General features: G+C 45.0%; 3 protein-coding genes across 3 annotated transcripts in view; 1 reads left to right on the top strand and 2 right to left on the bottom strand.

Annotated features, from left to right (window-relative positions):
• ZNF282 (zinc finger protein 282) overlaps positions 1–1,693 on the bottom strand; it is a 26,931-nt gene extending 25,238 nt beyond the window's left edge. Inside the window, exon 1 of the mRNA XM_049642063.1 lies at positions 117–1,693. Coding sequence (XP_049498020.1) covers positions 117–806 — 690 coding nt within the window. The 5' untranslated portion in view covers positions 807–1,693. The remainder of the gene's footprint in view (positions 1–116) is intronic.
• A 3,917-nt stretch (positions 1,694–5,610) lies between these two features.
• ZNF398 (zinc finger protein 398) lies at positions 5,611–37,189 on the bottom strand. Its single transcript, XM_049642060.1, has 6 exons — positions 36,721–37,189; positions 31,760–32,155; positions 23,538–23,664; positions 22,876–22,989; positions 13,187–13,300; positions 5,611–11,859 (listed from the first exon to the last, which is right to left on the bottom strand). Exons 1-6 carry the CDS (start codon positions 36,742–36,744, stop codon positions 10,706–10,708), a joined length of 1,929 nt encoding a protein of 642 aa, XP_049498017.1. The 5' UTR covers positions 36,745–37,189; the 3' UTR covers positions 5,611–10,705.
• A 22,273-nt stretch (positions 37,190–59,462) lies between these two features.
• Positions 59,463–64,804, top strand: part of ZNF425 (zinc finger protein 425) — a 10,368-nt gene continuing 5,026 nt past the window's right edge. Inside the window, exons 1-3 of the mRNA XM_049642058.1 lie at positions 59,463–59,556; positions 60,921–61,047; positions 63,985–64,140. Coding sequence (XP_049498015.1) covers positions 59,539–59,556; positions 60,921–61,047; positions 63,985–64,140 — 301 coding nt within the window. The 5' untranslated portion in view covers positions 59,463–59,538. The remainder of the gene's footprint in view (positions 59,557–60,920; positions 61,048–63,984; positions 64,141–64,804) is intronic.

The raw sequence follows: 64,804 nt of genomic DNA, 5'->3' as shown, positions 1-64,804 counted from the left end.
CCCGGGGCCTCCGATTCCGCGCCCGCACGCCGAGGGCCCCCGGGCGCCCGCAGCCCCGCGCCCCGCCCCCACGGCCAGGCGGCGCGGCCATGGCGCTGGGCGGGGGCTGCACCCACCTGCATGGGCGGCATTCCCTCGGCCATTTCCCCGCGCAGCGCCGGCTCCTGGTGGCAGACCTCCTCCGGGGGCAGAGCCTGGGCCCAGCTCCAGCTCCCGCTGTCCAGCCCCAGGCCCTGGATGCCCAGCTGCTGAGGCTGCGGCCGTGTTGACACAAACTGCATCCTGGGAGTGCTGTTCCCCGCTCGGGCCGGCCAGGGAGAAGAAGAACGTTTTCCAGGCGCCTTCCCCCTCGCCGGGGCCGGACAGCTCCATCTACAGCCCGTAGGAGCAAACAGTCCCCTTCGGCGGCGCTCCCCGCCCCTGCGCCGCCAGCTCGCCAGCCAATGGCCTCCGAGCTCCTGCCCGCCCGCGGGGACCGGCGGGGGCCACTTCGGGGCCTGGGCCACGCCCACCGCCGCCCCCCAGGTGGCCCTGGGTGGATATGCTCGTTGGATCCCTGCGTGCGGGATGCCTGGCCCCAGAGTCCCAAACAATGCCGGGTCCCGATTTCTGTTAATGCTGCAAATATGTATTGGGCATCCCCAAGGGAAATGGTGTCTGACCCTACTGAAAAATTTGCAAGAGTAACTGTGCCTGCGGACTGTATCTTCTGGCCTTTCCCCTTCCCTCGTTCCTTTACGGGCTTTACCTCCCACTCTCCCTCTTCCCAATCCAAATTTACCGCGACCAATTCCAGGCCTTTGCATTGGTCTGGATGACAGAGAAGTGATCTGGGCCAACGTGTCAGAAGAGGGCCGAACTCTTCCTCCCAGGTAAGGTGCACCGTATTTTAATAGCAGCCTCTTCCAAAACCTTTAAATATAGGTCAACATCACTTTGAAACGTCCAGTTAAATCAGAGGAGGAACCAGGGGGAGGCCCTGGTAGGCTGATGGAGATTAGGGTGAGGGGGAAATTCACTCATTCATTCCACAAATATTTACTGAGCAGCTACTATGTGCCCCGTACTGCTTAGGCAGAGGGTGGGCTTTGGAGTTGGATATACCTGAGTTTAAGTTCCAAAATCACCACTCGCTAGCTGTGACCGTGAGCAGTTTAACTTCTGACCTTCCCCTCAGTCTCTTCCTATAGAAATGAAGCAAATGTCTACTCCACAGCTGTCAAATCAAATGAGACGGGAACAGTGCTTAGCACATAATAGGCACCCAACTAAGGTAGTTACCCCCCAAAGATGTCTTACAATTATCCTTAAAATTGTATCTACTTTGTCTTCCTAAAGGACTAGTTCCTCTCTTCTAAAGACCAAGATCTCCAAAGCTACTTACTGCCCTGTGGAGAGGCAGGCCTGCCACAAAATCACCCCAGACTGGTACCCTTTGGTCCCATTGCACTTAGTAAAATAAAGGGCATTATCGGCCCAGGTGAGACCTGTGCTTACAGCATCATATTCCGATGAATAATTATCAAGTGGTTTCTCTGTTAGACACCCTTTCCAGATACAGAATGAGTCTCTTGTGGATAGTCATATCCTCAAGGAGCTTACAGGCTAGTGAAGGTTCTATTCCCTGCATGATAAGCTCAAAGCTACTCAACTCAAATAGAATTTAAATGTACAGCTTTCACTGTACCAGCATTATTCTAGAACAATCACGCTCGGTGACCACAGGCCACAAAAACCAGTGGTAGCTACAGCTGGGTGGGAGGGAGGGAAGGGGGGGTGGGGCGGGGCGGGGGAGAATGGATCAGGGACACCTCCCAAAAGGAAAACAAGAAGGGCCCGAGGAAGGGGCTGCCGGAGCAGCACTGCCCACAGACCCTCTGTTGGGTACTCCAGTGACCGATGGCCTGATGGGCTGAGGGCTGTGCTAGGAAGGCGGGGAGATCTCATACTGGGAGGGCTGTCCTGTCATTAGACCTGTTTCTCTGAGTCACTGGGTAACCAAGAGGCAGTTTAAATTATTGAGGGGCAGAGTAAGCAGCTGGACAATGTGGATTATAAAATGTCAAGTATCGTTGTTAATAAACAGCTCTTGTGAGGGAAAGAGACCCAGGCTGTGGACCCTCTGTCTCTCTGGTGGGAACTGCTTTTCATCTCCTCACTAGAAGTTCCATAACTACTGCTCTGGACAGGGTGTTTGAAGTGATAGATGCTGAACCAGAGGATGTGGGAGAGGCCAAAGGAGAGGGCATTCATAAATGCCAGAACATTTATATGTTGTGATGGGTCATTTTACGCATCAACTTGGTCGGGCCCAAGAATGGCCGGATGGTTGGTAAAACCTAATTTCTGGGTGTGCCTAGGAGGGTGTTTCCAGAAAAAAATTAGCATTTGAATTGGTAGACTGATTATGGAGAAGATACCCTCATCCAAGTCATCGAGGGCCTGAATAAAACAAAGAGGCAGGGGAAGGGCAGATTAACTCCTTCCTTGAGCTGCGACATCTATCTCCTCCCGCCCTTGGACATCACCTCTCCGGGTTCTTAGGCCTCTGGACTCAGAATGAATTGCACAACTGGCCTTCCTGGTATTCCAGCTTGCAAGTGGCAGATCATAGGACTTCGGGACCTCCGTAAATGCATGAGCTAATTCCTAGAATGTATCTCCATATACCCTTTTAGTTCTTTCTCTCCGGAGAATCCCATCACGTGTCTATCACTTCCTAGGTATTCCTGCTGCCCCCATGCACTCCATGCCCCTTCAACAATCACAAGCTTTATTTGAGGAAGGGAACCTCCAGATTCACTCAGCGAAGCCAACAGGGTAACCGGATTTGCACTCCTATCTCGGTGGTCTCCCCACGCCTAATTTACCAAAGCAGGCTTAGGGCCTACAGTGTAACCCACGGGAAGGAGAACAGAGCAGCGGCAGGTCCCCTCACCCGCTGGCGTGTCTGTGGTGACAACTTCCTGTCTTCACGTTAGGCTCTAGTGCTGCCAACCTCCAAGGAAGGGTAACCTGTGGGTGTCAAAGTTGCTGATATCCTAAGTGTGACTAAAAATCAGGCAGGGCTGGGGTGCCTGGGTGGCTTGGTCGGTTAAGTGTCCGACTTCGGCTCAGGTCATGATCTCACGGTCCGTGAGTTCGAGCCCCGCGTCGGGCTCTGTGCTGACAGCTCAGAGCCTGGAGCCTGTTTCAGATTCTGTGTCTCCCTCTCTCTCTGCTCCTCCCCTGTTCATGCTCTGTCTCTCTCTGTCTCAAAAATAAATAAACGTTAAAAAAAAATTATAAAAAAAAAAAATCAGGCAGGGCTTATGGAGGGGCGGGCACTGCAGGGCGAGGCGATAAAGCTCCGGCTACTTGAAGAGGCAGAGTGCTGATGGCAGGGTCACAGAAAAATGTTTTGTATTCTACAGTTTTAAGGTCAGTTTGCTCTCGCTAATGAGTTTCCAACATACTTGCCCTTTCAGACCCACCTTTACCAACGTTTTTATTCAAACTTCAGTGTGCGCGTGCATGCACACACACATTCCCTCTTTCTCACTAACTTCTGAGAATTCCTGCTTTGCAGAAAGTTTAGAGAAAATACTTTTTCCCTCCTGAGTTTATTCTCAGCCTACTTCAAGTAGGCATTTCATCACCTTCTTTACAAGTCTTGGCACAGCAGATGAGTGAAGTTCCCTGGCTCCTCTTCAGTTCTTAATGACTACGGTACTTTGCTCAGTGTCAGTAAATATGTGATTGCTTGGGTGCCTGAGTTAGCTACTCAACAGTTCTACTGCGACAGGTGTCCAGGGCTTAGAAACTCTGTGCATGCAGAAGACAGGTTTTGTGTTGGTAAATTAACAATCGCAGTATGTTCTCTTGAATCCTCCCGACGGGCGTCACTTCAAGTGTGGATTTGATTATTAAAAATGGTCAAAATTCATTCCAAATGAAGTCCAGTGCTCCTATACTGGTTTTCCTAAATGCGACAAATAAGGTGTGAAACCCCGTATTATTGTTAAAGCCGAGCCGGTAAGGACATCACCAAGATCCCTTTTCATTCTTCATCAAACTGCTAGTGTCACAATGCGAGTCAGGGTACACTGCAGGCATCGGAACGGATCCCATCTGGGCTCGTCCGGTATGCTGACAGTGTGTCACACACCAGGTCTCTCTGGCCAGAGCCCGCAGTGGGCGCAGCGGAGAAAATGCGGCTTTTCCCGCGGCCTCTAGAGGTCCTACCGACTGCGATCAGTCAGAACTTTTTCAACCACCATGCCCATAGCCTTACTTCCTACGAAATTAGGACGGCCCGTTGTGGATTCAGTGACCCTTTATGAATCTCCGATCCACAGCTCCCTGCTCCAGTAAAGCAGGCTAACTGCTCATTTCCAGTCCAAGAATTCACTTTCTTGTTCTAGGATCTTCTAAACTTGCAGGCACAGTAGAATCGCGTGGGGGGGAACTTAAAAAAAAACAAAACACCCAGGCTCCACCCCAGGAAAATTAGATCATGCCAGGGTGGGCCCTGGCACAAATTTATTTTTTAAGGTCCCCGGCTTCGTCTCACGTTCAGCCGAGATCAAAACAGTGTGCCTGTCTCCGCCTTACAGGATCACCCTGTGGCAATGAGCATCCCGAATTAGTACTTATTGGCTAATAAACATGGGACTGATTGAACTATTCTTGTCCATTGTTTTTATCCTGCTGTTTACTCAGTGAGCTTGGCTTGTAGATATTGTTTTTCTTACACAATTTTTTTACAACTACAATTCAACGCCAAGAACTGCCTTATGTAGACTGCTTTCTGTACTTCCTTGATTTTGAATTCAGCCTGTTTAGCCCGGTCTCTCCAGTAATGTGCCTGCCTTTCTAATTTGTTTCAATTCCTCATGTACATAAAACTGGTTATCTGGCATAAGTTGCTGGTAGAAGTGAACGCATTATATAGGTCTGACACTTTCTGCATCAAGCTTTGTTTTCAGTCTCTGCTCACACATACTGTTCTTCCCACTGCTTCCCAAATTGCCGTCTTGGGCCAGCTTCTCCCCAGCACGGGCAGGCAGACTGGAAGCGAAGAAACAACCGCTGCCTGGCCTTGAGCGAAAAGATGCACCAACAACATCCAGGAAATTGTTTAACTGGTCAACAAGTAATTCTGCATCAATGTCAACACTTTCGTAGGCCTGCAGTATGTTTCAAAGTGCTTTCAAAGACCTTTCCTCATTTGAGTGACCTATGTAAAGTTAGTAAAGTGGGCATTATCCTCATACTAGGAATGAGAAAACCAAAATGAGATTGAAACTCTGGCCTCCTGACTCCCTTTCCAAGAATTTTTTCATTACAATTAGCCTTATTCTTATAAAAGCATTATAGATGCTGGACATAAAGTATTTTACATTACAAACATGGGGAGGAAGAACCACTTTCCAAAAAGAACCACTGAATGGCCCCAGTACCCTAGATCCATCATTGTTATTTTGGTATGCCTTCTTTTTGTTTTCCTGTGCTTTAAGTAAAATGCAGTCGAACGTGTATTTAAAACAAAATGTTATAGTTTTGCTGGAATTTTGTCAGTTTGTATGGCTTTGGAGTAATTATAATACGGTTAGAATAGGAGTCTAAGAATGCATACCTCTCCATGGTGTTTATTCTACTGTGTCAGATGCAATCTCTCAACAGGGCAGAATCTGGGGAGAAACCAGACAAGGAAAACAGGACCCAGATGTAAAATGTTAAATTCCACGATTTTGGAGTTGGAAGAACCATCATGTTCTGTCTGCATATTAGAATTAGGAAGATGAGACCTACAAATTAAGTGGCTTGCTCCCTATCAAATAGTGTTCAGCTTGGCCAGAATCCCGTTTTTAACTCCTGCTCAGGTGGTCTTTCCACTGGATGATTACGCACTGAACACCCATGTCCCTATCAGCACGTGGCCCGTGAGGGATACCAAACAGGATATGGCCCGTGTTCTTGGTTATTAGCTCACTTTTTAGACCAGTTTCAAGATTTTACAGTAAATAATGGCTTTGCTATTAAAGCCACATAGCTCAATGAGACTTTATCAAATGTTTCAAATGTACCTGGCAGTTTTTGAGAGCATCGCAGCACACTGCTTCTGAGGCTTCTCTGATTGGGCCATATCTCTCTGCCTCCTTTAGTGGTTGATTGGCCCTAGGGGTGAAATACTTTTTTGTTTTGAAGAGACAACTTGACCTAGCTGACAGAAGTCATTGTGTATGCGTATATATAGGATCATGGCCAGAGTTACACATTTGAAAAGAAACTAGAGCGGGGCCAGAAAGGGAGGAGTTAACACCTTAGAAGGCAAGAGATTGCTCACGTTGCAAGATACGTAAATAGTACCTTCTAGTTCCCTTATGGTGGGGACAATAAGCTCTGGTCTCTTAAAGTCCTAATGAAGTAGACGTCTTTGAAACAGAGACTGTCCCCTGTCCTGGTGGTGCCAGAAATACAACCCTGTGCCACCGTTTGCCCATTCCCAGGCCCACAGACCCTGGTGCAGGAAGCACAGGAGGTTTCCTCCTGACCACAGCTGACTGAACCAAGATGAACATGCAACCCAAGGGCAGCCAATCCAAGGGTTGGCTGGAAACCTGTGTGACCTGGTATAGAAAGGGGAGCTGGGCCACATCGCATGCTTTAGAATCTGAAGAAAAAAAAGAATCAGAGCCACGTGGGGTCAAGGTACACAGAAACCTGTGGGAACCAGGAGGTACAGGAAAGACAGAATACAAGAACAGGTTAAACAGAAGCAAAAGACGGCGGTCAAAAAGCTGAGACATCAGGCAATTAAGTGCTTCTGTAGAGCAGCCCAGACTTAGGATCGTCTCTCCAGTCGGTCCCGTAACCTTTCTGGATAGTTTCCCTACTGACCCCTGTGTTGGCAGGCTCTGAGCTAAGCACTTCACACAGGCTTCCTTTTCCTCTAAGCCCCAAACCCTCTTGAGACCTAGATGTCTTTCCATTTTACAGATAAGGAAACTAGGCTCATGATGGTTACATAGCATATGTTATGATATTTCTGATGATGCTAGGACTTGAATACAGGTCTGACTCAGAGTCTGTGCCCATTAAGCTCTACTAACCCACGTGTGTCCTTCAGTTAAGGCCCTGTGCACTTCCCCCTCCCCCTCCTCCCCTCCCTGCCAGTTTGACCTAACTTGAGGTTCTTTTGCTTAAAGAACCTGGTACTTCCCTACTCAAAGGATGTCCTATGTATAGACCCTGTGAGTTTGTAGAGTTAACGGAACAGGGTCAAAGCATCCACCAAACACACAGAAGAAACCTATCTGATGATAACAGAGTTCCTCGTCTATAAGAGCCATTTGGGGAAAGACTTGCTTTGACTCATTGCTACTGAGCAGCCCTCAGACAGCTTTTTGTTGTCTAAGAAGCTTCGATATAGGGTGGAAGGTGGGGGGAAGGACCAGGGTGTTCTGACTCTCCTCGGAGAAAACCTGAGCAGAAACTGGGTTCTCCATCCCATGTTATGAATAAAGGAACCCAGGTCCTTTATTATCAACAAAGTTTTTGCGGACTGAGACAGTGAACGTTTGTTATTCCCCAGTAAGCAGCCATCTGATCTCATCCTGATTGAGATGGGCATGGTCACCCAAGTCTTTCCGAAACGCTCCAAAAAGCAGCCCAGCGGTCTCCCACTGGAACCTTGCAGTCTTAGTTACGTAAAGCACTGCTCTAGCCAGAGCCCAGCTACCGTGTTTCCAATACTAAATATCCAGCAGAAAGGACCAGAGTCTTCTTTCACTTTCTAGACAAGCAATCAACTTCCATTTATTTTCACACCTGTGGCTGAAACAGAGGCTCATCTAATGGTGACGATGAAAAACTTGGCAAGCAAAGAGTGAATCTGGTTAGAGTCAACATCTGGATCTACTTCAAGGGGATATGCCTATTTGTACGTGACATACCTCTTAGCCCAGGGGCAGACGGAGAGCACATTTCTGGGTTCTTGTCTTTCCTATCTTGTCTGGTCATGACAACCAATCCTCAGCTACTTCAACTTCAGTTAAATGGTCTCTCTCAAGAGCCCTCGATGGACCAAGTTTCTCCACACTCTGAAACCTTTCTGTTGGACTTAAGTTTTCCACCGATACATTTATGCATCCGCTCAGGAATCTTAAGCAAACAAACTCTAGGGCTGGCCCGGAGTTCTACCTGTTAGAGGATTGGTGCAGGGAAAGGAGACCAGAATGCACAATCGAAAACCCCTGGTGTGTATGGGGCTGAGGAGTAGAACACGGACTTCCATCTTTCTGGCATGGCCCTGCCCATTCCCTGTTATTCAGCTTCATGGCTATTGCCATGGCATTTGAACCACCTCGTTGATATTTGAACCGTGTTCAACTTCTTGCCAGAGCGTGGGTCCCTGCTGACTACAGTTCCTTGCAGAAAAGACTGTGGGATGTATTTGTAGCATTTTAACCCACAGGTCTCTCTCATTAACAAGCTCTGTACCCTCGTTAAATCTTTGAGTAGAGAGTTTCTGACGTTATCTAGACCAGCACCACACCTAATGTAGGAATCCCTTTCTAGCACACCCTGGCAAATATTCAAATCCTTCCAGAAAAGGGAACTCACCACCTAAAGGTAGTGCTTTGATTCTTGTCCCCTTTAATGAGACAAGGTTCAAACCAGAGCTGGATCTGACACCAAGTTCCTAGTAGGTCACCAGTGAAGCTGGAACCCTGGCTTTGGGAGCCCCAGAGCCCCTACATTTACCTATAGTATTGGTCTAGATTCTAACTAGAAAGCACTAATCCCAATATGCTGGGGTTCTTTTCATCAGTTGTCCTGGTTTGTTCTACACTGGATTTTCTCATTGCCTTCAGACTATAAGTTATGGCAGGGAATCGGGTCTCACACTCATTCTTAGATCTCCTGTGATCCCTGGTATTGTGAATGCCACAGAGCAGATGTTTCATAAATGCAATTGTCCTCTAAGGGCAGCATGTTCAGACAGAGCCTTCCCAGGAGCAAAGCTAGCCAGGGCAAAACCTTTTTCCTAGTGTGTTTATGCATAGCTAGGCTGGGTGAAGGCTGGGCTAGGTGATAAGGGAAAAATGGGTGCCTCCCTTATCATTTCATCAAGAAACTGTCCTAAGTACTTGCAGACCTTGTTTCCAGGCATCTTAGAAAGATTCAGGGGAAACGAGAGGGTAGGAATCAACAGCGTTACAGCCCAAGACTTAGGGCAGTCTCTTCCACCTCAGGCTCCCAGCCGGAATAAAACAAATCGAGTTCGGTCAAGTTTCAACAAGAACGTCTCTGCTTGGATTTGGGGGGTCTTATTTGGCTTCGCCTGGAGAGAAGCCAGAGTTAGAGATAGAATTTTGGCAGAAGAAATGAACCACGAGTTTTGTTAATTTCTTTGTTAATTTCACTTTTTTCCCCTTCCACCAGCCTCATCATTTTGCAGATGAAAATTTGCAGTCTGTACAGGGAAAGGGACTTACGTCCCACTGCAAAGCCACTTAGTAGCAGGACCACACTCTGACGCCCTCCTCTGACTGAATGATCTCGAGCACATGGGAGCCAAGGTCCCTAAAAGCAGAACAGACAAGAAGGGGCTGTCCTTGTCTGTACTGGTGCTTAGTGCTCAGGGACCCACAAAGCCCTTCAGCCTGCCCACTGCCCATGGGGAGAGCCAGAAGGGGCGCGCAGACACTGATAACTCAAGAAAGCTGCAGGAGAGCACCATCATCTCACTACTGAGGAAAGGAAAGCTGAGAGCCACGGGCACTTTCTGAAACTCCGTAACGCTTCTGGAAAGCGCCGTGATCTTTTCTGCTGATGACTGTCAAGAAGATGAGACAGCAGGAATGGAAAAACCAGCTTATTAGCTTGGAAATAAGGAAAATCTGACATAAATTTATATGTCATGGTTCAGGCACAAATTTCAGGCTGTTCTGTCATTTCTCTGGGCTCTCTAGATTTTAAAGCTGGGGCTAAGGACACTGCTCCCGCTTTTTTAACGAGGACCTCCACAAAGGCTCCTAGCAGTTTAAATGCCAATAAGATCCTGAACTCTTCAAACCAAACTATTCAAAGTCAGGAACTGTTCTCCTTAAGGAGCTTTTAAAGTCAGGCTTCTTGCTCCCCCGATATTAACAAAATGTATTAGAAGAATTAATCTAGGAAACCTAGGAAGGCAGTCTTGAATTCTCATCTCGGGAGAGGCAGTACATCAGCACAGGAGCAGATTTTAGCTGGTGTCAGGAAGGGGCGTACGCGACCCAGGCTCCAGCACTCCCTCCTAACAACCATCTCACCATCAAGGAATTAACCAGAGGTTCGGTGAGACATTCTCATGCCTCAGGATGGGCTTCGAACTTTGGAGGCTCTTCCTACCTAGAGCCACAATCATTATTACCTTACGACCCCGTGATGGATTACCAGAGGACAAATCTTGCTTCCTAACCTCTCTGCAACATTCGTATACAACATTCTTATACAACTTCTGCTTAGGTAATACTTTTGAAACGATCGGGATGCTGGGTCCCTTTCCAGGTCTTTCTGGGTTTCAGAGTGTGGTGTTCTTGTAATGTTGTCAAGTTCCAAATTCTGGCCTGTCTGTAGTCAAGTGTGTAAGATCCCAAACTCACGGACGTGCCACACGGCGATCACTGCAGAGGGCCCAGGGGCCAGTGGGCACGGAGAACCGCGAAAGGAGCGAGATTTACAAAACTCCCCCTCCGCTCCCTTCCCCGTACCACTGACTGGTCTCTAGACCTTCGGTGTTAACACCCAGGCCAGAAGTCTCGAGCCCAGTTAGGAGCGGCCCCGGGGGGTCGGGCGGCTGTCCAGAGGGGTCGCTGTCGCCCGCACAGCCCCCGCTGTGGCCCGAGCGCAGGTGGTCCTTGAGCGTCTGCTTGTAGCGGAAGCTCCTGCCGCAGTAGGCGCAGGGGTAGGGCCGCTCGCCCGTGTGGATGCGCTGGTGCTTCATGAGGTGGTGCTTGCGGATGAAGCTCTTGCCGCAGTGCGCGCAGCTGAAGGGCCGCTCGCCCGTGTGCAGCCGCCGGTGGTTCAGCAGGTGCTCCTTGCGCATGAAGCTCTTACTGCAGTCAGTGCACGGGTAAGGGCGCTCGCCCGTGTGGATCATCTGGTGGCGAATCAGGGCCGAGTGGCCATTGAAGTCAATGCCGCACTGGGGGCAGGAGAAAGGCCGCTCCTGCGCGTGCCCCCGCTGGTGCAGCAGGAGGCTGATTTTCAGGCTGAAGCTCCGGCCGCACTGCGCGCAGCGGAAGGGCCTCTCGCTCGCGTGCGCTCGCCGGTGGCTGGTGAGCCGGGCCTGGTCCGCGAAGCGCTTGGGGCAGTCGGGACAGGGGAAGGGGCGCTCGGTGCTGTTATGGACCCGGAGGTGGTAGGTGAGTCTTGAAGGGTGAGTGAAAGTTCTGGCGCAGTGCGGGCAGGTGGGGGGCGTGTCACTGGCGTGGGGCTGGGAGCTGCTGCTGAGGTCGGCCTGCTGGGGAAAGTGCTTAGGGCACTGGGCACAGGACAAGGGGTGCTCACCTGTGTGGCTGCACTGGTGGGTCAGCAACATGTCTTGGCTGAGGCTCTTGCCACAGTGGTGGCACGAAAATACCTGTTCCCCGGCCGGAGGCGGCAGGGGGTAGCTGCCCAACTGCGTGAAAGTCACTTGTCCCTCAGAGGCTTCGGCCAGGTCGGCGGCTGGACGTCCAAAAGGTGCCATGGACGCAGACGGCTGGCTTTTGAAAGCCACATCGGAAAAAGCGTCCTTCGCTGCCGGTGGTGGAGAAGAGAAGGTGACGGGAACCTCGGGGCACAGGGAGGCTCGGGCAAGGCCTTCAGCTTTGATGACAAGCTCCTCATCTGAAAGAAAGGACTCAGGGTCACCCCTGTCAACAGCCGTCTGATGGCAACTCCCGGCACAAGGCCTAAAAATGACACATTCGTCTACTCTTACTTCTCTTCGGTCGGCCAGATAAATGCTTCATGACTATTAGCTCTCTTTACTTTGCCTGAAAATCCAGTCCACATTTCTGGCTCTGAATCTTTGCTCGTTCTGCCCTCCCTTTTGTAGCCTCCATCCGTCTCTTCCCAGCTTCCCAAATCACACCCGACCATGTCACGCCAATCTTGCAAGGCCCAATTCCGGCTTCACAACTGGCTAGAGGCCGCAACTAAACACCTAAACTAAAACTAATGGATCTTCTCCAAACTCCTGATTTCTCTTATAGAAGTCATCCACCCCACTCACCCTGGAGACTTAACAGTGGGCGTGCCCAGTCCTGGGGCGGGGGGAGGTGTCCGATATAAATATCTGGAAGAGCACCAACTGGTATTTTTTATTTGTTTCCTAGAGTCTAATGGAACACAGGGCATAGAAGATATTTAAAACAGGCTGCATCGGGGCGCCTGGGTGGCTCGGTCGGTTGAGCGGCCGGCTTCGGCTCAGGTCATGATCTCGCGGTCCGTGAGTTCGAGCCCCGCGTCGGGCTCTGTGCTGACAGCTCAGAGCCTGGAGCCTGTTTCAGATTCTGTGTCTCCCTCTCTCTCTGACCCTCCCCCGTTCATGCTCTCTCTCTGTCTCAAAAATAAATAAACGTTAAAAAAAAAAAATTAAAAATAAATAAATAAATAAAATAAAACAGGCTGCATCAAGTCATATATATGAATGGGTTCCTTCTGACCTTGGGATTCTCTTCTACAATTCAGATGGCAAAATATAGATGGTGCTAAATCTCTGGGAAGGAAGCTATTTGCTGCTTCTGCCATCACTATGTCCCGCGGGGGAGCTTTGTCAACACTTGCGCCTCTCCAAGGACATTCTTGTCTCTATGGCTCATCTCCTCCCCCCGTTTTTGTTCTATCCTTTCTACACAATCCTCAGATGGTCTTCGGTCTTTCCTCATCCTCCTACTTTTGGTACATCCTGTGGGCACTTATCTTTCTCCCTCTAACAAATCAACTTTGTCTTTACACTTAAAAGGGTGTTTTCACACGTAAAATTCATCTTACTTTGATTTCATTATTTCTAACCTACTTGAGTGTGTCCTTTTCCCCCTTTCCCCAATCTTCTTCCCCATCCTTGCCTCCACAACACGCCCCCCCCCCCCCCCCCCCCCACCTGCCGCTTCCTCAGTCAGTCCTGGCCTGAGCAGAATCTGGACAGGGGCATCTCCGAGTCCTCACTCACCGGCATAGGCACCCTTGTGCGGGTCACTCTCCTTGGCCTCCTGTGGGGCCCCAACCTGGGGTTCTTCCTCTTGTTTGATCCAAGACAGAATATCTGATGTTGAAATGCCAGGCTCTATTTGTGGGGAAAAGAGAATGGCCTTCAGGGCTTGACTCCAAAAGTGACAATGATCAGGTTGGTGTGCTGAACACTATGTTTTGCCCAAATATTTATCTCCAACTGGAAAACCAAAACTAAATCAGCCTTTGAAAAAAAGGCATACATCTAGAGAACCTGATTTATGTATTTTTACATGGTATACCGAAACCTATTTTCTTTCTTTTTATTTATTTAGTAAACTTTCACTCGTGGCCCCAAGATCAAGAATCGAATGCTCTGTCGACTGACCCAGCCTAGCATCCCTTGATTCACTATTTTCATTTTTTTTCAATACAGTATGAGTGCCCTAGGCACACCCACATTTCTAGAATACTTTTTAAGTTTATTTATTTTGAGGGAGAGGGCAAGTGAGGAGGGAGGGAGGGAGAGAGAGTGAGAGAGAGCGAGAGAGAGAGAGAGAGAGAGAGAGAGAGAGAGAGAATCCCAAGCATGCTCCACACTGCCAGCGGGGAGCCCGACACAGGGCTCAAACCCACACACTGTGAGATAGTCATGACCTGAGCCAAAACCAAGGTTGCCCGCTTAACCGACTGAGCTACCCAGGTGTCCCTCACTACTTTCATTTTAAAACAAATCAGTTTTTACCTTGGAGAGGACACCCTGACATAACCTAGAATCAGTAGTGCTTTCATTTTGTTAGCACTCTTACTTCCAAAATGTTTTCACCTTCTCTCACAGCTTTTTAATGAAATAATAAAGTAGGGAATATTTTCTCCATTTCGGTAGAGAGGGCCCCCAGAGGTTAAATAAATTGCCAGTAAGGAAGTATGTATGGTGAAATGCCATATTATCAAAGGTCTGCTTTAAAATGTAGCAGGAAAAAGGCAGAAGAAACAATATTGACCAACAAGTTTTTCTTAGATGTTAATTAAAAAACAAATACATTCCCAGAATTACAAACTTAGGCCTATTTAAACACAGATCTGACTCCTCAGAAACATACTTTTCAGGTTCTCAGTTCTAGGCTCTAAAAGATCATAGTACTTTAAAAAATTTAAAAAAATATATTTTTTTAATGTCTATTTTTTTTTTAATTTTTTTTTTTTAACATTTATTTATTTTTGAGACAGAGAGAGACAGAGCATGAACAGGGGAGGGGCAGAGAGAGAGGGAGACACAGAATCTGAAACAGGCTCCAGGCTCTGAGCTGTCAGCACAGAGCCTGACGCAGGGCTCGAACTCACAGACCGTGAGATCATGACCTGAGCCGAAGTCAGACGCCCAATCGACCAAGCCACCCAGGCGCCCCAATGTCTATTTATTTTTGAGAGAGAGAGAGCAAGCAGGGGAAGGACAGAGAGAGGGAGACACAGACTCTGAAGCAGGCTTCAGGATCTGAGCTCTGAACTGTCAGCACAGAGCCCGATGCAGGGATTGAACCCACGAACCACGAGATCATGACCTGAGCCAAAGTCAGATGCTTAATCGACTGAGCCTCCCAAGTGCCCCTAAAAATATTTTTTTAATGTTTATTTTTGAGAAAGAGACAGAGTGTGAGGAGGGGAAGGGCAGAGAGAGGGAGACACAAAATTTGAAGCAGGCTCCAGGCTCTGAGCTGTCAGTGGAGCCCGATGCAGGGCTTGAACTCACGGAACGCGAGATCGTGACCTGAGCCGAAGTTGGATACTTAACCACCTGAGCTACCCAGGTGCCCCAAGATCATATTACTTTTGCCTATTAAATGATACAGCTCATTGTTCCCTGAACCCCCAGGAGAGGGAAGAATAGTGTTTCCAAATCCCTCAGGCCTAGTGGATTCTTCTGGAAAGAAAAAAAGAACAGCCTCCAAACGCTTTGCACGTAACATGCCTCATTTGGTCAGTACAGAAACAGCTGTGCTTGCTATTTGAGCCAAGGCCTATATGGCCTTTTTTGGCCTAAAAGGACAAGCTGGCAAGCTGAGAAGGTACAGAGAGTAAATTCAAACTATACTATTTCTCAAAAAAGCCTTGTAGGTAGGTTCTGGTTTTATTTGTAGCAAATGAGCAGAACTCACTGTTCTGCCCAGTGCCTTTAAAATCAGTTAGAGTCCACTGAAATTTGGTGTGCCTAAAGCAGAAATATGACGTGGACAAGACTAAGGCCCCAAAGACTCTCAGGTTATGCAGCAAGACCAGGAAAATACAGGTTCTAGTGCACACAGCAGGTTGCCTTTCCAACTTCCTGCTTTAAACTACAGGCTGAAATGTACTAAACATAGTCCAACCATATCTTTTTTTCTTCCAGATTTTATACCCACACACATATATGGAAAAGAGCAGGAGGGGACAGACTAGGTGTAACGAAGAGGGTCTTTTTAGACATCCAGAGGATGAACTATTCATCAAAACTACGAGACTTTTAAAACAGTGCTTTAGAAACCTCTGTGATTCAAGTGGTTTTGACTTTTTTTTTTGCGGGGGGGGGGTGTAATATATTTGATGAGTTTCAATCCATTGCTCAAATTGTGCCTTCTTTGGCCAGTGGGAGCCTCTTCAGAGCGGCTCCATGTCTTTTCATATCATCAGACATCTAGTTTCTTCCATTTCTGGCATGACAGACTATCCCAGGTTCATCCTGGACATTTCCTGTTCCACGCACAATCACTGATCTGAGAAACAGAATTTAGAGACCGCAATCTGGATGATGAGGATGCCAACAGTTAACAGGTTGTTGTTACTTCTCTTTTTTCAATGGACACAGCTATTGAAATACATACCTTTTAGAAAAAATGTCATGAGTTTACATTCATATTCATGATTCATATGTAAGATTACACGGCTTTCATTAAATCCTTTCATTTTATACTTGTATCTTTTCTCCTTACCTTGAAAATTTTGGTTCCTAATGACATTAATATAATCTTTGCTTTATCTGAAGACGTGTGTCAAAATAATAGCAACGTTATAAACAAAAATATGAACTTGATTTAAGATTATTTTGTGACTCTTTTATATATCCTCTAGGGATATATAGTTAAAATATTATGTTTTATTTATTAAAAAACTTTTTTTTAATGTTTATTTATTTTTGAGAGATAGAGACAGCACATGAGTGAGGGAGGGGCAGAGAGAGAAGGAAACAGAATCCGAAGCAGGCTCCAGGCTCTGAGCTGTCAGCACAGAGCCCAATGCAGGGCTCAAACCCACGAAACACCAGATCATGACCTGAGCCGAAGTCATATGCTTAACCAACTGAGCCACCCAGGCACCTCAAATATTATGTTTTAAAGCCATTTGAAAGAAATCTATTTTATGTATTTATGTCACACATGAATTATATAGTTTAATTATTTCAGCCTATGCTTGATTTTTAAATTTTAATTGTTTTTTTTTAATTATATAAAATAATTACAAGGTAGTGCGCTTGGGTGGCTCAGTCAGTTAAGTGTCCGACTTCAGCTCCGGTCATGATCTCACAGTGTGGGAGTTTGAGCCCCGCGTCAGACTCTGTGCCGACAGCTCAGAGCCTGGAGCCTGCTTTCAATTTGGTATCTCTCTCTCTTTCTCTCTCTGCCCCTCCCCTGCTCATGTTCTCTCTCTCAAAAATAAAGATAAAACATAAATTAATATACAGAGATCTTTCTCATTCCTTTCTAGAGCTGTACTAGGTAGCTATACCATTGTTTATTCAAGAGTCCCCTACTGATGGGTATTTGGATTCTGTCCAATCTTTTGTTAGCAGCTAACCATAAAAGTTATGGAAGGGTAAAAAAACAACCCAGTTCTCCACTTTATTAAAACCCACTGGCGCCTGGGTGGCTCAGTCGGTTAAGCGTCCGACTTCGGTGACAGTATGGCAGCTGCCAGCCGGGCCACCACAACTTTCAGAGCACATTCCTCACAGGCCTGCAGAGTCCCAACGGTGGATACTTACAGAAACAAAATGAAAGTCAAATCGTAGGTTCATGCAAGCAGCAGGCTTCGGAAAAGCCAGAGAATAGAGAAAACCTGAATAGCAATGAGGAGGAAGTCAAAAAATGCTGAGGTTCTAGGTCTGAGAGGTAGTTAAAAATAGAAAAGCTGATCACAAGAAAATATAAAAATTTAACGTCTACACCAGTTAAATATTATTTTAACTATGAGGAAATTGGAGTGTGAGTGTGAGTGTGTGTGTGTGTGTGTGTGTGTGTGTGTGTGTGAAACAGGTAAGGACCCATGCCGTCTGAAAAGGAGATGGAACCTTGAGGTTTGGGGATATATACAAAGGTGTTATAAACTGAGTTAAAAATGGTACATAGATCTGACTTTTTAAGGAGACAATGAACAATACTTGATACATGAAACAACCATTGGTAAAAATATAAAAACTTTCTTTTAAAACTTTTCGTGAGGGGCGCCTGGATGGCTCAGTCGGTTAAGCATCCAACTTCGGCTCAGGTCACCATCTTGCAGCTTGTGAGTTCACGCCCTGCGTCAGGCTCTGTGCTGACAGCTGGGAGCTGGGAGCCTGGAGCCTGCTTCGGATTCTGTGTCTCCTCTCTCTGCCCCTTCCCCTTTTGCACTCCATCATCTCTCTCTCAAAAATAAATAAACATTAAAAATCTTTTTTTAAACTTTTTGTGAAACAGGTGTGGAACGGAAACGTTGCCAGATGAATGTGTTAAGTATTTGTGTGAGTTAAAACCTCAGAGTTTTATCATTCCCAGGATGATTCTTGTTTTCAAACAGGATAAAGCAAAATCAAAGGGGTATCATACTGGGATGCGCCTTAATCACTGAGTTTGTATAGGAAACGATGGCCTCACTGGACTAGGGTCAGCAGGCATCAACAGGGGCTAATGGCAATGCACCTGAAACCATGACCAAGGAGATCTCCCCAGAGGTGTAAGACTTAGAAACGAATTTGTTTTACTTTTGGGTCATTTTAGAATCATTGCTTGAGTTCATGGCTTCTGAACTAGAAGAAGGACAAAGATAATGGACTTTCAGTAATTATTCCATTGGAACTTCTTGGGTAGTTTTTCTCCAAAGAATTGCAAAAACTTGGGAGTTCAATATTCAAACCGTTAGTGACCAAATAATGGCCATGCCCCCACCCCACCCCCCACACAGCTGATCTGCACTTGGCCCTAATAATAGAGTTAAAGAAGAATTTCAGAAAATCTCAAGATTTTTCTGTATTCTCCCATTCACCACTCTTCTCTACTGATTGTATGGAATTTTATCCAACACATCAATAGGTATCCATGACCATTGCCTAGGGAGGTATAACAATTTCTCTTTCCCTTCATTGGATTCAGATGATGGTGATAGGGACAGAATGTAACATTAATTCCAAGATATTTGGCCATAAAAAGGAAGGGGACTCGCATGGTACCATTACTATCCTCAAATCCATTCTAGCTACATATTTTTATTATAACGCACAGTTCTTTCTAAAGCTCTAAAATGTAATACAATAATACATTATGGGCTTTATTTTATGAGAAATATGGATAAAATCCAAATTATTTCAGAAGATTAAGGTTTCTAGAAGTCCATCAATTATTCCAATATAAATACACTGACAATAATAAATTATACAATGTGTTAAAATTGATTAAAAAAATTTGTTTAGGGGTGCTTGGGTGGCTCAGATGGTTAAGCATCTGACTTCGGTTCAGGTCATGATCTCACAGTTCATGAGTTAGAGCCCTGCGTCGGGTTCTGTGCTGACAGCTCGGAGCCTGGAGCCTGCTTTAGATTCTGTGTCTCCCTCTCTCTCTGCTCCTTCCTCATTCATGCTCTCTCTCTGTCTCTCAAAAATAAGTAAAAGTTTAAAAAAGTTTATTTTTAAGAAAGAGAGAGACAGAGTGCAAGCAGGGGGAGGGGGGAGGGGCAGAGAGAGAAAGAAAGTGAGAGAGAAAGAGGGAGACACAGAACCCGATGCAGGGCTCGAACTCACAAACTGAGATCAAACTGTGGCAAAGTTGGATGCTTAACCAACTGAGCCACCCAGGCACACCTAAAATTGATTTTTAAAAATATGATGTTGCTTTATGGAAGAAAAGCTGCTTGCACAAAAGTAAAAAAGCAAACAAACAAAACAAAAATGATTAGTGTTTCCATTAGAACAAGATGAAAATAGGATTTAAATGGTTAGAACTCTAAGGGAAGAGGGGTGCCTGGCTGGCCTAGTCTGTAGAGTATGCAACTCTTGATCTCAGGGTCATGAGACCAAAGGATTGTGAGTTCAAGCCCCATGTTGGGTGTAGAGATTACTTTAAAACAACAACAACAACAACAACAACAACAACAACAACAACACCTAAATGGAGAATAATCTATCAAAAAGGTATTTTATTAGTTATGTCACTAAAGTGGCCTAGAATGAGTACCTCTGCCTAGTATTTGTATGCACCCTAATAACCAGTTTATTCTCCACTGAAAGGAATTGGGATTTTGCGTGTGTGTTAGGAGCAGAAAACTCTGCTGGGCCTGCGTTAAGGCAACAGCCTGAGCCTGCCTGTCGTCAGAAACGCCTGTTGCAAGGTTTACGTCCCTACACCAATTGGAAACTTCCCCCAAATGTTAGGAGGGCTTCGCCTGGCCTAGTTGTTTGTGCAGCGGAGGTTATGCGGAACGTTTCTTTTCCTTCTGGGAGTCCAGAACTTTGGAATATGCTAGGCAGAGGATGCCTATGTGACCAGCTCGCAGTGAAACCCTTGGATGCTAAGTCTCTAAGTTTCTCTGGGAGACAACATGCTGCGCATGTTGTCACAACTCCCTGCTGGAGGAACCGCGTGTGTCCTGTGAGACTCTACTGAGAGAGACTCTCTACTGACAGAGGACTCTGGAAGGTTCCCCTGGTTCCCTCCAGTCTTTGCCCTGGGCACCCTTTATCTTTGCTGGCTTTGCTCTGTATCCTTTTGCTGTAATAAACCTCAGCCCTAAGCATGACATTATGCTGAATCCTGCGTGTCCTCCTAGTGAAGGACCGAACCTGGGGGTGGCCTTGGGGACCCCCCAGAATAGACTGGAGCGTATTTTTTTTTAAGAAAACAAGTACTGAGGCAGTACTGGAAAGACACAGGAAACCATTTAAAAATCATCTCACTTGCCAAGTTGACAATTTCAGCAACCAACAGAAAATAGGCTTAAATGAATGAAAAGGCATGAATATATGATTAAATCTATAAGGGGGGAAATATAAAGGATTCTAAAGTAGAGACATCTGAGGGGGTTTTAAAAATGCTATATATTGATCTGCCCAAATAATATGAAGCCTGTCCTCAAGTTCTAGTAAGTACCTAGGTTGATAATCACCAATGTAAGCTAAAACTGTACGGAATCAAACCAGAGCATTAAAGAAATTCAATGGTTACACTGTTTGTTAATTTTCCGTAAACACGTATTAATACATTTGGTTGACCACCCACAAATGGAGCCTTAAAAACCATGATAAGGGGCGCCTGGGTGGCTCAGTCGGTTAAGCATCCGACTTCAGCTCAGGTCATGATCTCATGGTTCGTGAGTTCAAGCCTCGCGTCGGGCTCTGTACTGACAGCCCGGAGCCTGGGGCCTGCTTCGGATTCTGTGTCTCCCTCTTTCTGATCCTTCCCTACTCGCGCACTCTCTCTCTCTCTCAAAAATAAACAAACATTAAAAAAAAAAAAAAAAAAAAAAAACCATGGTAAAAATAGAGAAACTGGCAGCTAAATGAAATTTTCATATATTATTATAAAACCAAATTATTTACACCTTTTCCATTCATCCTCAAAAATAAGATGACACACTGATTTATACTGGTTGAAAACTATGTTAGATAGCCAATAACATCAACTACGGCATAATTTCCAATAATTTCTGTAATCGAGTCACCCATCTTTGTGATATGATTTTAGATTCATTACTTAGATCCATGATATAAAGGTTCATCAAATTCAACCTGTTTGATTGCTTAATACCACCACCCACAGAGACTGTAGAATAACATAATGTGTGGCAGATATATACATTCTTCAAAATTCAGAGACTGTCGGGGTGCATGGGTGGCTCAGTCAGTTAAACGTCCAACTCTTGATTTCAGATCAGGTCATGATCTCAGTTTGGGAGATAAAGCCCCACGTTGGGCTCAGTGCTGACAGCGTGGAGCCTGCTTGGGATTCTCTCTCCCTCTCTCTCTCTCTGCCCCTTCGCCTGTTCGCATACTCTCTCAAAATAAAGAAACAGACATTTAAAAATAAAAAACTCAGGGCTCCTGGGTGGCTCAGTCGGTTAAGTGTCCAACTCTTGGTTTCGGCTTAGGCCATGATCTCATGGTTCGTAGGTTCGAGCACCGTGTTGGGCTCTGAACTGTCAGTGCGGAGCCTGCTTAGGATTCTGTCTTTCTCTTTCTCTGCCCCTCCCCTGCTCTTCTTCGTACTCTCTCTCTCTCAAAAGAAATAAATAAACTTAAAAAAATATATATTGAACTCTAGGCTAATGATATTCATACTGAACTACATATGGGGAATTTTTTTTTTTTTTTTTTTTAAGGAGAGAGAACTCAAGCAGGGGAGAGGGGCAGAGGGAGGAAGGAAGAAAAGGAGGACAGGGAGGGAGAGAGGGGGGAGAGAGGGAGAGAATAAATGAATTTTAAGCAGGCTCCAAACTGAGTGCGGGGTCAATCCCACAACCCTGGGATCATGATCTGAGCCACAATCAAGTGTTGGGTGCCACGCCAACTGAGATGACCCAGGCGCCCCTATGGGAAAATGTACTGATGTGTGTATTGAACTGGAAATACACTGAAAATAGGATGGGTTGATAGGGATGCAGAGATGGATAAATACGTGTAAACTGTTAGTGACAGAATCTAGGTGGTAGGTATCTAGGTGTTCACTGTAAAATTATTTCAACTTTTCTATTTAGAAATTTTCATAATGAAACATTAGGAAAAAAATAGTGCCCGGGAGAGGGGGTGGGTTCCAAGAAAAGTTCATCTAATAGAGTGGTCTGAAGGATGAACTTTCTGTGAGCTTTCTGTCCAACAAAGAACGAAATGGTGAGCTTTTTCTGACCGCAGGGGTGGGACTTGAGACAAACAATACAACTGTACTTGGCTGAGCAGTCTTTGCACACAACAGCAGGCAGCTGCCAACCAAATAAAGTAGGGAGGGCTCATTAATGACAGCTGGCTCCCAAACCAGGTGAAGTTTGCCCAGGTGGCCATCATTGGGCTCCGCCGGTTAAGTGCATCTCTGAGGGACCCTGCAGACGCCCACCGCCCCCCCACCATTTCTGACCCGCCCGGTGTATATTCACTGAAGCCACTTCCCTCCAGGAAAGCATTACCGCTTCCCCTGCCATCTACGGATGTTAATTTTACCAGATAATTAGGTGTGGGAACCTGTCACGGAACACCATGAATAGCCCTCAGAGGTGAGGTAGTCGTGGGGACAGGCCACGGACTGGCAATCTCTAATACTCCCTCCTATTTAAGTGTCTGAGGGTCACGCGTTACTCACGGTCTAGCTGATTGAGATTGGAGAGGCTCTAGAAGCCCCAAGCCCTGCTTACTTAGTTCTGAGCCATCGTCTCTGACCAGGAAGGGGAGACAAGGAGGGGATCATCTCCTCTCCTACTTACCTTCACTGGGGTCAGTGGGAATCTCACTCTCCTCTGGTCCTGCCTGCTCCTCTGTGTTATGCTCTCCTTCCGGCTGAATCTGAGATAAGACATCAGGTTGATTCATGGCATAATCTAGGAGAGGAAGAAGGAAAAGGAGATATGACAAAGAGCTCAATGAGGATGACAACTAATTGCCATTAAGGCTGAATTGTAGGCTTTGAGGTCCACAGTCCCAGGGAAGTTGTTTCAGATTCTAGAGCACTCCTCCCCTTCCATTCCCCTCCTGTACGGATGACATCTCTTGGGAACGCACACGAGAGGAGAGGTGATGGGAAAGGCATGTGTGCTACTTTAGCACTGCCCACCTGCTGCTTTCACTGAGGAAGAGGGACAGTTGCCTCAAGGGGGAGAACAAGGCCCTTTCAACGTGAAGAACACCTATGGAAACCACTGCAACTGGGAGACCCCTAACCCTGAGCTTCATTCTCCATCCGATGAACTGGCAGGAGAGATTATGATTTCCTACTTGTGAAGGGTGAACTGGAAATCTCTGGCTTGCACCTAGAATCTGAATTGTGTGGGGACAGAGGGAAAATGAGGACCACTGGAGGGAAAGGGACTGCTCTAAGCCCCCGTGGAGCTGGGGTCCCCTCATTCAAAAGGCGCCAACTTAGCCTCACCCATGGAGATAAGAGACTCGTAGTTGCCCTTCATGATATTCTTGTAAAGCTCTTTTTGCCATTCTTCTAATTTTTCCCACTCTGGAGTGGAAAAGTAGATGGAGATATCATCAAATGTCACAGGCACCTGAAATTATAATCATATTGGAGTTAGTCCCTCCCACTGCAATTCAGTCATTTAGCCAATCTTACTAAGTGCCTACTTGTCACACAAAGACTGTGTGGGATGCAGGAGGGATACAGGAAAAACAGGGCACAGACCCAACCTCTAGGAGTTGAAGACATTTTCAAGGAGAAAGGCAATAAACTTTAGAGCGACGAGTTTTGGGAGGTTGGAGCACATGACTTGTAAACAGTCCCTCACGGAGAGAGGCACAGATGCAAAGCAGTATATAATTCACACAATACAACATGTTCTGAATACCCACTACGTACAAGCTTTATCCTAAGTGCCAAGATTACAAAAATATGGTTTCTGCCCAAAATAAGCATATGGTCACATTCAAATTGAAGACATGGACCAGAAATTTTGGATATCGAGCTATAATAGGGCTGGGATGAGTCTAGAAGAGATGGGGCTCTGGCGGGTTATTAACAGGCCTAATGGGAACAGGAAAAACATGTAAGCATGGAAGACCGGAGATTACTTTCAGAGAACAATGATGAAGCCTGCCGAGTTGGGAGCTCGGGCTTCATGTAGGGAATGGTCATATGCAGAACAGAATCCCCCCACCCTCTGGCAACGTTTCATCCAAAGCTAGGCACTTTTCCCTAGGTGAAAACTGGAAGGTTCTTCTGTAATGAAGTATAAGAGTTTCCTGGGGAATTTAAGGTACCTAGTATGGGCACTATCACCTCATTCTGGCATCTAGCTGGTCATAAGGCTAGCTCACCCTCCTGTCACTGGACAGCTTCCTGTAGTTAAATTCTGAAATACAAGCTAAGCACTAAGTGTCAATGCCCATTTAGCAAAGTCAGCCACTTGAACAAGAAAGACTAAAATGAGGGAGGAAAATGTGGAAGGAAACAAATACCCAGGCAACAGAATTTAAAAAACAAAAACAAACCACCACCACCTCCTAACTAGTATTCCCACAAAGATTTGAGAGATATTACACCACCCGTAAAATAAAAACAGGATGCTATAAGATCAGAGAAGAAGAAACATTTCTGGTATCTACTATACACACACACACACACACACACACACACACACACACACACACACACTTTTTTCCCAAAATTAAAAAATTCAATGAAGGGGCGCCTGGGTGGCGCAGTCGGTTAAGCGTCCGACTTCAGCCAGGTCACGATCTCGCGGTCCGTGAGTTTGAGCCCCGCGTCAGGCTCTGGGCTGATGGCTCGGAGCCTGGAGCCTGTTTCCGATTCTGTGTCTCCCTCTCTCTCTGCCCCTCCCCCGTTCATGCTCTTTCTCTCTCTGTCCCAAAAAAAAAAAAAAAAAAAAAAAAATGTTGAAAAATTTCAATGAAAACCATACATATTTATTTTCATAAACTTAACATACCCATTAAGAGTCAAAGGTCTATACAATACTATGAGGCAACTGGGTTTATTTTCTAATTGCTTCATTTTCCAACTAGAAATTTTGTTCTTTAGGGGCTAGAACTTTAAATTACTTACTTTACACTTGCTCAGCACCTGAAGCCAGGGTGAGGGCAAGTGTAGATGACATAATTGTATCTAATGTCACTACACAAAAGATTTGTGACACCTTACAACAAAAACACATGACAAAATAATGATTAAAAAAAAAAAGGATCAGGATGGGATTCTGGTTCAAGGCTATGAACTAAACACATATGTATCTTCCTTCCCTCCCTGAGTTCTACTGAAATGACAGTAAATAAGATCAGCAGGGACTAAATCTTTTTTCTTTTAATTTTTTTTTATTTTTGAGGAGGGGAGGGGCAGAGAGAGAGGGAGACAGAGAATCCAAAGCAGGCTCCTCACTGGGAGCACAGAGCCCAATGCAGGGCTTGATCTCATGAACCACGAGATCATGACCTAAGCCGAAGTCAGACACTTAACTGAGCCACCTAGACGCCCCATAAATCTAAAGCAATGCCAAGAATAAGGAGAAGCCATCACTAGACCAGAGTTTTTGATGAGTTTCGCACCGAGACCCAAACGATGGGCACACTCTGGGGTCCAGGGTGTAAGAGGAAGCCGCAGCTCCGCGACTCCGCGAAGGACAGACTGCAGTTGAAGAATCCAGAGATTTCCAAGCTCAAAGCTGGCAGAGACAATGAATGAGTGGGAAGAAAAGTGATTATGGGTTGCAGTTTGAAGGTCTATCTTGGGACTAGCAGGGACCCCTCCACTGCCCTGGCAGAGGGAGGAAGCGGCAGCGTTTACCCCAGAGCTGAAACGGCGGACATCACCTCTAAGGACATCTAACAGTCCAGCCCGCCTGGAGACAGCATGCACTTCCAGGGGGCATGTGATGACACAGAGTACCGCTTCCCTCCTGGTCTCTGGGTGATCCCTGCACCCCCTACTTGCTCCTCACCAGGGCACCTCAAAGCAAAGCCCAACTATGTCTAGCATCAATGGAGGCAGCTCTCTGCTGTAAAGGAAAGATCTTTTGGTTAAACAGACTCACACAGTGGCCGAGGAGACATGCCAGCTTCCTGTCATTAACCTATTAATCAGTTGAGCCTGTCACTTATGGATACACAACCTAGGTTTACTCAATATTAAAAAAATGATGCTGTGAGGATACACAAACACTACAAACGATCCTAGAAGAAAAGCAATGAACAGGGGCATCTGGGTGGCTCAGTCGGTTAAGCATCCGACTTCGGCTCACGTCATGATCTCACAGTCCGTGAGTTTGAGCCCCGCGTCGGGCTCTGTGCTGACAGCTCAGAGCCTGGAGCCTGCTTCAGACTGTGTCTCCCTCTCTCTGACCCTCTCCCATTCATTCTCTGTCTTTCTCTGTCTCAAAAATAAACAAACATGAAAAAAAAACAAAAACAAAAAAACAATGAACAAATCAAACACGCCTCTAATACATATTCCCAGAGACATTTGAATATCACATCCATTTAAATAAATTCAGGTTGCTTCAAAAAAAGGAGATAGAAATAACTATTCTTGAAAATTAAATATGTAATTTTTTTTAAATGTTTATTTATTTTTGAGAGAGAAAGACAGAGCGTGAGTGGGGGAGGAGCAGAGAGAGAGAGGGAGACACAGAATCCAAAGCAGGGTCCAGGCTCCAAGCTGTCAGCACAGAGCCCGACGTGGGGCTCGAACCCATGAACCATGAAATCATGACCTGTGCTGAAGCCGGTCACTCAACCAACTGAGCCACACCCAGGCGCCCCTAAATATGTAATTTTTAAAATAAAAATGAGAAAGGCTGGAAAGGAAGGTGATGAAACTCTAAAAAGATGAACAAGAGGCTCCTGGGTGGCTCAGTCAGTTAAGCATCTGACTCTTGATTTCAGCTCAGGTCAGGATCTCATGGATCGTGGGTTTGATCCCTGCATCAGGTTCTGCACTGACAGTGCGGAGCCTGCTTGGGATTCTCTCTCTCTCCCTCCCCCCACTTGCACATGCGTGCGCTCTCTAAATAAATAAATAAATATGGGGCGCCTGGGTGGCTCAGTCAGTTGGGCGTCCGATTTCAGCTCAGGTCATGATCTTGGCAGTTTGTGAGTTCGAGCCCCGCATCAGGCTCTGTGATGACAGCTCAGAGCCTGGAGCCTGTTTCAGATTCTGTGTCTCCTCCTCTCTCTGCCCCTCCCATGCTTGTGCTCTGTCTCTGTCTCTCAATAACAAATAAATGTTAAAAATTCTTTTTTAAATAAATAAACAAACTTAAAAAAAAATTTTTAAAGGTGAGGGGCACCTGGGTGACTCAGTCGGTTGGGCGACCAGCTTCAGCACAGGTCACAATCTCATGACTCGTGGCTTCAAGCCCCGCGTCGGGCTCTGTGCTGACAGCTCAGAGCCTGGAGCTTGCTTCAGATTCTGTGTCTCACTCTCTCCCTGCCTCTCCCCCGCTCACGCTCTCTGTCTCAAAGGTAAATAAACATCAAAAAACATTTTTTTTTAATAAAAAAAATTTTTTTAAGGCGAATAGGGGGTGCTTGGGTGGCTCAGTCGCTTAAGTGTCTGATTTCAGCTCGGGTCATGATCTCACAGTTCATGAGTTTGAGCCCTGTCGGGCTCTGTGCTGACAGCTCAGAACCTGGAGCCTGCTTCAGATTCTGTGTCTCCCTCTTTCTCTGCCCCTTCCCCGCTCACGCCCTTTCTCTCTCTCAAAAATAAACATAAAAAAATTCTTTTGAAATAAAAAACAGAAAAAGGTGAATAATAGGAAGGGAAAGTTAGAGACAAAGATCACAACCCACCATGAGTCAGATGGTAGTTCCAGAAAAAACAGGAGAAATGGGGATGAAATATTCTACAAACAGGATTATGGAAGAAAAGTTTCCAGGGCCGAACAAGACACCCATCTTCCGAATGAAAGAGAACACCAAGTGTGTGACACAAATGTTAAAAGACCTACACGAAGACACACCCTCAACACGTTTTAGAAAAACAAGTACAAAAAAAAAAAACCAAGTACAAATGGGAAGATTCTAGAGAACAGATTTCTTGTAAACGGATTTGGTGTTCATTTGGAATTAATGCAGATATATTAATTTGGAATTGATTTGGTATTCAGGTTTATCATCAATGGCATTCGATGTTATGAGACAAAGGACCGATGCCTTTAAAATTCTGAGAGAAGTGGAGTATTCAGCCTTAAAACGGAAATGCTGATACAACATGGGTGAACCTGGAAGATGTTGTGCTGAGAGAAATAAGCCAGTCGCGGAAGGACAAATAGTGTATGATCTCATTTATATGAGGGACTCCGAAGAGTCAAATTCACAGAGACAGAAAGCAGAATGGTGGGCGCCAGGGGCCGGGGCAGAGGGGCTGGGGGATTAGCGTTTAATGGAGACAGAGTTTCAGTTTGGGAAGTTCTGGAGATGGATGGTGTTGGTAGTTGCACAGTGACGTGAATGTACTGAGTACCACTAAACTGGGCATTTAAACGCGGCGAAAATGGTACATTTTAGGTTGTGCACATTTTACCACAGTTTAGAATTGAAAGTAAGAAGAAAACTGAGGGAAGATTATTCTGAACTTGGCACTCAGAAGTAAGGACAGGGTCACCTGGTGGCGGGGGCGGGGGGGAGGGGTTCAGTCAGTAAGTGTCCGACTCTTGATTTTGGCTCAGGTCATGATCTCATGGTTCGTGAGTTTGAGCCCTGAGTCAGGCTCTGTGCTGACAGTGAGAAGCCTGCTTGGGATTCTCTCTCCTGCCCTTCCCCAGCTCTCTCTCTCTCTCTCTCAAAAAGAAATAAACAAACATAAAAAAAATAATAAAGACAGAATAAGAAGAGTATTTTCAACAAAGCAAAAATGCAAATTTTGCTTCCCATATTTAAAGCTAATAAATCTCTAATATGTTCTAACTTTATGAAGATATCTTAAAGAAATATCACATTATCTTCTATACGATTTTGGAGTTTAAGATGGAGAGTTTAAACATTACCCATTTATCTAGGTAAGACAATGGGTGCACACTTTAACTTACCTTTTCTACTAATCTTATGGCAATACTAAGTATAAATTATCCCAAAGAACTCCTGGAGGGGCTCCAGACACACAAGTAAAACACACTGGGGAAGGTTCTCTATCAGATGCTGACTCTGATATCCCTCCCTGCAAACCTGGAAAGAGGCATCGGTCATCATTCTCTCCCTTTTCTCCCTTCCCACTCACTCTTCAACCTGCCCTTCCCAGACTTCTATGCCCCGCGTCTTAGCAAGGTCTCCGGCCAGGTCTGTGTTGCCAAACCATACTCTGTCTGCATCTTTCTAGACCTCTCAGTGACATGCAATCCAAATGACAGCTTTCTCCTTGAATGCTTTTCCTCCTCGTCCTGTGATGCCACATACACTCCTATCTTGTTTCCATCTCGCTGGCCACTCCTTTTGGTCTCCTTTGCCAGCTCTGCCTGCCCCTGGAGCATGGTCCTTGGACTCTTCTCCCTGCTTCGCCATGCTTTCTCCTGAGGCAATCACCTCCAGTCTCAGGACTTTCAACAGGGTCTGTGCACCCATGACTGCCAAATATTACTCTGCTCTGAGCCGCGGGGACCACTTAACATCTCTCCTGACTGTATCACGGGCACCTCAAACCTAATACTGCCAAAAGAGAGCTCCTAATTCCTTCCCACTCCTCAAGATAGTCCCCATCTCAGTAAATGTCACCACCATCCATCGGGTTCTTGGAGCCAAAAGCCTAACAGTCAGTAAACCTAAGGTGGTTAAGAGCATATGCTCTGGAGCCAGCTGGGTTGCAATACTACTCTATTACTTATATTTAGTAACTAAATGATCTTGGGCAAGTTAGGGTTCCTATGAAAATAACCAAAGCACTTAGAACAAGTTCTATGTAAATTATCACACACTAAATTTAAAATTATCGTTGTTCTTCATTACCAAATTCCCATCCGTGACTTCTACCCAGCATCTCCGCCAAAAGTCCAGAATCTGCCCACTATCCGTCTCCACCACGGCTACCCTCACCCAAGCCACTCTCATCCCTCCCACTATTGCAGCTGCCTCTTGTTTTCTCCCTGCCTCTATTCCTACCAACCTGATCCGTCTCCTACGGAGCAAAGTGATTTGTTCAAAATATCAACCAGATTGGGGTGCCTGGGTGGCGCAGTCGGTTAAGCGTCCGGCTTCAGCCAGGTCACGATCTCGCGGTCCGTGAGTTCGAGCCCCGCGTCAGGCTCTGGGCTGATGGCTCGGAGCCTGGAGCCTGTTTCCGATTCTGTGTCTCCCTCTCTCTCTGCCCCTCCCCCGTTCATGCTCTGTCTCTCTCTGTCCCAAAAATAAATAAAAAACGTTGAAAAAAAAAAAATTTAAAATATCAACCAGATAGAACTCCTCTGCTTAATACCCTCAATTTCTTTCCATTATACCCAAGATAAAACCAATTCCTCACCTTGGTCTCAGACCCCTACATCAGTGATTCACAGCCCCGGTTGCACATTAGACCCCACCACAGAGCTGTTAAGATTTGTGTTTTAGCCTCATCCAGGACCCACTAAATCAGAATCTCTCGGTGTGATGCCCACCAAAATGGAAAAAGCCCTCGGGTGATTCCTATGTACAGTCAGTGCTGAAAAACACTGCCCTAAATGACGTGACCTCATCCATTTCTCTAGGCACAGGCCTGTTTTCACCGCATACCAGCTAATGGGTTTCCCCTTGCCTTCAGTGTTCCACGTTTGTTTGTCTTCGGGACTTTGCACGGGGCATCGTCACCGCCTAGAAAGTTCTTCCTCAGATCTTCTCACAGCTGCGTCCTTCCTGTCATTCAGTCTCAGCCTAAATATTAGCACCTTTATGAGAGCTGCTCTGAAAACCCACCAAGAACTAAATCACCGAATAGCACTTTTTTTAATCTACTTGCACCTAAAGGGATTTATATTCTTGTCTGTTTATATTTTCTGTCTTTCTCCACTAAAATTTAAGCTCCAGAGAAGCTTACATGAATTGTTCAGTGCTGTGCCTCCAGGATATAGATATTCAGTAGACAGTACGTGCTCAGGAAAACCAGATGCCTCGAGGCTATGTTCCATAGATTAAGAATGAAGTTTATTTTCTTCTGGTGTATGGGCCACTCCCTGCAGAAGGGCCGGGCCCTAGCCCCACAACATACTTCCGTAAAGGGTACTAAAGGGCAGGATCATGCCAATCCTAGGCCTACGGAGAGCCCCAAACCATCTACTTGCCAGCTCTTCCCCCAGACTCCTCCTTTCACCAGAATTACCAACAAATTCATAAGGGCCGACTGAAATGATATTTAATTTAGCTTCCGCACCAAGAACGAAGCAGACAGGTTAACAAAGACAAAAGGGACTCGGAGATAAAGGACAGGAGAAAGCTGAAGAGAAAAACAAAATCTGCCAGGTAGCCAACTCTGAATTGGAAAGAGGTTTCTAATCTTCAGTCGGACACTTCAATTCAAATCACAGCTAAATTGAACGTGAAATGTTTCCCAAATAGATGAACAAAACCCAACTTAATCGCTCCTTTAGCCTGACTGGCCAACAGGATCCCTTACTCCTAGTCTATGGACTAGTGGTACCACTTTCCACCCAGAAGGGGCGAGGGAATTACCTTTGGGATATCCCCTTTGATCCCCGGCGGCAGTCGCAGGATCCAGAAGTTTCGGTTTCTCAGCAGGTTCTCCAAGTTCTCCAGCCGCCTCTGCAGCAGCCCGTACTCCTGCAGCAGGGTCCCCAGCACGGCCCACTTGCCCTCCAGCTGGTTCCCGAGATCAGCCACTGTCTTTTCACAGCTGGCCAGCTTCTTCTCCGCCGTCCCCGTCCGTCCTTCCAGGTGCAGGAGGCGCCGGCTGTGGACCTCCACCTTTCTCTCAATGGCCTGCACGGCTGCCACCACCGTCCACAGGGAGATGGCTGCCGTCTGCAGATGGGCCTCGTTTGCTGCCGGGGGCGTGGGAAGAGGAAGGGGCTGCAGGGAGGTAAGGCATTCAGAGTCCCATTCAGAAGTCTGTACGCGGTGGAGAGAGGAGACAAGACACTGAGTGTTGGAAGGAACCTAAGCCAAACTAAAATCAAAGAAGGACTGGTTAGCTGGTTAACCAGCTGTGATTCATCTAAATACAGTTTTAGCACTGCCTGCAAAAGCTTCATCTTTATGGTGCTCGTCAGCAGCAAAAGCCAAGAGGACCGCTTTGGCGGTTCAGGGATGAATGAAGTCAGTGAGGGACACTGGATTCAGAACCAGCCTGGCCTATCCCCTGGGGTGTTACGCTGTAGAGCCAATTGTCCAGAGGCTCGGGTTGCTGCTGCATCCTCTATTTCTGGAAAAGGCCTACGTGCACCAGATCTTTCTAGGTTCCTCTGAACTCACTGCCCTCTGATAAATCCTTTATTGATTTATGCTCCAGCCCTGTCCACCACCCTGCTTACGAACCTCAACCGTACCATTCTGTAATACTTTAAAAAGCTGAGAGCATTGAGTATGGAGAAAACATATTTTCAAATATTTGATGGTTCTAAAACGTTAGGCAGAACAGACTTTTTTCAATTAAAATTTTTTTTAATGTTTTAAATGTTTATTCATTTTTGAGAGAGAGACAGAGAGAGAGAGCGAGCAGGAGGGGCAGGGGCAGAGAGAGAAGGAGACACAGAATCTGAAGCAGTTCCAAGCTCTGAGCTGTCAGCACAGAGTCCGACGCAGGGCTCGAACCCTCAAACCCGCAAGATCATGACCCGAGCCAAAGTCGGATGATTAACCGACTGAGCCACCCGGGAGCCCCCTTAATTAAAATTTTTTTTAACGTTTATTTTATTTAAAAAAACATTTTTTTTAACGTTTATTTATTTTTGAGACAGGGAGAGACAGAGCATGAACAGGGGAGGGTCAGAGAGAGAGGGAGACACAGAATCCAAAACAGGCTCCAGGCTCTGACCTGTCGGCACAGAGCCCGACGCGGGGCTTGAACTCACGGACCGCGAGATCATGACCTGAGCCGAAGTCGGATGCTTAACCGACTGAGCCACCCAGGCGCCCCAACGTTTACTTATTTTTGAGAGAGAGGATGCATGTGCAAGAGAGCAGGGAGGGGGGGCAAAGAGAGAGGGGGTCAGAGGATCTGAATCTTTGCTGAGAGCAGAGCAGCAGAGAGCCCAATGTAGGGCTTGAACTCACGAACCGTGAGATCATGACCTGAGCTGAAGTCGGACACTTAACTGACTAAGCCACCCAGGTGCCCCCAGAACATTATCATTTTTTATTTAATGTTTAATATTTTAAATATTATATTGCATTTATTCCAGAGGGCAGAACTAGAACATGGAATTTTCAGGCAGGCAAACTCTGTCCTACATAAATAATTTTTGAAACTAGATCTTTCCAAGAAAATACCAGGCTGCCCCATCACTGAAAATGCTGTGAAATAAAATGAATATTAAAAAAAAGAAATTCCAGGGAACCTAGGTGGGTCAGTCTGTTGAGTGTCCAGCTCTTGCTTTTGTCTCAGGTCATGATCCCAGGGTCATGAGACACAGCCCCCGCTGAGCGTGGAGCCTGCTTAAGATTTTCTCTCTCATCATCCGACTTCAGCTCAGGTCATGATCTTGCGGTTCTTGGGTTCGATCCCTACACGGGGCTCACTGCTGTCAGTGCAGATCCTGCTTCGGATCCTCTGTTCTCCTCTCTCTGCCCCTCCCCCACTTGCGCTCTATCAAAAATAAATAAAACATTAAAATATTTTCTCTCTCTCTGCCCCTCTCCCCAGCTCATGGTCGGTCTCTCTCTCTCTCTCTCCAAAATTAAAGAAAGAAAGAAAGAAAGAAAGAAAGAAAGAAAGAAAGATCCTACAACATAGGGGAGATTGGACCAGAATGACCTCCACAAAGCCTTGCGACTCTACGAATTGGACAACCCGCTCCCCGGCTCCAGCTCTGAATCAGTCTAACTGTTCCTTCTCTGTTCCTGTAAGCAAGCTGGTAAACCCTACTAAAGGAAGTCACACGACAGGGAAAACTGGTGTCACCCCACACCAGTAGTCTCTAAGCTCAGCAGGAACTCAACATTGCCTGGTGCCCCCTACACTTTTCTTCCCATTCCATATAGTAGCCACTGCAACCCCCCGCACACCCCTTAAACTTTTAGTACAACGCTTCTCAAACTAACGTGCCCGAGAATCATCTGCAGATCTCGTTAAAAGGCAGACTTGGACGGTTGAGCCTCCAACTCTTGATTTCAGCTCAGGTCATGAGATCGGCCCCGCATCTGGCTCAGCGCTGACAGTGTGGAGCCCGCTTAGGATTCTCTCTCTCCATCTCTCCCCCCCCCCCCCCCACTCGTGCTTGCTCGCTTGCACGCGCGCGCGTTCTCTCTCTACAATAAATAAACTAAGAAATAAAAATGCAGACTTTGATTCAGCAGGCCTGGGAGGAAAATTGAGATTCTGCATTTTTACCAAGCTGCCGGGTGATGCAGATGCTGGTGGTTCAGAGAGCACACGTGGGGCAGTGAGACCCTTGTCCACTGCAGGCCCTCTCAACCTCAGGGGACAACATGGCCTCCTACTTTGAGAAGAAAGAGTGGCCTGCAACTCTCTCAACTTTCTCCTATTACACTGGCTTCTCACTTCAAACTCATCAGTAGCTTAATCCATGCTTTCTTCCTTCCTTCCCCCAGGAAAAGGTTGCACGCATCCTATTTAAAACTAATCTCTCCACTTATGCTCTGAATGCCAACGCTTTCCACACTTTTAGGGACATTGTTCTTTTCTCTTTTTTATGGTCAGTAGTTCAATGTCTCCTAATTCTTCTCGGTAAAGACAGACCCGCACCATTCAATATGGGAACCACATGTGGCTATTAGCACTTGAAATGTGGGTATTGTGACTGGGACGCGCTGGAAGTTTAAAACACACACCAGATTCTGCAGACTTAGTATGAGGGGGGAAAATGGAAAACTTCATTAGTAAGTTCTTAATATTGGGAGCACCTGGGGTGGCTCAGTGGGTTGAGCATCTGACTCCTGGTTTTGGCTCAGGTGACGATCTCAGGGTCCTGAGATTCAGGTCTGCCTCTGGCTCAGGCTGTGCACTGAGCATGGAGCCTGCTTGGGATTCTCCCTCTGCCTCTCTCCCCCTCCCCCGACTAGTGTGTGCTCTAAAATTCTAAAAAAATTTTTTTAAGTTTATTTGAGAGACAGTGCACGTGGGGGAGGGGCAGAGGGAGAGAGAAAATCTTAAGCAGCCAGTGCAGAGCCTAAGAGTCAGATGGGGGGGGGCGGGGAGGGGGTTTGAACTCACAAAACCAGGCGATCATGACCTGAGCCAAAACCAGCAGTCAGATCCTTAATCGACTGAGCCACCCAGGCGTCCCCTGCCCCCCAGAAAAAACATTCTCAATATTGGTTACACACTGAAATATTCTGTATGCTTTGGATTAAATAAAATATATTAAAATTAAATTCATCTATTTGTTTGCACTTTTTAAATGCCAGCACTAGAAAATTTATGTAGCTTCCACTTTATTTCTATTAAATAGGGTTGGCATTGAGGCTTGATCATCTTTACCCTGGTAAAAAAAAAAAAAAAAAAAAGGAAAACAGATCCAAGGGCAGACACTGCGTTCCTCTCTACCCTACTCCCCACCCCATTGCTACCTGCTCCCTCTTTTCCTCCTCACTTTCCAGATACTCCATTGCCCATTCTGTTTCCTGACTCACTAAAACGGCTCTCCTTGGGGCGACCAAAGGCTTCCTGGCTGACAAAATGCACGGCGTCCGTGTCAGTCCTATGCTACTGGGCCGGTCCCTGCTCCTTCTACGGGGCTCTTGTGCGCAGGGACTACGTGGGTCACCTCCGCGGCCCTAGCAACTGGGAGAGGGCCTGGCTCGCTGCCGGCCTGCGGGAAATAGCCGCGGGATGAATAAACACGTCTAAGGCTATCTGGTCCTCGGAACCCGCACCAGTCGTTCAGCAGCAGCACAGACGGCGGGCCTAGGGTGGCGCGCGTTGTCATCTACCGGGCGCTGGGGACCCCGGCGCTCACGCAGCCCTTCGTCCCGCCCGGGGGCCACCGTGCCCGCCGCATCCGCGGCCGCGCGGGGCTCAGGCGGACGGCCCCGAACGTGATTCTGTGCGGACGGCTGCCGGAGCCGGAGAACGCTGATGGAAACACCCAACCAAGCTTCCTGCCGGCCGCGCGTCTGGCGGGCAGTGGCGGGGCTGACACCGAGCGGGAGGAGCCCCTCTTCGCTCATTCCTCTTTCATTAGCGGAAGACGCGCTCTCGGCTCTAAACGTCCGAATGGGAAGGAGGAGCCCCGGGCCTCGCACCCGAGGCGCCGGGACCGCACGATGGGGGAGGGGGCGCCGCCGTCCCGGGCCGGAGTTCGGCGTCGGTGTCCCCACTCGGCGCCTCAGGCCCTTCCCCGCCGGCGGGACCCCGGGAGCGCCCTTGCGCCGGGGCCCCGCGCCTGACAGGCCGGGCGACCCGACCTCCTCCCCTCCCGCGGGTCCGCGGCGCCGAGCCCTAGGCGCCCAGACCGTCCCGGGCTCGCAGCGCTCGGCACGCGGGCCGCTCTTACCGGAGCCGGGGCCGCCTCGGCCATGGCCCTGCGCTGTCCGGCCCGGGCCGGAGTCGTCGTCGTCGTCGCCGCTGCCGCTGCCGCCGCCGCCGCCGCCGCCGCGCGCGGCCCCACGCAGGCCGGCCCCGGGTCTCTCCGCAGGCGGCGCCCGCCCGGCTCTGCCTTCCCTGCCCGGACTCGCGCGGCTGCTCGGGGCGCCGGGACGCAGCGGAGGCACGGCGGCCGGCCGGTGAAGCTTAGGAGGCGGGCAGGCTCAGCGGCGCTCGGCCCGCAGCGGCCCCTCAGCTGGCGCTTTGTGGCCACCGAGCGCACCCTGGAAACGGCTCCGGCCTAGACGCGCCGCAGGCCCGCGCCGCCCGCCCGCCGCCGCAGCGCGCCCCCTGCCGGCCCCGGCGGCCACTTCCGCCCCGGCGGTGGAGGTGCGGCGCCCGAGGCTTCTGGTTTCTCGCTTACCCCCAGAGGCTGTATCTGTCGGAGCGGAGCTTAGGACCCAGCCCCAACCCAGGGCTCGTTCCCGGGAGCGCCTCTCTTCCTGAGGGCCCGGTTAGCGGGCACCGCGCGACGGGAGGCGCGCCGGCGGGAAGACAGCCCAGTTTGGAAAGGTGGCGATGGGCGGAGTGCGAGAGCCAGACCGGCCGGAGCGAGCCGGTGCGTTACGACGAGTGACCGAGAGGCACAAATCTGCGACGAAGAGACGTCCGTCATTTGCAGACATAGCACTTGTGGCTAACGAGGTGAAGCGGCTTACGTCTCATGTGGCCTGTGTTAGGACCAAAAGCGAAGTCTACAGTCTCGGATTATTGAGGTTGCGGTTTGCTGCGTCTGTGCCGATGAACAGGAGAGAGCCGAGTGTTATTATGGAGGTCGTGGGTGTTACAGTTAAGACAACCACACAATCCTGAGTTCCTAGCACAGCCCTCAGTTCGAACATGCTCGACGTGAATGAAAATCCTCCCGAGCCTGTATTTCAACCAATGAATCAAGTCAATGCCCGTAACGGTCAAAGTAACACTAAATCATAAAAGTATGAGAACCATCCTGTTGGGGCACCTGCTCTTGAGCATACAAACTATCTTTAGACTGGAGCTATACCTGAAAATCTATTTTGGTCAAGTGGTGAACGTTTGATAGTTAAAAATTAAAAATTGCTATTCTCTAAATGAGAATGTCGCCATAACAGAGTGAGCTTTTAAAAAAGAAAAAAAATACGAACTTTCCCGGAAACTCAGTTTTTATGGTTTTATTATTAAAAGCGTAGCAGTTAAAATGTTAAAGTTTGGCTTTGTAAGGCAAGAACAGTAACTTCTCAGCCCTGGCGACTGCTGGATCCTTATGGCCAATAAACAGGTTCATTTGCATCACCAAATAAAATACTTTCAACTGAGCTTCAAGGAATAGCAAGGCTACATCTGCCAGTATAATATGGTAATATTGCCACCAATTTATGTGTTTCTTCCTCTAAGAGGAACTGATTATGGTAAAGACTTTGTGCCTTTTTAATTGTTGGCCTTGGTAATTTCTTGGGCAATGACAGCATTCCATTGAAGCAATTTCACTGACTAAAATTTTGTGCACTTTCAAGAAAAGGCGTGATACTTTCAGAAGCAGGTTTTAACATGGTTTTACTCATTTATTTAGATTCTAAGTTGTAATATTTTTGTCTGTTCTTGCCACTATACACAGTGACCAGAAATAAATTTGTCCTTAAAGTTTGGACCTAGAAATGTGACAATGGAGCAATTTAATTACCTTTCAAGTTAAGAAAATAATCAAAGTTCCGTCTGTAGCTTATCTTGTATGCACACCAATTTCAGCATCTTCCCTGGAGTAGAATCAAAGGAAGATCTTTTCAGCAGGAATCATGCAGGAAATACTTACACTCTTAAGGCACATCAATTTATGCATCAAGTTCCAACAAGCAAACTGCTTTCTATGTAATTAACCATTGGTTATTAGTAAGTCTTGCTATGTTGGTAATGTTCTTTGAGAAATACAGAATTAAGGCCTTCTTCATTACCTTTGAAAAGCATAATAGCTGTTATTCCACCTTGTTTAAATATCTCGTATATGAACTGACAATCTCACAATCTCTTGTATATCATATAATTTGTTACTGGCTGAAGAAAAATTATGGAAGTGGTCTTTCTGCTTGCAGCCAGTCATTTTTTGTTACATCTTTTTAAGCTATGACCATTTTATGAATATAAAACTGAAGGGTGTAAACAAATTACAGTGTGTTTGTGTTCATAGCCTTTTACTGTATGTGTCCTGTAGTCAATGATAATTTCATGCATTAGTCTGTATGATTTTATATTTCATAAATATTTCTCAAAGTCAGATCCACTGTGTGAGACACAAGAATCTTTCACCAAGTAAGGAAAGTGGAAACATGGTTGAATTAATCTTTAATCCTCTTTGTTGTCAAATCTAAAAATTAAGGTTGATTCTTCCAACCTTGTGTCCAAAGGTCACACCATATACTTTGGGAGCGTATTTAACATTCTCATTAACCTTTTTGTGTATAACAAAATATAAATCCAGCAACAGTTTTTAGGAATGTTTTCTAAAATAAATCAATATTTACAATCCATAGCTTCAGCAAATCTCAAAAATCCTTTCTCTTCAAATGCTGAAACGGTTATTAGTCTATTGCAATTGTTTCTACAAGCTTTAAAAAGCATTAGCCTTCACAGATCCCAAACCATGAGGTATTATCTTATTAAAACCATTCTTGAATAGTTCATTATTTAGAGAGAACGAATGTATTCTGGGTATCTCATTTTATCTAAAAATTCTTTTTTTTCATTCTGTCTTTATACTTTTAATCACGACACAAAAATGATTTATCATGGGCACCTGGGTGGCCCAGTGGGTTAAGCATCCAACTCTTGATTTCAGCTCAGGTCATGATCTCATGGTTAGTGAGTTCGAGCTCCATGTTGGGCCCCGGGCTGTCAGCATGGAGCCTGCTTGGGACTTTGTCTCTCCCCCAACCCCTGCCCCTCCTGAGGTAGTGCTCTCTCTCTCACAAAATAAATAAACTTAAAAAAAAAAAAAAAGGGTGATTTATCACACGTCTGTTGTATATGAGTTTTTGTCTTCGTGAAATTTTGAGGTAGCCATGTTGACATTCTGCTTTTTATTATTTTTTTTAGTGTTTATTTATTTATTTTTGAGACAGAGAGAACACAGTTGGGGAGGGTCAAAGAGAGACAGGGAGAGAGAGAGAATTCCAAGCAGGCAGAGCCCGCCTCAGGGTTCCATTTCAGGAACAGTGAGATCCTGACCTGAGCCAAAATCAAGAGTTAGACACTTAACAACTGAGCCACCCAGGCACCGTCCCTCCACCGACATTCTGTTTTTAATTTATCCTCCTAATATGTGAAAAATTACCAAATAGGGCTTTTTGAGATTCACAGACTAAATGGAATTAAGTAAGCAGACATTAGTTTCTACATATTTTTTATACAGTATTTTTATTTTATTTTATTTTATTTTATTATCTCTTTTTAAGTAAGCTGTATGCCTATCATAGGGCTTGAACTCACGACCCAGATATCAAGAGTTGCATGCTCTACCTACCAAGCCAGCCAGGAGCCCTTCTCCAGATTTTATTTAGTGTTATGAATGCCACTGCACCAAAGAATTCCACAGTAATTAGAATTATGATATAATCTAATCTATTATTTTGCCCTGTGTTCATATTTATATTTTTATAAACATCTGTAGGCTCAAAAAAGATAACAGTGTTCTTTCTAAAGTTATCTGGGCAGGAACACCTGGGCCTGGGTAGCTCAGTCGGTTAAATGTCCAACTTCAGCTCAGGTCATGATCTCACAGTTTGTGGGCTCAAGCCCCTCATTGGGCTCTGCGTTGACAGTGCAGAGCCTGCTTGGGATTCTCTGTCTACCTTTCTCTCTGTCCCTCCCCCTCCTCTCAAAATAAACATTTTTAAAAAATCTTTTTAATGTTTATTTTTGAGAGAGAGAGGCACAGCGTGAGCAGAGGAGGAGTAGAAAGAGAGGGAAACATAGAATCTGCAGCAGGCTTCAGGTTCCCAGCTGTCAGCACAGAGCCCGATGAGGGGCTGGAACTCACAAACCGGGAGATCATGACCTGAGCCGAAGTCGGAGGTTGAACCAACTGAGCCACCCAGGCACCCCAAAATAAACATTTTTTAAAAATCCAATCATATGTACTTCAACTGACTGTTAGCAGTACAACATATAAAGGACATCACCAAATTTAGCTTTCTAAGTTACCAAGAATTTAGAATACCTTAACTTGAAAGTAGATATTCAGATATTAACAATAAATACAAGTGACATGCCATATTCATGCTACTGAAGATCGAAGCACCAATGGGACATGATAGAAATCTACCCAATTGTACGGTCATGACTCAAGTACAGGTCTAAGAACACCAGCAATGACACTGAGCAAGTATTCAGCTATTCCACCTTGCAATGGCCAAGCCCGGATGGCAGAATTTGGTCAAGCTCTGAGTCCAAAACCAAAGGTCAGCACGCCCCTGGTACAAGTGCATGTAGCTCTCTAGGCGTACGTGAAAGATCGGGCAACTGTGCAGTGATCAGATTCCTGGATGAATCTGATGAAAATTTCCGTAATTCCACCCACAAGAGATACAAACACGAAATGTTTGTACTACAGTAGCTGTAGTATTTCTGTGTTTCAGGGAGTTTCAGGGAAGGCTTCCTGGAGCAGGTGACCTGATAGCTGAGTCTTGAAGGAAAAACAGAAGTTACCAGATGTCCTGAGAAGGGAACACAGTCATTCCAGCAATGCAAAGTCCTGGAGGTGTGCTCGGCAAGGGATGTCCAGAGAACTCCAAATGGGGCAGTGCTGCTAGATGTTAAAATGTGGAATCGTGGGGAGGAGAGCGCAGACGCACATGGTGAGAGAGGCTTGCAAGCTGTGAACTCACAGAAGCTTGACAAAAGAGGATGGAAAGAATTAAAAACGGCAATTACCAAACAGGCAGTAAACTAACATTGAGGGGCGCCTGGGTGGCTCAGTCGGTTAAGAGCCAGACTTGATTTTGGCTCAGGTCATGATCTCACGGTTTGTGAATTCGAGTCCTGCGTTGGGCTCTGCACTGACAGCATGGAGCCTGCTTGGGATTCTCTCTCTCTCTCTCTCTCTCTCTCTCTCTCTCTCTCTCTCTGCTCCTATCTCTCTCTCTCGCTCTCTCTCTCAAAATAAACTTTTCAAAAAGGGATATTTTTAAAAAACCTATCTGTAAAAACAAAAAACTAACATTGAACTGGTGATTCGTATTTATTGAGCACTTTAGACAATCATCTAATTGAATCCTTACATCAACCACATGAGGTAGATGTTGCCTTTTTTACACCTCAGTTTATGTGAGATTTTACATGTCTCTACACGTGTTGTGACACCTTTTATCCCGGACAAGTTTTTCCAGGATATTTGTCTGGCAAATAATCTGTGAAACAGAGGTAGTGTCTTCCTCTGGGGGAGAAGGCATATTTGTTTCTTCATTAGGATAATAAAGATACTGTCTTCCCCCAGGTCAGAATTTGCAATGTAGGGGAAGCTGGGTGGCTCAGGCAGTTGGGCATCCAACTTCAACTCAGGTCATGATCTCACGGTTCGTGGGTTTGAGCCTCACGTTGGGCTTTATGCTGATCAGATTCTCTGTTTTCCTCTCTCCCCTCCCCTGCTGGTGTGCTCTCTCTCTCTCAAAACTAAATAAACACTTAAAAATTTAAAAATTAAAATAAAAATAAAGAAGTTGCACATGTATGCTAGTATCACCCTCATAAGATTAGGATAGGACTGCCAGGTGAAATAGGATGCCCAGTTAAATTTGAATTTCAGATAAGCAACAAGTGTGGACTGTGCAATACTTACACTAAGAATTATTTGTTGTTTATCTGAAATTCAAATTTAATGGACATCTGTATTTTTACTTGCTAACTCTGGCAACTCTATGTTGAGAATTTCCTAAGCTTGCTGTCCCCCTGCTGTGACACAGAACCACACTGTGTACAGCAGCCACCTGAGCCACCTGAGTTGTCCGTATGGGCGAACTGATGGGAACGTGAAGCTTATGCTCTTTGCTGCTCTGTGAGTAATAAAGTCCCTTGTCTCTGACCCAGGAGTCTCCTGTCTTCTCCACCGTCTCTGGAAACTATAGCAGGCTAACTTGTGAATTTACAAATCGGATAAACCCCAGAACCAACAGTTCCTTGATAACAATCCCCTATGGAGAAACACTGAGGTTATTTCTAATCTAATTAGACAATATTACTAATGTAAGCAATACTGTCCCAAATATCCTGGAACATACTTCTCTGTGCATACGTATAATAATGTCTGTTGGAAACTTTGCTAGAAGTGGAAATGTTTGTTAGGTCAAAAGGTATGTATACATAAAATGTTGAAGTATATCAACAAGTTGTAGAGGTCATATCCATAAAGGTATATATCCATGAGGTATAAGAGTGTCTGTTTCACTCCCCACGTGAATCCACTGTATCCTGAACTTTTTTGATCTCTGCCAACCTGATGAGTAAAAAGTGAGATCTCATTTAGTATTACTTGTATTTATTTATTATGAGTAAAGCTGAACATCATCAGCTTAAAAGCCTTGTGAATTTCCTTTTCTCTGAACTGTTCACATTTTAAGCATTTTTCTGGCTTGTTGGTATTTTCTCTTTTTTTCTTTTTTTTTTTTAATTTTTTTAAAAATTTTTTTTTCAACGTTTTTTATTTATTTTTGGGACAGAGAGAGACAGAGCATGAACGGGGGAGGGGCAGAGAGAAAGGGAGACACAGAATCGGAAACAGGCTCCAGGCTCCGAGCCATCAGCCCAGAGCCTGACGCGGGGCTCGAACTCACGGACCGCGAGATCGTGACCTGGCTGAAGTCGGACACTCAACCGACTGCGCCACCCAGGCGCCCCTTTTCTCTTTTTTTCAAGTTTTTATTTTAATCACTCAGTGCTCATCATGACAAGCGCCCTCCTTAATCCTCATCACCTATTTCACATATCCTCCCACCCCACCTACCCTCTGGTAAGCATGTTTGTTCTCTATATGGTTTTTTTGTTGTTGTTCTCTACATAGTTAACAGTCTGTTTCTTGGCTTCTCTCTCTCTTTTTCCCCCTGTGCTCATTTGTTTTGTTTCTTAAATTTCACATATGAATGAAATCATTTGGTATTTGTATTTCTCTGTCTTACTTATTTTACTTAGCATTATAGCATTATACTCTCTAGCTCTATGTCATTGCAAATGACAAAACTTCATTCTTTTTAAAGGCTGAATAATGTTCCATTGTGCGCGCGCGCACGCACACACACACACACACACACACACACACACACACACAAACCTAGCTCACATCTTCTTTATCCATTCATCAACCAATGAACACTTGGGCTGCTTCCATATCTTGTCTATTATAAACAATGCAGCTATCAACATAGGGGTGCATGTATCTCTTTGAGGTACTGTTTTTGTATTCTTTGAGTAAATACCCAATACTGTGATTACTGGATCTTTAGGATAGTTCTAGTTTTAACTTTTTGAGGAACCTCCGTAATGTTTTCCAGAGAGGCTGCAACAGTTTGCATTCCCAACAAGCATGAAAGAGGGTTCTTTTTTTTTTCCCACATCTTTGCCAACACCTGTCGTTTCCTGTGTTATTTTAGTCATTCTGACGGGTGTGAGGTGATATCTCCTTTTACTTTTGATTGGCATTTCCCTGATGATAAGCGATGATGAATACCTTTTCATGTGTCTGTTGGCCATCTGTATTTCTTCTTCTTTTTTTAATGTTTATTTTTGAGAAGGCGGGGGGTGGGGAGGGGCAGAGAGCCAGGGAGACACAGAATGTGAAACAGACTCCAGGCTCTGAGTTGTCAGCACAGAGCCCAATGTGGGGCTCAAACTCACGAACTGCAAGATCATGACCTGAGCTGAAGTGGGACGCTTAACGAACTGAGCCACCCAGGCACCCCGATCTGTACTCCTTCTTTAAGGAAATCTCTGTTCATGTCTTCTGCCTATTTTTAAACTGGATTGTTTGTTTTTTGGCTGTTGAGTTTTATAAGTTCTTTATATATTTTGGATACTAACCTGTTATCAAATATGTCATTTGCAGTATCTTCTCCCATTCCATGGGTTGCTTTGTAGTTTTATTGATTGTTTCCTTCGCTGTGTGGAAGCTTTTTATTTTGATGTCGTCCCAATAGTTTATTTTTGCTTTTGTTTCCCTTGCCTCAGGGGACCTATCTAGGAAAAAAGTTGCTATGACTGATGTCAGAGAAGTTACTGCCTGCTCTCTTCTCCAATTTTTATGGTTTCAGGTCACACATTTAGGTCTTTCATCCATTCTGAATTTCTTTTTGTGTATGGCATAAGAAAGTGTTCCAGTTTCATTCTTTTGCACGTTGTTGTCCAATTTTCCCAACTAATTTCTCAATTAATTCACCATATAGCTGAGGGTTTATTTCTGGGTTTTCTATTCTGTTCTGTTGATCTATGTGTCTATTTTTATGCCAGCACCATAATGTTTTGATTACTACACCTCTGTTATATGATTTGAAGACCGGAATTGTGATGCTGCCAGCTTTACTTTTCTTTTTCAAGATTGCTTTGGCTATTTGGGGTCTTATGTGTTTCCAAACAAATTTTAGGATTCTCTGTTACAGTTCTGTGAAAAATCTGTTGGTATTTTGATGGGCATTGCATTAAATCTGTAGATTGCTTTGGGTAATGGAGACATTTTAACAATATTGTTCTTCCAGTCCATGAGCATAGAATATCTTTCCATTTCTTTGTGGATACTTCAATCTCCTTCAACAGTGTTTTATAGTTTTCAGGGTACAGATCTTTCACCTCCCTGACTAGGTTTATTCCTAGGTTTTTTACTATTTTTGGTGCAGTTGTAAATGGGGTTGTTTTCTTAATTTTACTTTCTGCTCCTTCATTATTAGTGTATAGAAATGCAACAGATTTCTGTATATTTTGTATCCTGCAACTTTACTGAATTGTTTCTCAGTTCTAGTACTATTTGGTGGAGCCTTTTGTGTCTATATAAAGTATCATGTCATCTGCATCTAGTGAGAGTTGTATTACTTTTTCCTTACCAATTTGGATGCCTTTTATTTCTTTTTGTTGTCTGATTTCTGTGGCTGGGACTTTCAGTACTATGTTGAATGAAAGTGTTGAGAGTGGACATCCTTGTGCTATTCCTGACCTTAGAGGAAATGCTCTGTTTTTCCCCATTGAGAATGATGTTAGCTGTGGGTTTTTCATAGATGGCCTTTATTATGTTGAGGTAGGTTTCCTCTAAACCTACTTTGCTGAGGGTTTTGATCATGAATGGATGCTATACTCTGTCAAATGCTTTTTGTGTCTATTGAAATGATCATATGGTTCTTATCCTTTCTCTTATTGATGTGATATATCACGATTGATTTGTGAATACTGAACCGCCCCTGCAACCCTAGAATAAATCCTACCTGATTATGGTGAATGATTTTTTAAATGTATTTTTTTTATTTGGTTTGTCGATATTTTGTTGAGGATTTTTACTTCTATGTTCATCAGAGATATTGGCCTGCACTTTTCTTTTTTGTGTGTGCTGTCTTTATCTGGTTTTGGTATCAGGGTAATGCTGGCCTCATGGAATGAATCTGAGAGTTTTCCTTCCTTTTCTATTTTTTGGAATAGTTTGAGAAGCATAGGTAGTAACTCTTCTTTATTATTATTATTATTATTATTGCATTTATTTATTTCTGAGAGACAGAGAGAGACAGTGTGAGCAGGGGAGGGGCAGAGAGAGAGGGAGACACTGAATCATAAGCAGGCTGCAGGCTCTGAGCTGTCAGCACAGAGCCGGACACGGGGCTCAAACCCATGAACTGTGAGATCATGACCTGAGCCGAAGTCGGACGCTTAACCGACTGAGCCACCCAGGCACCCCAGTAACTCTTCTTTAAATGCTTGGTAGAATTCGCCTGTGAAGCCATCTCGTCCTGGACTTTTGTTTGTTTGGAGTGTTTTGATGACTAATTCAATTTATTTCTTGGTTATTAGTCCATTCAAATTTTTTATTTCTTCCTGTTCCCATTTTGGTAGTTTTTATGTTTCTAACAAGTTATCCATTTCTTCTAGGTTGTCCAATTCATTAGCGTATAGTTTTTCATAATACTCTTTTGTGATTGTTTGTATTTCTGTAGTCTTGATTGTTATTTCTCCTCTCTCATTTGTGATTTTATTTATTTGAGTCCTTTCTCTTTTTTCTTGGTAAGTCTGGCTAAATATTATTGATTTTTCCAATGAACCGGCTCCCGGTTTCATTCATCTATTTGTTTTGTTTTGTTTTTTAGTTTCTACATCATTTATTTCTGCCCTAATCTTTATTATCTCCTTCCTTCTGGTTTTTTAGGTTTGTTGTTCTTTTTCTAGCTTCTTTAGGTATAAGGCTAGGTTGTTTATTTGAGATTTTTCCTGCTTCTTGACATAAAACTGTATTGCTATAAACCTCCCTCTTAGGACTACTTTTGCTACGTTCCAGAGGTTTTCAGCCAGTGTGTTTTCATTTTCATTTGTTTCCATGTATTTTTTTTTATTTCTTCTTTATTTCCTGGTTGACTCATTCACTTAGTAGCATGTTGTTTAATTTCCATGTATTTGTGGTCTTTCCAGAGTTTTTCTTGTGGTTGACTTCTAGTTTCATGGCATTGTGGTCAGAAAAGATGCATGGTGTCACTTCAATCTTTTTGAATTTGTTGAGACTTGTTTTGTGGTGTAGTATGTGACCTATTCTGGAGAATGTTCCATGTGCACCAGAAAACAATGTGTATTGTGCTACTTTAGGATGGAATGTTCTGAATATATCTGTTAAACCCATCTGGTCCAGTGTGTCATTCAAAGCCATTGTTTCCTTGGAATGCCTGGGTGCCTCAGTCAGTTGAGCATCTGGCTTGATTTCGGCTCCAGTCATGGTCTCATGGCTTGTGAGCTTGCCCCCAACCCCTCATTGGGTTCTACGCTGACTGTGCAGAGCCTGCTTGGGATTCTCTGTCTCCCTCTCTCTATGCCCCTCCCCTGCTCTCTCTCTTACTCTCTCTCTCTCAAAAATAAATAAATAAACATTAAAAAAAAACACATTGTTTCCTTGTTGATTTTCTGTTCAGATGCCCTTCCCATTAGGATTCTTGAGTGGCTCAGCTGGTAAAGCATCTGACTTTGACTCAGGTCATGATCTCGTGTTTTATGAGTTCAAGACCCACATCAGGTGAGCTCAAGCCTCATTTTGGGTCAGCTCAAGTCCCACATTGGGTGAGCCCCACTTTTCTCTCTCTCTCTTCCTCTCTCTGTCTACCCTTCATGGGATTCTCTCTTTCTCCCTCTCTCTCTCTCTCTCTCTCTGCCCCTTGCTCACTTGTGCCCTCTCTGTTCCCAAAAAATTAAAAAAAAGAAATGGAGTGCCTGGGTGGCTTAGTTGGTTAAGTATCTGACTTCAACTCAGGTCATTATCTCGCAGTCAATGAGTTCGAGCCCCATATCAGGCTCTGTGCTGACAGCTTAGAGCCCGAAGCCTGCTTTGGATTCTGTGTCTCCCTCTCTTTCTCTCTCTGCCCTTCTTCTACTCATGCTGTCTCTCTCTCAAATAAATAAATAAATAAATAAACATAAATTTTTTTTCAAAAAAAGGAAAGAGATGATCTGTCCATTAATGTAAGTGAGATGTTAAAATTCCCTACTATTACTGTATTATTATCAATCAGTTCTTTTAGTTTTGTTACTAACATATATATTTGAGTGCCTCCAAGTTGAGTCGTTATAGTGTTTACTTTAAAAAAAAATTTTTTTGTTTATTTATTTTTGAGAGAGAGACAGAGACAGAACGTGAGTCGGGAAGGGGCACAGAGAGAGGGAGACACAGAATCCGAAGCAGGCTCCTGACTCTGAGCTGTCAGCACAGAGCCTGATGTGGGGCCTTAACCCACAAACTAGGAAATCATGACCTGAGCCGAAGTTGGACGCTCAACACCTAGGTGCCCCACTAGTCTTTGTTTTAAAGTGCATTTTGTCCAACACAAGTACTGCTACTCCACCTTTCTTTTGACATCTATTTGCATGATAAATATTTCTCACTTTCAATTTGCAGGTATCTTTGGGTCTAAAATGATTCTTCTGTGGGCAGCATATAGATCGATCTTGTTTTTTAATCCATTCTGTCCCCTATGTCTTTTGATTGGAATGTTTATTCCTTTACATTCAAAGTGATTATTAATAGGTATGTATTTACTGCCATTTTATTACTTGTTCTGTGGTTGTTTCTGAAGATTTTCTGTGAATGTTTCTTGTCTTTCAAGGTTTGCTGGTTTTCTTTAGTTATATGTTTGTATTTCTTTCTCTTTATTCTCGTATATGTATTAGTGGTTTTTGATTTGTGGTTACCATTAGGTTTGTATACAACATATTCTACATATAGCAGTCTATATTAAGTTAATGGCCATTTAAGTTTGAACCCATTCTTTCCTCCTTTCTTCCCCATTTTTTGGGAATATGGTATCATATTTTACATCCTTTTATTTTGTGAGTTCCTTGACTGATTTTTTTACAGAAATATTTTATTTTACTGCTTTTGTGTTTCCTACCTTCATACTGTCATTTTTGGTCCCTCCTTTCCACTCAAAGAGTCCCCTTTAATATTTTTTGTAGAGTGGTTTAGTGCTCATTAACTCCTTTAGTTTTTGCTTATCTGGGAAACTCTTTATCTCTCCTTCTGTTCTCAATGATAGCCTTGCTGAGGTAAGTATTCCTGGCTGCAGGTTTTTCCCACTCAGCACTTTTAATATATCATGCCAGTCCTTTCTAGATTGGAAAGATTCTGCTGAAAAATCCACTGATAGCCTTTTGGGTTTCCTTTGTATGTAACTGTCCTCTCTGTCTTGCTGCTTTTAATAATTTTTTATTTATCACTACATTTTGCCACTGTAATTACAATATATCTTGGTGTGGATCTGCTTCTGTTGATTTTGTTGGGGGTTCTCTGTGCCTCCTGAATCTGGATATCTGTTTTCTTCCCCAGATTAGGGAATTTTTCAACTATTATTTCTTGAAATAAATTCTCTGCCCCCTTTCTCTCTCTCTTCTTCTGGGACTTCCATGATACGCTATTGAGTTTCCCTGTCTATTCTCATTTTGCATAATTATTTTTTCTCTCTTTTGTCAGCTTGATTACTTTCCATTACTCTGTCTTCTAGATCACTGATTTGTTCCTCTCCTTCCAGCCTAGTGTTCATTCCATCAAGCATGTTTCTCCTTGCATTTATTGAGCCCTTTATCTCTGCTATGTTATTCCTTATCTCTGTGTTAACGGTCTCACTGATTTCTCCACTGTTTTCTCAAGTCCAGTGAGCATCCTTATGATCATTGCTTTAAATTCTCCATTAGGCATGTTACTTATATCTGTTTCCCTTAGATCTCTGTCATGGCCTTGTCATATTCTTTATTTGGGACAAATTCCTCTGTCTTCTCATTTTGTCTAAGTCTCTGTGTGTGTTTCTCTGTGTTAGGAAAGTCAGCTATGTCCCCTGTTCTTGAGAGTAATGCCTTTATTAGGAGAGGTCCTGTAGTGCCCTGCAGTGTAGTGTAGGGCTGGGAATGTCTTCGCTATGTGCTACATGTGCTCTGCTGTTGTGTCCTGGCTGCTTTGTTCTTCAGGCCAGTCTGCAGAGGCTCTCTTTGCCTCTTGTGGGCAGTGTTTAGTCTGTGGCCTGAATGTGGCGCATTTTAACTAGGTGTGCTCTTGTGAAATGAGACTTGTGATCACCACCGCTGGAACCAAGCCTTGCAAAACTCCTGGGTCAGTAAGTGCAGTGTTGGCAGGGGTTTAGGCCTGTCTTCTGGGGGAGGGACCCACTGTGCTGGGAACGAGACAAGTGTAAATCGGAAGGGCAGTTCCCCCGAACATGAGGGGGCGGGGCTTGGTGTAAGCAATTAAGTAGTGAGTGTCAGCCACTGTGCTCTGTGCTTAGGAGAAGAAGACGTAAACTGTGCAGGCCTAGTTTCTTTGTTCCCAGAGCGCTTTCTCCATAAACGCTGCCTCTCTGGGACGCACTTCAAGATGAGCAACTAACCTCCCCACTGTGTGCCCCAGGTGCTCACTGACTGCTTCCATGTTGTATGTCTATGGGCTGTTTGCCCTGCCTTCTCTCCAAGAGCAGCCCCGTGTCCTCCAAGCTCACGGAACCAATCACGCTAACCTTTAAAACTCCAAGCTTTAAGCCCCACTGGTTGCAAGAACTCACAAAACTCAGGCCCTCTCGCTTTCCAAGCCAATTGCTATGGGGATTCGTGTGTTCCGTTGAGCGCTTATGTGTCTCTCACTCTTTTCCATGACTGTGGCTCCTTCCCCACCACAGTGGTCAGGATCTGTCTCTCTCCCAAGCCATGTCTCCACACTTCTACGTGGCCTCGTCTCTACCTTTATTTGTGGAGATTCTTCTGTCAGACTTCAGATCAATTTCTGGGGTATTTAGGATGATTTGATAGTTATTTAGTTGTATTCATGGGACGAGGTGAGCCTAGGCTCTTCCTACTCCACCATCATCTTCCCCTCCACTATGAGTTGTTGATATTTTCTTATTGGGTTGCACAAATTCTTTATATAAATTAAACACTTGTTTTTCTTGTTATATATACTTTACCTAGTAAAGACGTCTGCCATTTTGCATCTTGCCAAATAGAAATTTAAAATATTTGTGTAAACGTTTTTAGTATTTTGGTGAACACTTTGGTTTGGTTTTGATGCCTTGCTTAAAAAGGCCCTCCCCTCGGGGCGCCCGGGGGGTTCAGTTGGTTAAGTGTCCGACTTCAGCTCAGGTCATGATCTCACACTCCGTGAGTTCGAGCCCCGTGTTGGGCTCTGTGCTGACAGCTCAGAACCTGGAGGCTGCTTCGAATTCTGTGTCTCCCTCTCTCTGCCCCTCCCATGCTCATGCTCTGTCTCTCTCTGTCTCAAAAATAAATAAAAACATTAAAAGAAAATTTTTAAAAAGGCCCTCCCCTCTCTCAGTTTTTTGGTTTTGTTTCTCCAATCCTTCACATTTAAAAAATATATATATCTTTTTAATGTTTGTTTATTTTGAAAGAGAGAGAGAGTGAGCAGGAGAGGGGTAGGAAGAGAGAGGGAAACAGAATCCCAAGCAGGCTCCACACTGTCAACGTGAAGCCCAATGCGGGGCTTAAACTCACCGACTGTGAGATCACGACCTGAGCCAAAATCAAGAGTCAGAGGTCCAATCGACTGAGCCACCAAATCCTTAACATTTTTTGAAGAAGACTTTGTGAAAGAAACAATGACTCAATACTTCAGCCTCCCTCTGGAAGCATTTTGTATCATCTCTGGGATCCTTGTGGATCACTGGCATTTTCACAGACAAAGTACTTACTCAATTGGCACACTTGTGGGATTCTCAGCATTGGTACAGCACAGGCTACCATGAGATTTATCAGAGGAAACTCTTGATCATATCTGGGGTGCTGCAAGTCCCAAGGGACCTCTCTCTGTCCAAGTTTCATTATTCAGGAAATAGAAATTTTCACATCACGAAAGCAAAATACAGCCAGAACAACAAAAGTCATTTAATTCAACAAGATGATGAGGCAACCACAGGGTCCCAACGCTTCCACATGACCTCTTTCTCCAAATCCACATTTTGTAAATTCATATATGGATCTGAGGGAGTTATTTCGGGAACTCCCTATCTGTATTATTGTTACATTTTCTTCGACTATAACAGGTAGAGAGTCTTGAACTCACATATTTTTTTTTATGTTCACCACGACTCCCAGAAAAGCTTCCTCAATGAAGATTAGCAGTGTCAGATCTTTAGAAAGGAAAGGGGGTCGCCTGAGTGGCTCAGTCGGTTGAGTGTGTGCCTTTGGCTCAGGTCATGATCTCACGGTTCGTGGGTTTGAGCCCCGCATCGGTCTCTGTGCTGACGGCTCGGAACCTGGAGCCTGCTTTGGATTCTGTGTCTCCCTCTCTCTCTGCCTCTACCCTGCTTGTGCTCTCTCTCTGCCTCTCAAAAATAAAGAAATGTAATAAAAATTTTTTTAAAGAAAGGAAAGGGTAATTTGACTACCAGGTGATGCATTTTTGCCCCTTATGGCAAGTAAGGCATGGCTAATATGGTCTCCAAACAAAACACTATGACAGGGGTCTGTTAATGTGTGACTGAGGATCAGACTGTCACATTTGCCCTGAATTTCTAGATTCAACACAGATTCCTCCATTCATTCTTGTTTGGAAAACAGGATTTTGCCTCCTGTTTATTAAGGAGAAAACAACCTTGTTTGCCTATAAATGGCGATTCAACTCAGACTTCAAACTTGACAAATAAAACATTACAATCTTAGCTGCAGTTTAGAGTGCGTTTTCTCCTTGGGGGTTAACGTACCCCGGCCACCTCATTTCTAGCACCTACTGGAAACAAGAACAGTGAATAGGGGTGCCTGGGTGGCTCAGTCAGTTAAGCATCCAACTTCGGCTCAGTCATGATCTCGCGGTTTGTGGGTTCAAGCCCCGCATCGGGCTCTGTGATGACAGCTCGGAGCCTGGAGCCTACTTCGGATTCTGTGTCTCCCTCCTTCTTTACCCCTCCCCCACTCATACTCATGCTCTGTCTCTCTGTCTCTCTCTCTCTCAAAAATAAATAAACATTAAAGAAATTAAAAAAAAAAGAAAACCAGTGAGGGGCGCCTGGGTGGCTCAGTCAGTTAAGCGTCCGACTTCAGCTCAGGTCACGATCTCGCGGTCCGTGAGTTCAAGCCCTGCGTCGGGCTCTGGGCTGATGGCTCGGAGCCTGGAGCCTGCTTCCAATTCTGTGTCTCCCTCTCTCTCTGCCCCTCCCCTTTTCATGCTCTGTCTCTCTCTCTCTCTCAAAAATAAACACTAAAAAAAAAAAAAAAAAAAAGAAAAACAAAAACCAGTGAACAGTGAATTCTAGTAACTTAAACAGATCCTGGCTTAGTAAGGCCTTCAAAAGAAAAAGTAGAAATAAAACATTAGAATAGTATAGGTAATTCCAGGTAAGATTCTTCCTCCTCTTGTGAGTATATGTATGATTTTTTGGAGTCTCTGGTTTCTCCTAACCACATATTTAAAAGGGACTCGTCATGTATTTTCATTTAAGTGCATATGATGCTTCTCAGTGAAATGAGAAAGACAGTTTTCCATCTGGTTCTGGGATTTTAGGTTCTTTATCTGAAGCTTTTCAAGAAGATGATAAAAACAATTGCTAACTTATATTAAATGCTTACTATATGCCAAGCACTGTGTGAATAAGCACATACTTTGTAGCTTTTAGCCCTCATAATGCCCCCATGTGATAGATACTTCTTTTTTTTTATATATATTTTTTAACATTTTATTTATTATTGAGAGACAGAGACAGAGCACGAGCATGGAAGGGGCAGAGAGAGGTGGAGACACAGAATCCGAAGCGGGCTCCAGGCTCCGAGCTGTCAGCACAGAGCCCGATGCGGGGCTGGAACTCACAGACCATGAGATCATGACCTGGGCCAAAGTCTGTCGCCCAACCGACTGAGCCACCCAGGCACCCCGTGATAGATACTTCTTAAGTCACATCCCGTGTGCTTATAAGGTGGGGTAATCCTCTAACTAAACAAGTCTATTGACTCTGTTAAGGTTATAGAAATTTAATATTAATGTGGAATGGAGTAGGCCCAATAGGCAAGCAGCAACACTTTCATTTTCTCCATTTGTTGCTTCACTACCTCCAGAGATTTGATGATTATCTTAGAGGCAGAATGGTTTGAATGCATACACATCTATAAACGGGCTTTCCTTTCCTTCCTTCCCTTGATCTAAGTCAGTGGTTCTGAAACATCGGTGTATATAAGAAATGCTGTGTAGAACTGCATAAAGCCATTTATACCGTACTTTAGAAGCAACTTAAGAAATGTCAAAGGCGACTTGACTCTGTAAGATTTTTTGCCTATTAGGTTGGCTTGATGCTGAATCATTCGTGGGGAAATAACACAGGACCAAGAGATTCAGGTTAGGGGAGAAAAGAAGACTCGAGAGAAGGGAACTGAGGAGACTTCCACATAGGGTGAAAGAGGTGCCTATCAGCATACTAGACAATCTAAAGTTGAGGGAGATGGGAAGGAGGCAAGGCCAGGAGGAATAAATGCTAGATACTGTGGTGAAAGTGCTTTATCTATGTTATCTCACTTAATTATTAAAAAAAATAATTTTTTTAATGTTTCTATTTATTTTTGAGACAGAGAGAGACAGAGCTTGAGCAGGGGAGGGGCAGAGAGAGAGACACACAGAATCCGAAGCAGGCTCCAAGCTCTGAGCTGTCGGCATAGAGCCCGATGCGAGGCTCGAACCCACAAACTGCGAGATCATGACCTGAGCCGAAAGTCGGACGCTCAACCAACTGAGCCACTCGGGCGCCCCCCTCAATTATTACAGCAACCCTTCAGATATGGAAACCAAAGTTACAGGTATTCAAATGACTTGCCTGATGTCACAAAGATGGCAAATGGTAGAGCCAACACCCAAACCCAGGTCTCACTCTAAAATTCAAGGTCTTTCCACCATAGCTGGCTTCTTTGTGGGCTAGGACCTCCTGAAGTCAGCCAGAAAGAACTCTGGGGAACGGAGATGTGTTGTCTTGGGATGGCCTAAAGCTTGGGGCGAGATTCTTGTCAGGCCATGTAGTGGAAAACCTTCATTCCTCGTGGAGAGCAGAGAGGCTGACCTGGAATGGATAGTTTAGGAAAGTAAGCAGAATTTTACAAAAATAGCTGCATCCGTGCCTCTTCGTGATTTCTTTCCTTCTGCACACGTGGAAGACACATCAAGATACTGGGCTGACATGTACACAGCAAGTGTGTAACACGTGGTGGTGTTCCTCAGGTGCTCACTTCTCTGGTCCCCTGGGAATATCATTTGACTGTCCAGTAAAAGACACGGTAAACCCAGAGGACAGACTGAAAACTGTAATCGTTCCAGGAAAAAAATATATATGCCCCTAACTTTGAGGACCTGGTAGCAGCTTTAGGAGAAATAGTCCTTGGCTATAATGACAACAGTAAAGATGTGGAGCTGACCTGGCCAAGCTCACCGGCAGCAGGAGAAGGCAGAAGGCTGGAAAAATGGAAGAACCACTAAGGAAGTCAGTGAGTGTCCTTGACATTCACAAAGAAGAAGGGGCTCCACTGGCTTAAAATTTCGTTTTTACTGTTTATTTATTTTTGAGAGAGAGAGAGAGAGAAGAGTGCGAGCAGGGAAGGGGCACAGAGACAGACACAGAATCCAAAGCAGACTCCAGGCCCAAGCTGTCGGCACAGAGCCCCACGGGGGGATCGAACTCACGAACCTGACCTGAGTCAAAGTTGGCTGCTTAACCGACTGAGCCACCCAGGTACCCCTTCATTGGCTTTAAAGGCTCATGAGCACTTCTAATTACCGGCATAAAGTGAATTTCACTAAAACAGGACAAAGGCTGTCCACGTGGTAAAAGTGGATATTAGAACAAATAAAAACTATTCCATATCCACATCTAACACCATATCCTGCAATAATTCCACGTGGCCAATGAGTTTACTCAAAGAAAAAAAAATTCCTTTCCGTAATTTGTTACCCTACCTTATATGTACAGAGTGTCTAAGACAATTCAAAGACAAATTCTTATATAGAAAGAAATTCTAAGAAATTCAAAGACAAAAATGAATACATCTCAATATATACATTTTATAAAACCTAATAAGTCAAGCTACTGAATAAAAAAAAATATGAGAAAAATCACTGTGATGTGACTGTGATGTGATATGAAATTTATTTAAATAGGTAAAATCGTTTTCTAGGATCCACCAGTGAATTGCCAAATATGAAATGAAGAGTTTACAGAGCAGGAAAAGGAAATTAGTGCATAGAAAAGCTTACAGCCTCATGAAACTAAACAAATGCACACATACAAATGCGTACCAGTAAAACATGGGATGTTTCTGTATTATTTCTTATACTCCCACGTGAATCTACAATTAGGTATCTACATTAGGTAGATACATTTTTCTATTTAGAAAAGAACACAGTGTCAATCATTTTTTGTGAAATGAATGCAAATCAAAACAAAATTAAAATATGATTACGTGAAATGGATATCAGAGCAAATGAAAAACGTTTGCAGGGGTGCCTGGCTGGCTCCGTTGGTAGAGCATGTGACTCTTCATTTCCGGGTTGTGGGTTCCAGCCCCATGTTGGGTGCAGAGATTACTTAAAAATAAAATCTTGAAAACAATGTTGGCAAAGAATGGGAGACATGTAACATTCTTATATTGATAATAACATTGCAAGTCAGTCCAATCAGCTCTGAGACAATCAGACTTTTAAATTTTCTACAGTTAGAATTTTATATAGGTCATTGTGCAGTTCTGTTTCCTTGGATTTTCTTAATCTTGAAAATCCTGCATGCTTGTTTTAATATGGGAAATCGAGGAAGGTGGGGGACTAATGAGAACTCTGTATTTAACACTCATTTTTCTGTGAGTTTAAAACTGATTTTTAAAAAGTCTATTATTTAAAAAAGAAAGAATAAAGGAAGAAGCTGTGAATAGACTAAAAGTCATTGAACTGTACTCTTTAAATGGGAAAATTGTATGGTATACTAATTATATCCAAATAAAGCTGCTCTTTTAACAAAGTAAAAGAAAATTAGGGGTGCCTGGGTGACTCAGTCGGTTAAGGGACTGATGTGGTTTCAGCTCAGGTCATGATCTCACAGTTTCATGGGTTTGAGCCCCACATTGGGCTCTGCACATTGACGGCGTGTGGAGACTGCTTCTGACGGTGTGTGGATTCTCTCTCTGCCCCTCTCCTGCTTGTGCTCTCTTTGTCTCTCTTAAAATAAATACACAAACTTTTAAAAACGGTAAAAGAAAATTAAATGCATATTTTAGAGTTCCTAAAGCAACTGCGAAATAGAATATAAAAAGATACAGTGAGGGACACCTGGATGGTTCAGTCAGTTAAACCCCAGACTCTGGAATTCGGATCAGGTCATGATGTCACGGTTTGTGAGTTTGAGCCCCACACGGGGCTCTGCGCTGATAGTGTGAAGCATGCTTGGGATTCTCTCTCTCTCTCTCTCAAAATAAATAAATAAATTAAAAAAAAAAATAAAAAGACACAGCGAAAATTATAAGTAAATTAAAATGCAATACTAAAACAAAGTCAAATAATCCAGAAGAGAAAACAGAGAAATGAAAGGCAGAGAGGAAAAGCAGATGACTAATAATAAAAAAGATCTAAATCCAAGTACTTTAATAACTACGTTTAGTGTAGTTATTAACAATAAAAGAGAGATGATCAGAGTAGTCGAGCAAATTGCTAACAGCTCCACTGTAAGAGTGGGAATGCCATGGTTTGGGTTCTTCACCTGCAACACAAAGCCATCATGTGTGCAGGATCCACCTGGGCCACCCCATATCATTCCCATGGGACTTGAGGACAAGGTAATGAACGATGTGAACATAAATCTCAAGCTGCCTATGACCCATGAATTTTGTCTATTGTCAACGCCTATGAAACTATGGCAGGCTGATTTGTCGGCTTGTAAGATGAGTAGCATTTCGGGGCGCCTGGGTGGCGCAGTCGGTTAAGCATCCGACTTCAGCCAGGTCACGATCTCGCGGTCCGTGAGTTCGAGCCCCGCGTCAGGCTCTGGGCTGATGGCTCAGAGCCTGGAGCCTGTTTCCGATTCTGTGTCTCCCTCTCTCTCTGCCCCTCCCCCGTTCATGCTCTGTCTCTCTCTGTCCCAAAAAGAAAAAAAAAAAAAAAAAAGATGAATAGCATTTCAACCCTCCACAGGTCTTCCCTGTAAGGTTTATGGCAGGAATGCAAGGCTGGTTCAACGTTCACAAATCAATCTATCTAACCGACCTTATTAATTGTTTAAGAGAGAAAAACCACATAAAAATATAAATTGATGCAGAAAAGGCTTTGGGCAAAACAAAACACCCACTCACATTGTAAATTCCCAGCAAACTCGGAATAGAAGAACACGCCCTCAACCTGAGACGTATCTACAAAAACCTACTGTTAAATATGGGCTCGACGTGTGTCCAAGGTAGACCAGAAGTGGTTTCACTGAAGAAGCAGGATTTGGTGGATGACTTGCCTGCCTTCTGGCCCCTGGCGGGAGGATTCTGAGCGGGGGCGGGGGGGGGGGGGGCTGCACACTCTCAGAATCCCTGGCAGGACGGACTCTCCATTGCCCATGACAGGGACCTGCTCGTTGACCCCCTGGGCCGGCTCACCTCCCTCGCTTCATTCCCGGGATGGCCTCACAGATGATCCTCCCCTCGCCTGGGGTCCGCTTCGGGGAGGAACCAGCCCCGCGCCCCTTCTCCGTCCGGGGCTCACTGAAGAGCGAGTCGTCTCCCCACTTGCAGCTGAAGCCCCACGTCCGCCTCTCCGTCTTCCTCTCTCCAGCTCCTTTCAGTGCCTCTCGGTCTGTCTTCCTCGCTCGGAGACCCAGACCCTGCGCCAGGACCCGGGGACGGCGCTGGCTCCTCCCGGGCGCAGGGGGCGCTGTGGGGCCGGGCCGGGCGCGAGTCCCAGCGTGCACCGCGCGGGGGCTGGGCCTAGCGGGGCTGGACGGGGGTGGAAGGCCGCGCGCCGTGGGCGGTGCCGGGGGGGTGACCCGTGCGCTAGGCGTCTCCAGGGCAGCGGCGAAGGCAGGGGCAGAAGCGGGGGCCGTGAAGGGCCATGGCTGAGCTGGCTCCGGTAAGAGGGGCCTTGGAGGATGCGGGCCCTGTCGAAACTCGTCCCTGTCGCGATCTGGTGTGGGGTCCGGATTCGGGCAGTGAGGCGGCGGGGGACTGTACGTGCGTGACCCTGGACTGAGCTCGGAGCCCCCGGCGGTTAAAGGGACGGTTTTGGTGCTCAGGTTGTTTCTGCAATGGAATAGGAAGAAAAGGGGTCACTGGGAGAAATTCAGGGTCTAACCAAGCGTCCCCTCTTGTCACCCGCTGTTTCCGCCGTGTGTCGGAGTTCTTTGGTTTCTCTTGGGTTCTCGTTCTGTGCTCTGCTGATGGATGTAACCTCAAAGAAGCTCATCTGAACGGATGAAAAAAAAGTTAGGGGAAGGAAGACTGGGAATGAAAGGAACTGGAGACTGCTCCCTGTAGGAAATGACAGAAAATTTGAAACCAGTTGGGGTGGTTAACGGGAAATTTCAACACCGGTTTTAGAGTTTAATAGGCATATCCTGGGCTCAATCCAGGAAACTCTGTTAAATTCAACTAAGTATATAACCTGCCTACTTATGCAAGTTTTGTTTCTACCCTTACTGAGATTTTCATATCTAATAATCTTACTAATGTAATGCATTTTTTTCCCCTTCCGCTTCTCACCTCCTCCCCCATCAGGTATAGGACACAGGGAACCTTTCTGTACTGTACTATCTTTGCAACTTCCTGAGTCTATATTTCAAAATAAAAAAGTTTTTAAAAGTCTTGCATACCAATAATTGGTTGTTGCTAAGTAAAGGATCCCCCTTTAGGTGATGCATGTGTTCAAAGGCCTGCTGGTCATTAATTCACTATGTGGGTCAAGTAGACTTCTGTGACCCCTTTATTACATTGTTCATGGCACCATCCAGAGAGAATGATAGAATATATATATCACATGTAATTATATATATGTATATGATTTTCTTTTTTAAAATTTTTTAACATTTATTGATTTTTGAGACAGAGAGCACGCGTGTGCACACACACAAGCAGGGGAGGGGCAGAGAAAGGGAAACAATCCAAAGCAGGCTCCAGGCTCTGAGCTGTCAGCACAGGGCCCAACGTGGGGCTCAAAGCAACAAACCACGAGATCACGACCTGAGCTGAAGTCCGAGGCTTAACCAACTGAGCCACCCAGGTGCCCCTATATGATTTTATTTTTAAGTAATCTCTACACCCCTGTGGGGCTCAAAGTTACAACCCCGAAATCACAAGTTGCATGCTCCACCAGCTGAACCAGCCAGGCGCCCAAGAATGAGATTTTAATATAGTTTCTTCTCGTCTCTTAAAGACATGGACATTGAAAGATGGGAGCCTGAAAGTGAAAATGTATGTATGTACTGTTTGTGATTGCAGGTAACAATGACATTTGATGATGTGGCCTTATATTTTTCGGAACAAGAGTGGGAGATCCTGGAGAAGTGGCAGAAGGAAATGTATCAGCAAGTGATGAAGACCAATTATGAGACTCTTGATTCCCTGGGTAGGATTGGCTTCAAAGAAATCATTTTTGGGGAACCAGCCTAATACTATTAGGCTTTCCACTCTGTATTAGCTATTGAGTATGATTCTGTGGCCAGTTTACACTTAGAATATCTTCTTAACTTTCTATTATGGCCTGGGAATATTTAACATGTCATTATTTTATCTAGTGATATCTGCACCCCCCCCAGTCTTATTAATTCAGAATTCTCTTTCACCCCAAACCTCCCTTGTTTGTCCCACAGTTAGAATTACTAAATGACCTCATTGCCTCTCTCTTTTTTTTAAGTGTATCCTTTTTTTAAAACTGATACTTTGGTGCCTACATGTGTTGCCTCAACAAGAGGAGTTTTCTCTCCTCGTAAGAACTGGGGGAAAAGTTCCCTGGTAGAGGGAGAAGGGGCAGTGGGATGGGACACGTAGGTATACCCAGAGAAATACTCACGGGGTAGATTTGAAGAGAAAGTTGAGATTATACTTTGCCATTTATCCAACTTGCTCTAACTCATTCTTACATCATTAAAACCATTTCTACCGTTACCAATTTAACAGGTGATCTCAATATAGCCTGTAGGCTTCTCTCACTCCTTTGGGGTTTATAATCTCTTCTATCTGAGATAGGGATGACAAGATGAATCAGTTGTGCAAAATCAGAGGGAAGAAAATTCTAAGCAGAGGAAAGATTAGTGCAGAAGTTTAAGGGTTGGAGTGCATGAGCTCATTGTGTGATGGGAACCACGCTAAGGCTAGTCACACATGCAGAGAAGGCTAGGAGATGAGAACTGTGGTGCCAAGTCTGGAAGGGGCCTCTAGGTCAAGGTCCAGAGTTCGATATAGTTCTGTATACAAAGGGAAGGTGATGAGAGGATTTACACAGGACTAGTAAGACAAAATTTGTTGGAAGAATTAATTACTTGGGTTGCCATGGGGAGAATGAATTGTAGCGCACAGCAATGAAAGGAGAGACACCAGCCAAGAACCTCAGCAGTGCAGGTGAGGCTTCATGGCAGCTGAACGAGGTAGGTGGTGATAAAGGTAGAAGGAGACAGGCTCTGAATGTCTTTCGGAGGTAGCGTCCCGGATTTTGCTGGTGGGTTGGACGTCGAGCCTAAAAGTGAAAGAAGAATCAACTCCTAGATTTTTGGCTTGAGTATGTTGAAGCCAATGGCTTTATTCGATGACATCAGGAACACTTGGGGAAAGGACCTTCAGTTTGAGATATTTATTAGACATTATATGGAAATATTTATAATTGGGTACGCAAGAGTGGAATTCCAAGTGAAGATCAGGGCTGGATTCACAAATTTGGAGTCACTATATAGATGGTGTTTAAAAAAAATTTGTTTGCATGTTTATTTTTGAGAGAGACCATGACTGGGAGAGGAGCAGAGAGGGAGACACAGAATCCAAAGCAGGTTTCTGGCTCTGAGCTGTCAGCTCAAAGCCCCACGCAGGGCTCGAACCCACCAGCCGTGAGATCATGACCTGAGCCGAAGTCGGACGCTCAACCAACTTGAGCCACCCAGGTGGCCCAAGATGGTGTTTGAAATCTCAGGGCTAGGTGGAATCACCTAGGGAGAATATGTAGATAGGACAGAGCCCCGGGACACCTCAACATTTGGAGATCAAGCAGAGCAGTCTCAGTCCAGTAAGGTAGGAGAAACTCGAGCTACGTGCTTATCCAGGGTTGAGTTGGGAGTTATCACAACTAGTGTCCTTGTGCTTGGAAAATCCAGTCTGATTTTCCCACTTTTTAAAACCCAAAGGGCATTATTTACAAATGATTTTCTGTACGGGCATCCAGATATTAGCCCCAGAGATTAGGATTTAGCAGGTTCAGCCTCAGGCCCAGGAGTCCACATTTTTCACAAGCCCTTCAGGTGCTGCCGATGCTTGATCCAAGGTCTCAGCGGTAGGTGACACTACTACAGGGCATCCATTGGATCTTCTAAAATCATTCCTTTACTTTAGAACTGTCCTTCTTCCCTTCATGCTTATGTCATTAGACACATTACTCTCTCTCCCTTCATCATTGCCATCATTTAACAACTTCCTGGTTCCTTCACTGCACCTCAGTAGTTAGTCTCCTTGAATGTGGGGAGTCTAGTCAGAAGCATTTAGTGATCAGGCTCCCTTCTTGACCTCCTGTGATTTTGCTTTTTATTGCACTCACATTGTTCTCATAATGATCATTTTTTAAGACTTTCTGCTGGGTCTGTTGGCCTTTTAAAAATCATTGTCCAGGGGCACCTGGGTGACTCAGTTGGTTAAGGGTCTGACTTCGGCTCAGGTCATGATCTCACAGTTCATGGGTTCAAGCCCTGCATCGGGCTCTGTGCTGACAGCTCAGAGCCTAGAGCCTGCTTTGGATTCTGGGTCTCCCTCTCTCTTTCTGCCCCTACCCCATTTGGGCTCTGTCTCTCCCTCTCTCTCTCAAGAATAAATAACCATTAAAATAAAAGTAAAAATCATTGTCCTTAACTTCCCCATTTCCTTTAGTTTTATGAAACATTGCAGAGAACATTTAAGCTAAGCAGTCTTGGTTAGGCTATATTTTGTTGTCATTCATGTAATTTCAAGGGTTTCAATTTTTTTTTTTTATCGCTTATTTATTTTTGAGAGAGAGAGAGAGAGAGAGGCGGAGCGCGAGTAGGAGAGGGGCAGAGAGAGAAGGAGACACAGAATATGAAGCAGGCTCCAGGCTCTCAGCTATCAGCACAGAGCCCGACGCGGGACTCGAACCCACGAACTGTGAGATCATGACCTGAGCCGAAGTCGGACGCTTAACTGACTGAACCACCCAGGCACCCCGGGTTTCAATTTTTTTTAACTTAACTTTGATTTCCTGTCTTCAGGAATCAAAGTCAACTCTGATAATCATGTTCAGTGAAGAACTCAGATAAATCCAGATTGCATCTTATGTGGACTCTCTTTGCAGGTGGTGTTTTTTCCAAGCCAGATTTGATCACTTGGATGGAACAAGGGAGAACGCTGTTAATCAGAGACCAGGGACCCTTGGAGAAAAGAATGACACTTAGCCCTTCTGCTGATGAGCAGTGCAGCACGCAGGAGACTCGAAAGTTGCTGTATTTTGGTGAGTATGATGGATTTAGGGTCATGACTGATTTCTTTTATCTTTGTGGATAGTCAGCTGGACGTTGTGAATAAGCATTGTTTTGACGGAGAGTGTTCTTTTTTTCCCTCAAGTGGGAAGCAAATACAAGAACGTATTACTTTTATAAGGAGGGAAATTGTGTATGTTTTGTTAAAAAAAAATTATGACCCTAGAAAGAAGAATTCCCTGTAAAAGAACAAGTAGAGGACCCACTTGTCAAGTCCTGAGGAACAGCCATCTTCCCCGTGACACCACTGTGTCCATTTGAGTATAGAGAAATGGAAAACCGTCCAATTTGGTATAACATACTATTTTTTTATTGTACAGATTTTTAGAACTTGAGTTCGAAAATCCTGTTGAAAGATTCCTTTTTAAAAAAAATTTTTTTTTTTAATGTTTATTTTTGAGAGAGAGAGAGACAGAGACAGAATGCAGTGGGGGAGGGGCAGAGAGAGAGGGAGACACAGAAACAGGCTTCAGGCTCTGAGCTCTCAGCACAGGGCTCAACGCAGGGCTCGAACTCATGAGCTGTGAGATCATGACCTGAACCGAAGTTGGACGCTCAACCAACTGAGCCACCCAGCTGCCCCAGAAGGATTCCTTTTTGAATTCCTTGTATCACAAGAAAACGTTGGAAATACTT

This window comes from Panthera uncia, chromosome A2, assembly GCF_023721935.1.
Source record: "Panthera uncia isolate 11264 chromosome A2, Puncia_PCG_1.0, whole genome shotgun sequence".
Classification (NCBI taxonomy): domain Eukaryota; kingdom Metazoa; phylum Chordata; class Mammalia; order Carnivora; family Felidae; genus Panthera; species Panthera uncia.
Note: the sequence above shows the minus strand (reverse complement) of the source record. Positions and strands in the feature narration are given on the sequence as shown.

Bases quoted from the DNA above. Each gene is read 5' to 3' on its own strand.
- ZNF398 (XM_049642060.1), bottom strand. From the start codon at position 36,744: ATGGCCGAGGCGGCCCCGGCTCCG. The intron at 23,665-31,759 runs GTAATTCCCTCG...TTATAATTTCAG, and splicing joins TCAAAGGGGATATCCCAAAG to GTGCCTGTGACATTTGATGA. The intron at 22,990-23,537 runs GTGAGGCTAAGT...TTCCTCTCCTAG, and splicing joins CGAGTCTCTTATCTCCATGG to ATTATGCCATGAATCAACCT.